This window comes from Papaver somniferum, chromosome 9 (genome assembly GCF_003573695.1).
Source record: "Papaver somniferum cultivar HN1 chromosome 9, ASM357369v1, whole genome shotgun sequence".
Classification (NCBI taxonomy): domain Eukaryota; kingdom Viridiplantae; phylum Streptophyta; class Magnoliopsida; order Ranunculales; family Papaveraceae; genus Papaver; species Papaver somniferum.
In genome coordinates this window covers 113,629,742-113,701,830 of record NC_039366.1, presented here as the reverse complement: position 1 = coordinate 113,701,830, position 72,089 = coordinate 113,629,742, and the positions used below count along the sequence as shown (strand labels likewise).

At 37.7% G+C, this 72,089-nt stretch overlaps 3 protein-coding genes and 1 non-coding gene across 4 annotated transcripts; 3 read left to right on the top strand and 1 right to left on the bottom strand.

The window, feature by feature from the left end:
• Positions 1-34,956: 34,956 nt before the first annotated feature.
• LOC113313606 (ammonium transporter 2-like) lies at positions 34,957-36,867 on the top strand. Its single transcript, XM_026562399.1, has 4 exons — positions 34,957-35,665; positions 35,767-36,052; positions 36,138-36,241; positions 36,308-36,867. Exons 1-4 carry the CDS (start codon positions 35,021-35,023, stop codon positions 36,743-36,745), a joined length of 1,473 nt encoding a protein of 490 aa, XP_026418184.1. The 5' UTR covers positions 34,957-35,020; the 3' UTR covers positions 36,746-36,867.
• A 3-nt stretch (positions 36,868-36,870) lies between these two features.
• TRNAE-CUC lies at positions 36,871-36,943 on the bottom strand. Its single transcript has one exon. It is a non-coding gene; the product is annotated as a tRNA-Glu (tRNA).
• A 10,568-nt stretch (positions 36,944-47,511) lies between these two features.
• On the top strand, positions 47,512-49,624 carry LOC113311112 (ammonium transporter 2-like). Its single transcript, XM_026559960.1, has 4 exons — positions 47,512-48,424; positions 48,522-48,807; positions 48,916-49,019; positions 49,164-49,624. The coding sequence occupies exons 1-4, from the start codon at positions 47,774-47,776 to the stop codon at positions 49,596-49,598; spliced, it is 1,476 nt and encodes a 491-aa protein (XP_026415745.1). The 5' UTR covers positions 47,512-47,773; the 3' UTR covers positions 49,599-49,624.
• A 2,985-nt stretch (positions 49,625-52,609) lies between these two features.
• Positions 52,610-53,910, top strand: LOC113309144 (probable N-acetyltransferase HLS1). The gene is made up of 2 exons (XM_026557558.1): positions 52,610-52,822; positions 52,918-53,910. Exons 1-2 carry the CDS (start codon positions 52,646-52,648, stop codon positions 53,908-53,910), a joined length of 1,170 nt encoding a protein of 389 aa, XP_026413343.1. The 5' UTR covers positions 52,610-52,645.
• Positions 53,911-72,089: the final 18,179 nt, after the last annotated feature.

The window sequence follows — 72,089 nt, the reverse complement described above, 5'->3', positions numbered from 1 at the left end:
CCAATGTCCAAGGATCAATCAATATCAATCAACAACCAAAGATTGGATTTCCAATTGATGATCACGAAAGCACAACCTGTATTATTTCAATTATATAAAATATAATGCGGAAAAGAAATAACACAGACACCAGAAATTTTGTTAACGAGGAAACCGCAAATGCAGAAAAACCCCGGGACATAGTCCATATTGAATACACACTGTATTAAGCCGCTACAGACACTAGCCTACTACAAACTAACTTCGGACTGGACTATAGTTGAACCCTAATCAGTCTCCCATCGATCCAAGGTACAATTGTACTCCTACGCCTCTGATCCCAGCAGGATACTGCGCACTTGATTCCCTTAACTGATCTCACCCACAACCAAGAGTTGATGTAACCCAAAATCACAGACTTGATAGTAAACAGATCTGTCTCACACAGAAAAGTCTATAAAAGGATAAATCTGTCTCCCACAGATAAACCCTAGGTTTTGTTTCGTCTTTAGATAAAAAATCAAGGTAACGGGAACCAATTGATAATCCGGTCTTATATTCCCGAAGAACAAACTAGATTAATCAATCATCTATCTACAATCCTTCCTGACTACACAAGCGGATTGTCGAGAAATCACAAACAGTGAGACGAAGATGTTTGTGACTTCTTTATCTTGCCTATCGGAGAACTCTCACGATCTCAAGTCAATCAATCGATTGTACTCGTACGATAGAAGATGCAAGATCAGATCACACAACTACGATAAAGTAGTATCGGTCTGGCTTCACAATCCCAATGAAGTCTTTAAGTCGTTAACCTGATTTTAGAGAAGAAAATCAAAGGTTAATGGAGATCGACTCTAGCGGGCGCACTAGTAGCACACAGACGTGTGGGGATTAGTTTTGCACAATGCTAGATGTCTCCATTATATAGCCTTCAAATCAGGGTTTTACAAAGCAATCCTTATTCACCGTTAGATGAAAGCCTGATTTAGATTCAAGCTAATATTTTTCAACCGTTAGATCGAAAACTTAGCTTGTCACACACACTTGGGTAGAAGTTTACTGGGTTCGTGAAAACCATGCCCAAACGTGTACGTGTATGTTGGTTCAACATAGTAACCCAAAAAGGTTAACCATATGAGCATTTCATATTAACCTTGTTTTTCTTCACCATAACTAGTTCAATTGACTCAAATGAACTAGTTAAAGAGTTTTTCAATTGCTATGAGATCTTATGTTACTACACAAGACACAATTGAAACAAAGATGATTCGATTCGATTGAGTCGGCTCATGAACATTATAGCCACGGTTTGCATAAAGCATTCCTAAGTAATTTAATGTTTCATGTTCAGAGCACATCTTTAGATCATAACCTCTTAAGTTCACAAACAAGTTCGCGGACTTAAGTTAATCGGTTGAGTTTTCCAAACTCAGCAGAATTTCTCGGAAAGAGAACTTCCGCCAGTTCGCGGACTTAGCACAAAAACGAGTTTTGGAAAATCCCAGCAGAAATTCTCGGTCGAGAACTTCCGACAGTTCGCGGACTTGGCAAGCCAATTCCACAATCCTCCCGATTTCTCTTGATCAACAAAGTTCGAAAACTTCGGTTCAAGGAATACATGGTTAAGTAATCTAAACTCTCATTTCAATCATTGAGACATTCTCAGAAGACGCTATGTAGCCGTTATTCACAGACCGATTCACGTCAGAGCAATTCTCAAAGTGATTGAAACTTTTCATAAATTTCGTCAATAGGTGAAGATAAACTTGATCAAAGAGAAACGCTTTACCAACACACGATTTCGAGATAAAAGATAAGCAATGAATGCTCAACTCGAAATGTCAAATGTGTATGATCTAGTCTATATAGCATACGACTTTTGTCTCATAAGAAGTAGGAGATAGAAGAGATAAAATTTTGAGTGATAGATAAGTTCAAGTCTCCACATACCTTTTTGTTGATGAAGTTCCACGGTTCCTTGTATAGATCTTCGTCGGTGTATGATGAATCGCCATGAAGTCCTTGAGCTCAACTACACTTTTCTATCCTAGTCCGAGACTTAGCTATGTAGGCTAGAAATCAAGACTTATAGTTTCGATCACTAACATTGACAAACATGCTTGAGATAGCAACGCATGTGAGGTTGACCGAGCTATGCTCTAACAATCTCCCCCTTTGTCAATTTTAGTGACAAAACTATTAATACATATGGAATAGAAAAAAGATAAACTTTAGTGGCTCCTATTCCATAGTCTAATCTTCAAAATTCCTTGAAATCTTCGTCCTTCCAAGTACTCCAATGATCCCAAAGGTTGTAAGTTTAGCACCATCGTTGTTGAAGATCCATAGCTATAACAATGAGAGAAATCGAGATTCTCGATCATTATTATACAATGTCATAGTATTATTATATAACATCAAAGTCCAATTGTATCACGACTTTAACAATAATACTACGGTGATATGTATCACTCCCCCTTAGTCAATACTCCATCTCGATCATGGAAACCATTCCCCCTTACACAATGATCCGAAAACCATATGTATTTGTAGTGTGAACTACAATATTTCTCCGCCTTTTTGTCAATAAAATTGGCAAAGGTACAATAATGGGATCATAATGAAATTTCCACAAGAGACATTTCATGAACAAAATAAAAATACATACCAACTTAATTTAGATGCAATCTAATAGCCGAAGCTAACAACATTCATCAAGGAGTTTTAAGATACAAGATAACACCTATAAAATCCCACAGCCGCACTCCCCGCAAGATATTACAATTAAGCACAAGTTCAAAAGAACTCTCCCCCATTTGATGTCATTCCCGATAGAACAACAAGAGCGACCTTAATTTCGAAAGAAAAGAAGGATTTTTTATTGGACACCAAAAACCATAGGAATGATTTTCTATATCCAAAGCTCAACCAAATTAACCACAAGTAAACCCGTGATTAATTAAATTGGAATACACAACTAAATCAAACCACAAAAGTGATCAATTTAATTGAAAGTGCTCAACATAAGTAAACTCACGGAGATGACTAACTTAACCGTTTAAATACTCAACATAAGGAAAACCTTACAGAATATATGACTACATTAACCAACAGCATGATAGTGTAGCCTTTCATATACTCAACACAAGAACTTGTGGAATATATGAAAACTCAACTAGATTAATTACAAGAGAACCTATAATTAATCTAATTGGAATACAAATAACCAAACTAATCACCGAAGTAATCAATTTAATTATTTTGGGCTCAACATAAAAGAACTTATGGAACCCCGACTAAGTTCATCATAGAATATGACAACCTTAGCTGTACATGTATTCGACATAAGAAAGAAAACTTATGGATTACAAACTAAATAACCAAACAGGTTGATTAATTTAGTTCCTAATGCTCCACATATAGCATCTTATAGAACAACCAACAAAGCCCAGGTAAATCGACTTAGTTGTAAGGTGCTCAACATATGACACACAATGGAGCCTTCACGGCAAAACATAATAAAATGGATCAATGAAGATCAATACCGTGGATAACATACAAGGATCTATTCTATTTTCCATCATAACGACATAATAGACTTTATCCTTGTTGAACAAAAATTTTTAGCCTATTTTCCATCAAATTAATGACTACATAGGCTTAACTTTTGTATATGTCAAAAGTCCATTCGTCCTTTCATCAATACGAATACCGATTCATGAACGACTTTACTTTTGACTGCAATATGGGACCTTCAAGTTCACGGACGTAAACAATACATATCCTATAAAAATATTGCAATATCACAAACCATTAAAATACTACAATAAACATCATCCTCCAAATATATTTAGAATTTAAAACCAATAAACCTAAAAAATAACATAAGAAGATGAAAACAAAAATAGCTATGTGTAGTCACAATCATCGCTATTCAAAGCACTAGTTATTCTTCCTACTAATCCAAAAAAGAAGACTTACTAGGAATATAAGACTCAATTTTGCTTGATGATTTCATACCTATGAAATGGTCCATCAAAGTAGGAGTCACTGATATCCTTGACCCTGTTGACCGTAGAGACACCATGTTCAAAAGTTAGAATGTTGAATTTTCGATCAATAGTGCGAGCATAATGACGAGCCTTTGCATAGTCAAGGATAACTTTCTTCTGATTTCTGATCAAGATATTCTGAGTACCAAGGATTTTCGCTTGTCCATCAATCAACTGGTTTATCTGAAATTGAAGGTTTGTCAGTTCGTTCTTAACTTCATCCTGAACACGAATCAAGTCCTTGACAGATTCACCAATCCAAGTGTTATACTCTTTTCTTTCAAACATCTTCTTCCGTATAAACTCTTGACCAGAATCACATCCTTTGAGATTATCCTCAACCATAGGGTTAACTTCTTCTTTGGGAACAGTTTCCATAGAGCTCCTTTCTGAAGAAAAATGAGGCACCTATAAGATTTATATATGTTCGTGAATGCCCTGTCTAGAAACCCTAGATTTCCTTGAGGAGATACAAACATTTGTGGACGACCAAGAATGGCCCTATAAAGAGATACTGTGCAGCTTCCAAAACGTCCACCATCCCAAAAGATCAAAGAGACGAAAGGAAAATGATACTAGAGAAGATCATTACAACAAGGGATATACAATCCTAGAGAAAAATATAGTACAATACTTGAGAATCTCTCAAATCCTCATCCTTGTATATCTCAAGTTAGACACAAGGATAGAACATTCTGCTGCTAGGTAGAAGAGGGAGACATAGTCTCACCATCGGTTCTGAGAGAGTACGTATAAATTCTTCTAGGATATCTTATCTCAGCAATTCTTATCCTTTCACTGCATCTTTCAGGAAGAAGGGTGTGTCTCACAGTCTTTATAGGAATCACAGGCGGGAAACCCTTCTGATGACAAAGTCTAGGACCTCTAGAAATAGGTTCTAGAGGATTTCCTGAAATTCGTCTCCACACACTAGACTTAGATTTATCAGATATGTTCTTATAAGCACATGACATACTTTCATTGGTAGTACGAGAATTTACAAATGTCCTGTAATGATTTATAGGAGAGAGATCATTCTTATAAGATACCTGGTTTCTTGTGAAAGGGACCTTCACTGTGGTAGTCGTTCGATTATTTACTCCATTGACAGTAGAAAGAAGCAACTTGTGGAGTTCAGAAACAGGTTTTTTCTAGCAAAACAGTGGATAGCATAGTGATTTCCTTTTTCACAGAAGGTACATATTCGTGGAGGAGAAGCAACAACTGGTACTTGTTTGAACTTCATAGCCACGGGAGAAGATTGTAAGTTATGAAAACTTTTCTTGACACAATCTTCTCTTGGAGAAAATTTTATTTTGTACGGTAACTTATGAGAATTAGTTTGTGCAGAAGAATTTTTCTTTAAAACAGAGTTTTCCTTTTCTAAGGATTTGCACTGTCCATGGGCTAAGACAAGCGATGCTTCAAGTTTTTCCCTCTCAACACGAAGTCTGTCTAGATCAGATGAATGTGTCTTGATCAAACAATTTTCTCTAATTGAACCTTCTTAGACCAGCTTTTCAAGATCACAAATCTTTTCACGCTGTATGTTGTTTTCTTGAAGAAGTTTCTCAATTTCCTTAGAGAAATACCCTATAATGTTATAGAGTACCTGTTCACGATCAATAGACTTTTAAAATTTATCAATGAGTTTACCATGATCCTGTAGATCAATACACTCAGTAGAGTTTTTTGAAATTCTGGCTAGCTCCAATTCAGCTTTAGCCATTATATCCAATGTCTCATTGGAGGAAGAATGATTGACACAAGATGAAACATTCTTCTTACCTCGGAATTCGAAAGAATCATCTAAGGAGTGACCCATTGAGGTATTTCCGAGACACTTCACAAAGTTGACAGCTTTAGGAGGCATTTTGGTATGTGTATGAGATTCTGTCCACAAAGTCAGATCACTACAAACACAGACTGATGAGTTCTTAAACGTGTTTGCCTGCTCTGATACCAATTGAAAAACCGGGGGTCTAACAACACCACCCAATATTTCTCTTAGCAATCTGTATGGACTAACTCCGAAATACTTTGCTTGAGAATCAACTAGACAGTCAGACTCAATCTAGATAAAAGTATCTCAAGAAGTTAATATCTCTCTCTTGATTTGATTTTTACTCAAGCTAAAAACAATAGAGAGTCTTTATCAAATACAAGGAATACTTGGACGGTACCAAAGACCAATGTCCAAGGATCAATCAATATCAATCAACAACCAAAGGTTGGATTTCTAATTGATGATCACGAACGCACAACCTGTATTATTTCAATTATATAAAATATAATGCGGAAAAGAAATAACAGAGACACCAGAAATTTTGTTGACGAGGAAACCGCAAATGCAAAAAACCCCGGGGCCTAGTCCAGATTGAATACACACTGTATTAAGCCGCTACAGACACTAGCCTACTGCAAACTAACTTAGGACTGGACTACAGTTGAACCCCAATCAGTCTCCCACCGATTCAAGGTACACTTGTACTCCTACGCCTATGATCACAGCAGGATACTGCGCACTTGATTCCCTTAGTTGATCTCACCCACAACCAAGAGTTGTTGTAACCCAAAATCACAGACTTGATAATAAACAGATCTGTCTCACACAAAAAAGTCTATAAAAGGATAAATCTGTCTCCCACAGATAAACCCTAGGTTTTGATCCGTTTTTAGATATAAAATCAAGGTAACAGGAACCAATTGATAATCCGGTCATATATTCCCGAAGAACAACCTAGATTAATCAATCACCTCTCTACAATCCTTCCTGACTACGCAAGCGGATTGTCGAGGAATCACAAACAGTGAGACGAAGACGTTTGTGACTTCTTTATCTTGCCTATCGGAGAAATCTCACGATCTCAAGTCAATCAATCGATTGTACTCGTACGATAGAAGATGGAAGATCAGATCACACAACTACGATAAATTAGTATCGGTATGGCTTCACAATCCCAATGAAGTCTTTAAGTCGTTAACCTGATTTTAGGGAAGAAAATCAAATGTTAATGGAGATCGACTCTAGCGGGCGCACTAGTAGCACACAGACGTGTGGGGATTAATTTTGCACAATGCTAGATGTCTCATTTATATAGCCTTCAAATCAGGGTTTTTCCTTAGTTACAAAGCAATCCTTATTCACCGTTAGATGAAAACCTGATTTAGATTCAAGCTAATATTTCTCAACCGTTAGATCGAAAACTTAGCTTGTCACACACACTTGGGTAGACGTTTCCAGGGTTCGTGAAAACCATGCCCAAACGTGTACGTATATGTTGGTTCAACATAGTAACCCAAAAAGATTAACCATATGAGTATTTCATATTAACCTTGTTCTTCTTCACCATAACTAGTTCAATTGACTCAAATGAACTAGTTAAAGAGTTGTTCAATTGCTATGAGATCTTATGTAACTACACAAGACACAATTGAAAAAAAGATGATTCGATTCGATTGAATCGGCTCATGAACATTATCTCCACGGTTTGCATAAAGCATTCCTTAGTAATTTAATGTTTCATGTTCAGAGCACATCTTTAGATCATAACCTCTTAATTTCACAAACAAGTTCGCGAACTTAAGTTAATCGATTGAGTTTTCCAAACTCAACAGAAATTCTCGGAAATAGAACTTCCGCCAGTTCGCGGATTGGGTTCGCGGACTTAGCAAATAAATGAGTTTTGGAAAATCCCAGCAGAAATTCTCGGTCGAGAACTTCCGACAGTTCGCGAGCTTGGCAAGCCAATTCCACAATCTTACCGATTTCTCTTGATCAACAAAGTTCGAAAACTTCGGTTCAAGGAATACATGGTTATGTAATCTAAACTCTCATTTCAATCATTGAGACATTCTCAGAGGACGCTATGTAGCCGTTATTCACAGACCGATTCACGTCAGATCAATTCTCAAAGTGATTGGAACTTTTCATGACTTTCGTCACTAGATGAAGATAAACTTGATCAAAGCGAAACGCTTTACCAACACACGATTTCGAGATAAAAGATAAGCAACGAATGTTCAGCTCGAAATGTCAAATGTGTATGATCTAGTCTATATAGCATACGACTTTTGTCTCATAAGAAATAGGAGATAGAAGAGATAGACTTTTGAGTGATAAATAAGTTCAAGTCTCCACATACCTTTTTGTTGATGAAGTTCCACGGTTCCTTGTATAGATCTTCGTCGTTGTATGATGAATCGCCATGAAGTCCTTGAGCTCAACTGCACTTTTCTATCCTAGTCCGAGACTTAGCTATGTAGGCTAGAAATCAAGACTTATAGTTTTGATCACTAACATTGACAAAAATGCTTGAGATAGCAACGCATGCGAGGTTGACCGAGCTATGCTCTAACAGTCTGGAGTCACAATCCCAATGAAGTCTTCAAGTCGTTAACCTATAGGGTTTCGTGAAAAACCTAAGGTTAAAGGAGAATTGAATCTAGTCGCAACTAGTATCACACATGAGGTGTGTGGGTTAAGTTTCCCAGTTGCTAGAGTTCTCCTTTATATAGTCTTAAAATCAGGGTTTGCAATCAATGTTACCTTGGTAACAAAGCACTCAATATTCACCGTTAGATAAAAACCTGATTAGACTCAAGCTAATATCTTTCAACCGTTAGATCGAACTTAGCTTGTTACACACAAATGAAAAGTGACTTCATTTAGATATGAGTAATTGTACCTAAATGTGTACACCTTTGTTGGCTCAAAAATAGTTAACTGACGTTAGCCGTATGAACACTTTCATATCAACCTTATTCATCTTAACCATAACTAGTTCAAATGACTCAAATGAAACTAGTTCTAGAGTTGTTCAATTGTTTATATTCTCATAGAAGTATACAAGACACAATTGAAGGAAAATCGATTTTGATTTACTCGAATCAAGTCATGAACATTATAGCCATAGTTTGCAAAAGATTGCATTCCTTATTATATAAATGTATTAGTTCATGAACAAATCGAATTTAGAACTTAACTTACTCAGGTATGCATACGGGTACGCACACCTAAGTACCCGGACTAAGTTTGGGTTCGCTTGTATGAGAACAGGTGCGCATACCTTCCAAACTCGGCAGAAATTCCCGGACCTGAACCTCACGCCAGTACGCGTACCGGTATGCGTACAAAGGTTCCCAGACTTTCACTAAACCAACCAGTACGCATATGGGTATGCATACTATGGTTCCCAGACTTGGATTACATATATGAAAGTACGCATACTATTCTTATATCCAATTGTTCTAAACTCTATTTCAATCATTGTAACATTCTCGGAAGACGACAAAAACTATCTCACAAAAACTATTAGCTTTAAAGCAATTTTCAAGTGATCTAATGATCAATACGAAACATTCCGAGTCTACATCAAATGAATGTCTCACACAAATCATGTAAGATGTTACAAGGCGATTTTGACATGATCATCTTTTGACTTTCGTCAAGAATATAAGATGAACTTGGTTAAAGCGAAAGCTTACCAACACATATTTCGAGAAATATGTAAGCGAGTTAAACTCAGCTCGAAATATCAAATGTGCATAATTGAAGTCTATATAGCTATACGAATTTTGTCTCAAATAGGAGATAAAGTAGATAGACTTTTGAGTGATAGATGAGTTCAAGTCTCCACATACCTTTTGTTGATGAAGTTCCACAAGCTCCCCTTAGTAGTTCTTCGTCTTCAATCGATGAATGTCGTGAATTCTAATGCTCAACTATACTTTTTATCCTAATCCGAGACTTAGCTATAAGTAGACTAGAAATCAAGAATTATAGTTTTGGCAACTAAACTTGACAAACAAGCTTGAGATAGGAACGCTTGCGAGTTCGACCGAGAAGTGCTCTAACAATCTCCCTCTTTGTCAATTTTAGTGACAAAACTATCAATACATATGGATTACAAAATAATAAACTTTGTAGCTCTCATTCCATATGTTTGATTTCCTTGGTTCTTCAACATTACTCGAAATCTTCGTCACTTCCAAGTACTCCAGTGATTCTGAACGTGTCCGACTCAACATCATTGTTGTTGAAGATCCGTAGCTATAACAATGAGAAAACAGTTGCTCTCAATCATTGTTATACAATGTCATAGTATTATTACACAACATTAAAGTCCAATTGAATCACAACTTTGACAACAATACTATGGTGATATGTATCACTCCCCCTTAGTCAATACTTCATCTCACATGAAAAGCACCCCCCCTTACATAATGATCCGTAAACCATATGTATTTATAGTGTGAACTACACATTAATTCTCCCCCTTTTTGTCAATATAAATTGGAAAAGGTATGAAAACTAGTGAGATCCTAATGAAATTTCCATAGAGATACTTCATGACCAAAAGAGAACATATCAACTTTATTTCGATGATTTCACATAGCCGAAACTAGTGCATTCATCAAGGAGTTTATAAAGATACAAGAAAACTCCTACAATATTCCACAACCGCACTCCCCACAAAGATTTGTAAATTAAGCACAAGTTCAATTAAGAACTCTCCCCATAAAATGTCATTCCCGAAAGAACAAAAAGAGCGACCTGATTTTCACAAGAAAAGAAGGATTTCTTTGGACATCAACAAATCACGTGAAACATGAATTTGTATCCAAAATACTCAATTAAATTAACCACAAGAGAACCCATGATTAATTTAATCGTAAATGCTCAACGTAAGAGAACTAATGGAGCCGCACAATATTTACACAAAGATGTAAATCAGGGAAAGACCAATACTGCTGAATATTCAAAGATTCATTCTATTTTTCATCAATATTTGCATAGAGACGTATAATTAATAGACTTAATCTTTGTAGACAAAAGTTCATCCTATCTTCATCAATCTTTGCATAATGATATAATAGGCTTAACTTTTGTTGTCAAAATTTCATTTTATCTTTTATTAATAAATACATCTGATAGACTTAACTTTTGCAAATATGGGACAATCATAGTTCACGGACGCAAACACACATATCCCATAACAAGTTGCAATATATAAAACCATAAAGATTAATACTGCAAAATCATCTTCCAAATAAACTTTAGAATTTAAATAAATAAATCTAAAAACATTGCAAGATGAAAAACGTTGGAAATAGCTATGTGTACTCACAATAATTGTTATTCCAAACCCTAGTTATCCTTCTTAAAACACAAGAATAAATTCTCATAACAAGTTTCCTAGACATTAAGGCCTCTGAAAAATTCTTTATCGTCCGCGAGCTCCTTCTCGTCAACAGCCATGGGAACATAGGTTCATGAAGAAAGGAGTCAATTCCCACAAACCTTCTAGACTGATGCCGAACCAGGGCCTTCTGAATTTCGAGAGTTCGTAAAACAATAGCCTTTATTTGTTGAATCTCCTTTCTTGTTTCTTTCAACTCTTCAAAAACCCCAGAGAACTTCTGTAGATTAGAAGAAACAACTCTTGGTTTCCTCGCATTCCTCATTTTTTCTTTTTAAAGTTGAAGGTACAGGAGATTTATCTTTTTCCTTCATGATTGATGGCTTAACAATCATATTAACATTTTTTCCATCAGAAGACATAATGCTTGGATTTTCCATATTAGTATGAGATTGTGAGAGGAATTCACAAATCAAACTCAACAAGCAATCTTGTGATAAAAAGAGTTTTCAGAGAAGGAAAAAGGAATGTAGGGTTACATAACCTTTATACACTAAAGGATTCACGTGCGCACAACTCACAACCCTAAAGAAGGCAGAATTGTCGATTTTAACCCTCTTTTATTTCTCAAACAGAGTAAAGTCCTTTCAATATCAATTAGATATGAAAAGATGGAAGAATTCCAAAAAGGTGAAAACAAGACCAAAAAGAATAAATATGAAAAAAAATATTCTTTTTTCCTAAAGCCTGAAGTGTGCAAACTCTTGTCTATTTTTGAACCAGACACATGAGACAAGATACACAACCAACACATTCAAGTTGTGCTGGGGTGAACAATAATTTGTCCACCATAACCTTATTCAATGGAATTCTTAGAACCCTATTTCACAGACTGTTTAGACCCAATTCTTTTCTCTAGTGGTCTCATTTTTTCTTTGGAAATTAACTTCTTCGGGGAAGAGATGAGATTACATACCTCAGACGATTTCTGAACAAGTTTGAGCTTGTTTGCTAATCGATTTGCTCTTTGTTGAAGTTTGTTGGCATATCTTATCTTATGTTTGTACTTGAAACATTTGGAGAGTTCATGACACTTGAGAGTACAATACGAACATGTCAATGTGGAGGATGGTTCAGATGTCATGGCTGTGCAGGCTGCTAGACAAATAATAGAACCTGAAAGGTTAGAACCAGAATTTCCAGTAGACAAAGAGAAGTCCATTTTATCCTCCAAGGTGGTTGAAGTTTCTCCCAGAAGAATATTGAGATTGATGTATGTATTGCTACAATTATCAAAATTAATATTTTCACAGAGGAGTGCAACACTTGATTTTTTGTCTTCATTAGAATCATAGTGATCAGACATTTCATCAAGAGTTGTAGCAAGACCTTTGTTTCCAGTGTATTTTTTACGATTTGGACACTCATTTGAAAAATGACCAAAACCTTTACACTAGAAGCACTGTGGCATATCCTCATCATCAGTATCGTCAGTATCCCTATTATTAGGAGGAACACGATTATGAGGTTTAACTGATGACTTGGGTTTATCTCTAGTGAACCGTTTAATTCTCTTCAAAAGAAGATCTCTAAACTGTCTAGTGATCAAAGAGACTGACTTGTCGAGACCTTCATCTGATGAATCAGTCTCAGAAGGATCATCTTCAGAGATGCAAGCACTTTTACTTTTATCAAGTAATTTAATGTTCTTTTGTGCTCTGAAAGCAATATCCTTACCAGATATGGATACATGCTCATGATCAAAGATCTTTAACTTCCCAACTAGAGTATTTCTGGAAAGCACATCAAGGTTATTTCCTTCTACGATGACATGTTTCTTAGAATCATATCTAGATAGCAGTGATCTGAGAATTTTTATCACAATGTCCTTTTCAAGAATAGTCTTACCCAACGCAAAAGATGCATTAACAATTTCAGACACTTTGTGATTAAACTCATCAAATGAATCTTCATCTGCCATACGAATGTTTTCCCAATCAGAATTTAGGTTTTGAAGCATAACTTCTTTTTCACAGGTATTCCCTTCAAATACGGTTTCTAAGATATTCCAAACATCTTTAGACCGAGTTCACGTAGTCACATGGTGCTGAAGATCTAGGGTAATGGCATGGATGATTGCATTCAATCTGTCATAATTTTGCTTTGCAGCAAGAATCTCGATAGCATCATAAACACCAATATCCTTTGGAACAGTTACGATGCCTATTGTAACAACCGGAGGATCATAGCCATTAACAACGTAAACCCATGATTGAAAATCACGCGCTTGAAGAAAGGGACACATAAAAATTTTCCACCATAAGTAATTTGAGCCATCGAAGACTGGCGGTAATATAATAGAGATAGCACTTCTTTCCATAGATTCATATCGCTACAAACGCAGACTTATAAGGTCTTAAACGTGTTTGCCTGCTCTGATACCAATTGAAAAAGCGGGGGTCTAACAACCACACCCAATATTTCGCTTAACAATCAGTATGAACTAACTCCAATATACTTTCAAGAGAATCAATTAGACAGTCAGACTCAATCTTAAGAAAACTATATCAAAGAGTTATATCTCTATTTCTCAATTCAATCCGCAATCAAACAAATAGGAGTTTGCGATCCCGATTGAATATAAGAAATAACTTGGACGACATCAAAGAACCAATATCCAAGTGTCAATCAATTTAATCAACAACCAAAGGTTGGATTCACAATTGATTGAACTTACACACAACCTATGATATTTCAATTATATAAAAAAATATAATGCGGAAAAGAAATAACACAGACACCAGAAGTTTTGTTAACGAGAAAACCGCAAATGCAGAAAAACCCTGGGACCTAGTCCATATTTGAACACCACATTGTATTAAGCCGCTACAGACACTAGCGTACTCCAAGTTAACTTCGGACTAGAATGTAGTTGAGCCCTAACCAATCTCACACTAATCAAGGTACAGTCGCGTTCCTTACGCCTCTAGAACCACACTGGATTCTGCGCACTTGATTCCCTTAGCTGATTTCATCCACAACTAAGAATTGCTACGACCCAAAGTCGAAGACTTGATAAACCAATCTGTCTCACACAGGAAAGTCTAGTGAATAAATAAATCTGTCTCCCACAGACAAACCTATGAGTTTTGTTCCGTCTTTTGATAAATCAAGGTGAATAGGAACCAATTGATATACAAGACTTATATTCCCGAAGAACAGCATAGAAATATCAATCACCTCACAATATTCTTAATCGTATGGTAGAGAAACAAGATATTGTGGAATCACAAACGATGAGACGAAGATGTTTGTGACTACTTTTTATCTTGCCTATCGGAGATTAAATCTCGAGCAAATCTTAGAGAAGGTAGTACTCAATCACGATAGAAAACAACAAGATCAGAACACGCAACTACAGAGAAAATAGTTGGATCTGTCTTCATAATCCCAATGAAGTATTCAAGTCGTTAACCTATAGGGTTTCGTTAAAAACCTAAGGTTAAAGGAGAATCGACTCTAGTCGCAAATAGTATCACACGAGAGGTGTGAGGATTAGGTTTCCCAGTTGCTAGAGTTCTCTTTTATATAGTCTTTAAATCGGGGTTTGCAATCAATGTTACCTTGGTAATAAAAGAATTCAATATTCACTGTTAGATGAAAACCTGATTAGACTCAAGATAATATCTTTCAACTGTTAGATCGAACTTAGCTTGTTACACACAAATGAAAAGTGACTTCATTTGGATATGAGTAACTGTACCTAAACGTATACACCTTTGTTAACTCAACAATAGTTAACCATGTTAGACTTTATGTTGGTTTAGCAACAAATTAGGCTTAGCTTAAGTTAACCTATGTTTATTTCTTATCTTAGCTGGATTAAGTTTGTGCCATATTAAGGAATGATTAGAGTTAAATTAAGGAAATTAGATTAACTTAATATTGCTTAGGTGTCATGTTGACTAAACATGACTCACCTAGTGAGTTGTCATCCAACTAATGATGGAAATGTTGGATGACACACAGCTATCTAGTGATCACTAAGCACTCTTCTAGCCTCTTGTATATATTCAGAATTTTCTGATTTTCCATAAGTTAGGCAAGAGGAAATAGAAGTAGAAGCTAAGTCATTAACCTTATTCAGTTTTGATATGCTTTTATTTCCTTCTACAGAACATGTATATTGTTGTGTATTATGTTATTGTATAGTTATTATTCATGTTGCCTAATTCAGAAATAACGTTGTAGTGACTGTGTTTATTGTTATAGTCATATTAATGTTATATCTAAATCAGAACCAAGAAGATGATTTATTCTAGTTTCTAATATGAATTAGTAGTTGTATATAAGCATTTTCTATATTGTTGAATATGAGAATGCTAGGGTAATATCTTTTCAGCATATGGGTATTTATATGATCATGTTTATGTTACTAAATGATGATTATGAAGCTGAAATTCCAACATTCTACTTCTATTTCCCCTAGTTATTTCATGTTCTTGAACTAGGGATATACAACTTTCGATTTTGATTCAGTTACCTAATGGAATTGTTTGTTCTATGTGTTTTCCATTGACTTCTGCTACTGTCGCTGGTGTTCTGGTTGAATCAATTACCAAACTTTAGATTGCGGCATAACAAATCCAGTATCATCTATGGTGACATCAAATCAATGGGATGTTATTGGGGTACTTGTAGAATCATCAGGAGGTTCAGTTGTAGCTGTTTTTTGCAAGGTGGTGTACAACAACTTTAAGTGCAGTGTGTTAGACATCCAACGTATTTCTATGGAGCTGTGGGAATCAAACTATGATATGGTTGTGCAGTTAGGATTAAATTTATGGCGAGTGGGTTATCTTTGGATGCTCTGGTACATCATCTACAGATCCTAACATGGAATATCAAAATAAACTTGTCAGGCCTCTACCACTACGTGTTCTTTTTATGGAAATGGATGCGAGAAGTACGCTTCTCAACCTAAAGGTGGTGAAGGCTTGTCAAACTTGATAGTTTGCATATTCACTCATGTCTTGACGATTTGGGACTGCTATACACTTAGTAACAGACATATTAAGCACTAGTTATGTGTCTGTTGGCAAGGGATGGTCCTTAGGAGTGGGAAATTGCTCCTGGTGTTTTCATCATCTTCAAGATATCAGCATGCAACAGTTTCGAAATACGTAACTTCATGTTACTAAGCAAAATGAAATCAAGAAAGCAATTGCTTCATTCTCCAGTTCTTTATATTTGGACTTACGATGGAAGTTGTTTACTTGTGGGATAGATCTATTGGTTATGGAAGTCAACCTTTTTTGGATGCACCCTTAAATTACCTCCTTTAAGGATTCAGATGGTCATATTGCTAGTTATCGAAGTGTGATGGAAATGCTTATGTCAGTCATAATGTGAAAGGGTAGTATGAAAGGCTTACCACGACACGCATTCATTGAATTAGAGGTAGTTCTTGTCACATGCCCTCCAGTTTTTGATGATGCCAAGTTTACAAGGCCTGCTACTGTGCCTAAAGGTGCTTATGTTAAGTACGAAATTGAGCTTGTAAAATATGCATACCCCTCCAATTGTGCTTGATTTAACAGCCGAGTCTTCAGAACGTGTCCACACTCTAATATCAATTCTATGTTGTGAGAAGTTTTCCGACCAACAGTTGCTCTCGTCTGTGCTTAACCTAACCAACCGGAGTGCATGTAAGAGTTTCTACTAGCAAGGGATGATCCCAGCGCATTGAATAATGAGGTGAAACTCTGTTGCACAGTCGTTATCAAGAAACGCACAGCTTGTGCAGTGGTCATTCTAGAAAATAGAGGCTGATCATCAATGAGAGAGAGTCGGTGTCCATACTTATCGACGTGCAAATATTAGTCCAGACATTAATGTATTGATAAATGGGTTATGAATTTGGGTCCTGGCTGGATTATTTTGATCGAGTTGTGGGGAAGTTTCCTGTCGGAAAACATCCTTGAATCTTTATAATAGATGAATTGAATTGATGGTCTAGTATGTGGATTGTAATGGGTGTTGTTCCTATTGTAAGTGCAATATGGAAGGAACAACTATCTGGTGACATAGGTGCAATCTGGGTATTTATATGATCATGTTTATGTTACTAAATGATGATTATGAAGCTGAAATTCCAACAAACCGAAGTTAGCCATATGAACATTGTCATATCAACATCAATCATCTTAACCATAACTAGTTCAAATGACTCAAATGAAACTAGTTCTAGAGTTGTTCAATTATTTATATTCTCATAGAAGCATACCAGACACAATTGAAGCAAAATCGATTTTGATTCACTCGAATCAAGTCATGAACATTATAGCCACGGTTTGCAAAAGATTGCATTCCTTATTATATAAATGTATTAGTTCATGAAAAAATCGATTTTAGAACTTAACTTACTCAGGTATGCATACGGGTACGCATACCTAAGTACTCGAACTAAGTTTGGGTTCGCCAGTATGCGAACGGGTACGCATACCTTCCAAACTCAGCAGAAATTCCCGGACCTGAAACTCACGCCAGTACGCGTACCGGTATGCGTAGAAGGTTCCCGGACTTTCACTAAACCAAACAATACGCATACATATATGCATACTATGGTTCCCAGACTTGGATTACATATATGCAAGTACGCATACTATGCTTATATGTTCTAAACTCTATTTCAATCATTGAAACATTCTCGGAGGACGACAATAGCTGTCTCACACAAACTATTAGCTTCAAAGAAATTTTCAAGTGATCGAATGCTCAAATACAAAACATTCCGAGTCTACATCACATGACTGTCTCATACAAATCATGTAAGATGTTACAAGGCGATTTTCACATGATCATCTTTTGACTTTCGTCAAGAATATAAGATGAACTTGGTTAAAGCGAAAGCTTACCAACACATATTTCGAGAAATATGTAAGCGAGTTAAACTCAGCTCGAAATATCAAATGTGTATAATCGAAGTCTATGTAGTTATGCGACTTTTGTCTCAAATATGAGATAGATTAGATAGACTTTTGAGTGATAGATGAGTTCAAGTCTCCACATACCTTTTGTTGATGAAGTTCCACAAGCTCCCCTTAGTAGTTCTTCGCCTTCAATCGATGAACGCCGTGAAGTCTAATGCTCAACTACACTTTCTATCCTAATCCGAGACTTAGCTATAAGTAGACTAGAAATCAAGAATTATAGTTTTGGCAACTAAACTTGACAAACAAGCTTGAGATAGCAACGCTTGTGAGTTCGACCGAGCAATGCTCTAACAGAATTTGCAAATCTTCAACTGCAAATAAATCATCTCATTGATGGTCAGACCAAAATCCTTGAAATCAAAAGATTTTGATTCAGAATCATAAGAAACACATCGTGGACTGCGTCAAAGCTAGGCAGCTTGCTCGCATTGTTGATCGAAAAGTTAATATTCTAACCCATGAACATGGAGTCTGTATGGTCAAAAGAATCAAGGATATCAATGATACCTTTTATGGCAGAGCTTTCCAAAGGTATGAAGTATCAAAGAAACTTGATTTTGTCTAGGAAAATTCTTATGAGAATTTATTCTTGTGTTTTAAGAAGGATATCTATGGTTTGGAATAGCATATATTATGATTACACATAGCTACTGCCAACGATTTTCATCTTGCAATGTTTTTAGATTTATTTATTTAAATTCTAAAGTTTATTTGGAATATGATTTTGCAGTATTAATCTTTATTGGTTTTATATATTGCAAACAATATTACGGGATATGTGTGTTTACGCCCGTAAACTATGATTGACCCGTATATCTCAAAAGTTAAGTCTATTGTGTCATTATGGAAATATTAATGGAAAATAGAATGAACTTTTGATGTAAAAGATTAAGTCTACGATATATCATTATGCAAATATTAATGAAAAATAGAATGAATATTTGAATATTCCGAAGTATTGATCTTTCCCTGATCCACTTCTATGTGAAAGTACTGTGCGGCTCTGTAAGTTTTCTTATGTTGAGCATTTCCGATTAAATTAATCATTAAGGTTCCTTTGTGGTTAATTTAATTGAGTTTTCTGGATACAAATTCATGTTTCATGTGATTTGTTAATGTCTAAAGAAATCCTTATTTTCTTGTAAAAGTAAGGTCGCTCTTGTTGTTATTTCGGGAATGACATTTTATGGGGGAGAGTTCTTAATTGAACTTGTGCATAATTGCCAAATCTTTGTGGGGAGTGCGGCTGTGGAATATTGTAGGAGTTTTCTTGTATCTTTATAAACTCCTTGATGAATACACTAAGTTTCTACTATGCGAAATCATCGAAACAAAGTTGATATGTTCCTTTTTAGTCATGAAGTATCTCTTTGAGAATTTCATTATGATCCCACTAGTTTTTGACAATTTATATTGACAAAAAGGGGGAGAATTATTGTGTGGTTCACATTACAAATACATATGGTTTACAGATCATTATGTAAGGGGGACTGGTTTTCATTGTGAGATGAAGTATTGACTAAGGGGGAGTGATACATATCATTGTAGTATTGTTGTCAAAGTTGTGATACAATTGGACTTTGATGCTGTGTAATAATATTGTGACACTATATAACAATAATTGAGAACAATGGTTTTCTTATTGTTATGGAAACGAATCTTCAACAACTATGATGCTGAGTTGAAAACGTTCAGAATCACTGGAGTACTTGGAAGTGACGAAGATTTCGAGTAATGTTGAAGAACCAAGGAAATCAAGCATTTAGATGAGAAGCTACAAAGTTTATTTATTTTGTAACCCACATGTATTGATAGTTTTGTCACTAAAATTGACAAAGGGGGAGATTGTTAGAGCATTTCTCGGTCGAACTCGCAAGCGTTGCTATCTCAAGCTTATTTTTCAAGTTTAGTTGCCAAAACTATAATTCTTGATTTCTAGTCTACTTATAACTATATCTCAGATTAGGATCGAATGTGTAGTTAAACTTTAGACTTCACGGCGTTCATCGATTGAAGACAAAGAACCACTAAGGGGAGCTTGTAGAACTTCATCAACAAAAGATATGTGGAGACTTGAACTCATCGATCACTCAAAAGTCTATTTCTATTCTATCTCCTATTGAGACAAAAGTCGTATAGCTATATAGACTTTACATTATACACATTTAATATTTCGAGATGAGTTTAACTCGCTTACATATTTCTCGAAATATGTGTTGGTAAGCTTTTGCTTTAACCAAGTTCATCTTTTATTCTTGACGAAAGTCAAAAGATGATCATGTGAAAATCGCTTGGTAACATCTTACATGATTTGTGTGAGACAGTCATTTGATGTAGACTCGGAATGTTTCGTATTGATTATTCGATCATTTGAAAATTGCTTTGAAGCTGATAGTTTGTGTGAGACAATTATTCTCGTCTTCCAAGAATGTTTCAATGATTGAAATGGGAGTTTAGAACAATTAAACTTTGATTGAATATAGCACATTATGTGTATTTGTATGTTATTTGGTGCAAGTGTATTCCAAGTCCGGGAATTTAGTATGCATACCCGTATGCGTACTGATTCAACAATTGAAGTCCGAGAACTATAGTATGCATACCCGTATGTGTATTGATTCAACTGAGTTCGGTCATGAACAACAGTATGCGTACCTGCTTGCATACTGGCGAACAAGACCAAGTCCGGGAACTTAGGTATGTGTAACTGTTTGCATACTTGAGTGGGTTAAGTTCTAAAATCGGTTATGTATGTTTACATACTCATGAACAAATACATTTATATAATAAGTAATGCAATCTTTGCAAACCGTAGATATAATGTTCATGAATTGATTTGAGTGAACCAAAACCGATTTTGCTTCAATTATGTCTTGTATAATTCTATGAGAATATAAACAATTGAAAAACTCTATAACTAGTTTCATTTGAGTTATTATAACTAGTTGTGATTAAGATGAACAAGGTTGATATGAAAGTGTTCATATGGCTAACTTCGGTTAACTATTGTTGAGCCAACTATGTGTACACGTTTAGGTACGGTTACCCATATTTAAATGAAGGTACATTTCATTTGTGTGTAACAAGCTAAGACAATCTAACGGTTGAAAGATATTAGCTTGAGTCTAATCAGGTTTTTATCTAATGGTGAATATTGAATGCATTGTTACCAAGGTAGCATTGATTGCAAACCCTGATTTGAAGACTATATAAGGGAGAACTCCAACAACTGGGAAACCTAATCCCCATACCTTCTGTGTGATACTAGTTGCGACTAGAGTCGATTCTCCTTTAACCTAGGTTTTTCCTAAACCCATTATAGGTTAATGACTTAAAGACTTCATTAGGATTCTGAAGCCAGATCCAACTATTTTCTCTATAGTTGCGTGTTCTGATCTTACTTTCTTCTATCGTATTGAGTACTATATTCTCTAAGATTTGCTCGAGATTTATCTTCAATATGTAAGATATAAAAAGTAATCACAAAGCTCTTTGTATCATTCTTTATGATTCCTCAATATATTGTTCCCCTACTGATTATGGTTTTTCTGGGGTTGTAGTATTGAAGGTTCAAACTCTCGGATTTGTGAAGGATAATTTTTTAGATTTAATAAAAAAGATAAATATATACAATAAAATATTAACAATGGTGAGAGGTACTGGGACTAATGATTCGGCCAATCTTCATAAAATAGGGCTCAATGAATTATTCTCGACAATAATCGCTCAAAACATAAGTTATATGGACTCTTATTTTGCCAAAGTAGATTCTCAAAAAATTGATTGTAAATGTTAAGCATGGAACATCAAATCACCTAAGCTAAGCATGACCCATCTAATCAAATAACACCCAATTTAATCAAATCATATTTCAATTAATTTTTAATGCAAAAGTCTTAAAAAGAATTAATAAAATTACCCATGTATGAAGCTCGGCCTCCTCCGTCGTCCCAGTGTTGGGGTTTAACTCATCATAGTAAAAATTCTCTCAAAATAATTATTTATGGCTCAAAAATGGTTCACAGTGATGAAATAAAGAGAAAATGATGAAAATCGGGTGTTTGCAACGTTTATAATTGTTGCAAACACCGTTACAAAGAACGATAAAAGACTACTGTTGTTGTCTGCGTAGCTGACTATGACCCACAGGGACTGGTCGTTGTCACTGTTGAAGAACGACGGTTTTTGGCTGTCTGTTCTTCGTGTTCTTCATCTTCATCAATGGCAGCAGCAGCAACAGAGAAAAATGGTGGATTGTTCCTCTGCAGCGCTCTCCTCTCTACTCCCAACTCTCAACACCCTCTATTGTGATACCCAAGCACCTTATATACACAACAGGACACGTAAATCCCGAGAATATCTTTGTAATAACTCCTTTTTCTTCTTTGCAAGTCACCGGAGATTTTATTCTCCATGTTTCCTTTTTCACGCCTCTGTTTCCTTTCAAACTCTGATTATGCGTTAATAGAAGATATTTGGTATTTCTATCTTCTAGGATTCGATATATATCCTTCTAGGTACAATATCTTCCCTCTTTACTCGAGTATCTTCCACATATATTCTTTCCAGGATGCTTCGGTCCCTATTTAGCTTTGATCTTCTCTAACGGATTGTTCAGCCCAAGTTTTTCGATCCAATTCATTGTACCAAGCCTGTTAGGCTATATTAGGTCCATCCCAATCATTTCCAGCGATTGAATCCCGCTCAAAGCCCACACAAGATCGAACCCTAAACTGCCAGTGAAGTGTGCATGGCATAAGATTTTCCCGCCATTTTTTGAATCGTGAAGAAAGGGTGTCCCCCTAACCACTGTTGGGTGTCCCTTTAGCAAATGGGGTGGAAACATCCTTTTGGGGGGGGGGGGAATAATAATTTTTCTGGGTTCCTCCGGGACATTTCTGGGACGTTTCCGGTGCATTTCTGGGGCGCTTTCGGCATATTTTCGGGGTACTTCCGGTTCACTGTTTACAGATGTCCAAATGCCACATATTCAGTCACTTTCGCCGCAAAACCTTATTTTTCCAAAAACACCTACAAATAAATAAAATACCATCATAAGTACAAAAATGGGTACTAACAATATATACAATTGAGCTATATTAGACACATAATTGCGTCTATCAAATACCCCTAAACTTATTATTTGTTAGTCCCGAGCAAATCAAATAGAAAATAAAATCCTAACTCACTGTCGCAGGCATCGTCGATTGCATTTAGCGTATGCAACAAGCCTTTAAACCCCTATGTAGCCATAGTGGCCGATTTATAGTCTCGGGAGGGCTTACAAGAGATATACCCACAAAACCTTAATACTCCAGACCCTAGCTATCTACAACGAACCTTGGAAGGCACTAAAGAATCTCCTTGGTTGGCATACTTATTGACTACAAGAGGAAGTACCCTGATGCGAAATTCCAATTGATGTACACGAGTTTGCACTCAAGCATACTAAAATTCATATATAAGTGACAGAGCTCTACTCATATAGTTGCACTATGGACATCATATTTCGGAGTCAAACTAATCACATGGAAAGATTAAGAGATGGATATAGAAAAACATAGATGGTGTTGATGTTAACCAAATGATCAATGTTTCACATATCTGTCTGAAGGCCACTGCTAAAATGAACCTATCCTAATGGACTGAGATACCAGTCTGACTAATATCAACACTGCTGGCATATACAAGGGAACCAGCGGTCAATAACTTAAATCTAGATCAACAAACTGGCAAATACAAGGGAACCAGCAGTTGACTACACAGAACAATAACCATTTTTTTTTAACTTAACGGCATGAATAGATATTTTTGATCCAAGCGCATGCTTCTTGTCAGCAGATTACACGATAGTTCCCATGGGTCCTGCATTCCACGCTTGCTTAGGCGACGGAAACAGGGAGAACACACGCATATTGCTATCCAAGTGTTAATACTTATTCCGATTGGTCCGGTCTTAACTTTTTTTTATATATATATATAGTAACTCAATCACTCTAATTCACCCTAGCAGTGGTAACAACTTGAATCGTGTGCCCCACCTAATCACTTAGAGAAACATAGTTTAAAATGAAAAAAATAAAAATAGAAGTGAAAAGGACTCAACGAAATATGGTGAAACTATCATGTTATTTCTAACACTTGAGCTTTGTGCTTTTATGAATAGAATCTTTAGATGTTTCCATCTATTCAGATTGGTTCCTCAACTCCTACAACCAAAATGCTTTCATCCACTTAGATTGGTTAGTGCCATCCTAAATACGCATAAATTTCTAGGCTCTGGAGTTTATTTATTGCAACTAAAAAGTTTCTCCCATACCCCCAAACTTAAATCTAATATTGTCCTCGATGTTCTAAAGATAAAATTAAAAGCATGAACAAGGAGAAACCGTTACCACTTGAAGAAAAAGAGTTAAGGAAAGATATTACCATGTTGCATGAGATTGGGTTACCTCCCAAGAAGTGCTAAGTTTAAAGTGTTCAGCCAGACATCAAATACCTCAAAAAGGATCTTCACCTTCCAAAGTCATATACCAATAGCCGAAAAAGTTGCGGGTCCATAATACCAAATAGAGCTAACACCAATATGAGACAACTGCACTGGTTCAGAAAAATGAACAGAAGGAGCACATCCTCATCTAAGGTTTATTGCAAGACAACCGGATCTATCCAGAGCCTCCAGTTGGGCTTCATAAGAGTGTCTTGAAAAATAGATTCATCCGAAAAACGGGTTTCTAATATATGGATTTCCTCCTGAACAGTATTAGGCGGATCAGTTTGTGGAGTATAAATAGACTCAAGCGATACCTCAGATGCACTAGGCTTGAGTCCCAAGTTAGGGACTTCTACTGGGGATAATTGACAATCTCTACCCCCAAATTTAGGGTAATCACTATTCTCCGTAAGACCTTTAATTATGGATTGAATTTCCGGATCCGGAGAGTATTTAAAATACTCTAGAGCTTCTTCTAGTTCACTACCCCCAAACTTAGAGTTTTGGGTGTCTCTAGATAAACTAGTCACAATATTCCTAATTTCTAGACCATCCGGTTCCTGAAAAAGGTCAATTGCTTTCTCTGAGTTATAATCAGGTGGTTCATCCTCTAAATTCTTTTGAGGTATACTAGCTATATGACTTATATGTTTCATATCCTCTATGGTCATCCCTAGAGTTTCCTTGTTGTGTTGAAGCACGGTTACTGGCCTAATCTCATGATCACTATCCAAATCGGAAGTTATAGGCAAAATCTCAGATGAGCCTACAAATGAATAATTGGGGTCCAACTTAGGAGGATCTTTAGGCTCTTCAAAATAAGGGCTTAAGGTAGATTTGGTATCTAGTAATGGTTCAAACCTAGATTTCCATCTATCGGTATCTAACATAGGAATAGAATCCAACAGAGCATTTACTTGTTCAATGTTGCTATCATCGTCGAAATCCATGCTAAAACGGGCTAGACAACTCTCTAATGGATCTTCCGATTCGGTGTTTGGTACAGACTTCGGAACTAAGGTTCCTATCATGTTGACCTCTTCAATGCACGTGTCATCTAGCTCAGAATGTAGCTTATTGACATTAAAAATATTCAGCTCGATAGTCATATTACCAAAAGACAAATTCATAATACCATTTCGACAGTTAATGATCGCATTGGATGTAGTTAAAAACGGGCGACCTAAAATCACTGGTATTTGGTTCTCTGGGTCAGGGACAAGTTGGGTATCTAGGATAAAAAAATCCACTGGATAAATAAACTTGTCAACCTCTATGAGAACATCCTCGATCACACCACGAGGAACTTTAACGGACCTATCAGCTAACTGAAGTGTTATCTGGGTAGGTTTCATCTCACCAAGTCCTAGCTTAAGGTACACATGGTATGGAAGTAAGTTCACACTGGCTCCTAAGTCAAGCAACGCTTTCTCAGCACAGTATTTACCTATTGTACAAGCAATGGTAGGGGACCCTGGATCTTTATACTTAGGAGTAGTGGTATTCAGAATAATAGAATTCACATGACTAGCTATAAAGGCTTTCTTCTGGACACTGATCTTACGTCCTTAAGGAACTTGGCATAAGAGGGAATCTTCCGAATTGCATCTAATAATGGAAGGTTGATATTAACCTGCTTAAAATCCTCCAATATGTCATTAAAGATGGACTCCCTCTTAGTCGGAACTAACAGTTGTGGGAATGGGGCTCTGGGAACAAAATCATACTCAACATGACCCTCATTGGTCTCTTTAGAGACTCTATCAGTCTCTTCATTCTCTGGTTCAGACGGGTGAACTACAACATGTTCACTATCAGGCATGGCAACCTTGTTGTCTACTTTCTTTCCACTCCTAAGGGTTGTGACAGCATTCACATGATTGTACGATTTCTCCCCTTTGGGATTAGGCTCAGTATGACTAGGGAACTTTCCATCTTCTCTCTCACTTATAAACTTAGCTATTTGTCTTACTTGAAGTTTTAATTCGGCAAGACTTTGAGAATTATCCTTCAATTCTTGCCTAGTTTCTTGTTGAAAGCTCATGTGGTTCTTTGATAGCATTATGAGATTTTCCTCTAAGGCAGAGATCTTTTTCTCGGAAGTGTTCTGAAACTGAGCTTGACCCGAAAAGTTCTTACAACCAAATCCTGGGGGAGGCTGAGAATTACTAGATTGTCCTTGATTCTGACCCTTAGACCAAGAAAAATTAGGATGGTTTCTCCAACCAGGATTGTAGGTCTCTGAGTATGGGTCAATCTTCTGACGGTTCTCAAACCTAGCATTGTTATAGACATCATGAGCTTGCTCTTCACTAACCTGACCTTCCCAAAATGAATTATCGGGATCTATTCCACAACTAGAGACTTGAGAGGCTCTATTAGGTTCAACAAGGGACCTATTTTTAGACTGACCCATTTCCTAAGCCTCTAACCTTCTAGACAAAGCACCAAACTTAGCATCAGATGCAAAACTCGTATCTACTATATTGGTGCTACTTTTATTGACCAAGAGTCTTTTAGGGGGTTCAACACAAGATTCCCACTGTTGGGATTTTTCAGCGATAACTTCTAAAAAGGTAAAAGCATCATCAGCATTTTTACTAGTGAACTCACCAGCGCACATAGACTCAACCATGGCTTTGGTTGAATAGTCTAAACCATCATAAATAATTTGTACTAGTTTCATCTTATCAAATCCATGATGAGGACACTGAGATAGGATATCATTGAATCTCTTTAAAAATCTATAAAGAGACTCTCCCTCTTGTTGCACACTAGCACTAATTTTCTGCCTAACAGTTGCAGTTTTATGCTTAGGGTAGAACTTCATATAGAAGGCATCGATAAGTTCCTGCCATGTTTCTATGGATTCAGATGGTAGGTTGTTCAGCCAGGTCTTGGCTTTATCTCTCAAGGAAAAGGGAAACATCTTAAGTTTCAAGACTTCATCAGTAAGGTCTTTTATTCTAATTGTCCCACAAATTTCCTCAAAGTCCCTAATATGGAAATAAGGGTTCTCATCATCTTTTCCTAAGAATATAGGGATCATCTGAAGAATACTAGGTTTTATCTCGAAATTAGCCGTAGTGGCTGGAAATTTAATGCACGAAGCTCGGTTGGACCTAGTTGGGAACATGTAATCTTTCAAAGTTGCCATCGCTGGCACAACATAAGTACTAGGGGTACTTTCCTCACGAAGAGACAGATTCTTAAAACTGAAGTTTCCAAAAACAGGGCTCTCAAAAGAACAATCTTCGAGCTCCCTGCTTATATCAAAAGAACTACTAGGTTTTTCGCTAATCAATCGACCTAGAGTATCTCTTTTCCAAGCCCTATTAACAAAATCGGGCATACACTAAAAAAAATCAAAAAGAAATAAAAATCATAACAGGAAGGTTCTAGCAATCACACAGTAGGCTGACTCGACTTTACCACAGCAAACCTAGAGATTTCTAGCAAACAACAAGCATGATGGCTCACTTAGAATGTTTCTAGACTAGCTTCTATATCTCGAAAGGGAATTCGTTACAATTTAAGCAAACCCCTCTGGAATCAATCCGAGTCAAAGTAAGTTGAATCGAGGCGAGGGAATCTTAGTGGAGCTTTGATACCCAAGGCCTCACCGCAGTACAAGGCGGTGCAGTCACGCATTCAACTCACAGAAACCGTCATGAACTTCGAAGTATGCTAAAAGAATAACCAATATCCTTCGAAATTTTTTCCTAACAAGCTCGATATCCTATAGGTCTCTTTCTAATCAGATTTTAAAGCTTGGGTTCGCGTTAGGTTTTGTTCTCCTAAAGCGGGCAAGAAGGGAGCGGTGATGAAATCCAAACCCTTATCTTGTTTAGGCCAGGCCTTGCCCTTTACTAGGAAAATAAAGACAGTCCGGTTCGTCCTCAAACAATTAACACCTTAAGGAGTACAGTAACTCGCTTGCAGGGAATTCGCGAGTGTTTCGATTGACTTACCTCCCGTACCAGACGGGGGATGAACCGTTGAAGTCGACTCGGGCCACGACTCCTATGTCATGTACGAACCCGAGGGGCCGAGACGATATAGTAATCGTCGTCCTTCCCTACACACAGTTTATATAATTTTTTTTTTTTTTAATAATACCCTTCCGTAGGGTTGAAAAAAGAATAAAGTCCAATTGTCCAGAATAAAGTCCAAATAAAAAGTCCAAAAATTACAAAAATTATGAAAAATAAAGCCTATTTACAAATCCTAAAAAAAAAGTTATGTCTTTTTTTTCTTTTCTTTTAGCTTTTTGCTTTTAGCTTTAAGCTTTTTGTTCCCAAGTCCTTAGTATTCCACTTCGAACCTGTAAATCAAAGACACAAAAAGAAACGTAAAAAGAAACAAATAATAGTAAAAAAAAATAATAAAAACCTAAAAATTCTACCTAAGCACAAATCCGCGTCGGCGGCGCCAAAATGATTAAAGAATTTTCTGGGGTTGTAGTAATGAAGGTTCAAACTCTCGGATTTGTGAAGGATAATTTTTTAGACTTAATAAAAAAGATAAATATATACAATAAAATATTAACAATGGTGAGAGGTACTGGGACTAATGATTCGGCCAATCTTCATAAAATAAGGCTCAATGAATTATTCTCGACAATAATCGCTCAAAACATAAGTTATATGGACTCTTATTTTGCCAAAGTAGATTCTCAAAAAATTGATTGTAAATGTTAAGCATGGAACATCAAATCACCTAAGCTAAGCATGACCCATCTAATCAAATAACACCCAATTTAATCAAATCATATTTCAATTAATTTTTAATGCAAAAGTCTTAAAAAGAATTAATAAAATTACCCATGTATGAAGCTCGGCCTCCTCCGTCGTCCCAGTGTTGGGGTTTAACTCATCATAGTAAAAATGCTCTCGAATAATTATTTATGGCTCAAAAATGGTTCACAGTGATGAAATAAAGAGAAAATGATGAAAATCGGGTGTTTGCAACGTTTATAATTGTTGCAAACACCGTTACAAAGAACGATAAAAGACTACTGATGTTGTCTGCGTAGCTGACTACGACCCACAGAGACTGGTCGTTGTCACTGTTGAAGAACGACAGTTTTTGGCTGTCTGTTCTTCGTGTTCTTCATCTTCATCAATGGCAGCAGCAGCAACATAGAAAAATGGTGGATTCTTCCTCTGCAGCGCTCTCCTCTCTATTCCCAACTCTCAACACCATCTACTGTGATACCCAAGCACCTTATATACACAACAAGAGACGTAAATCCCGAGAATATCTTTGTAATAACTCCCTTTTCTTCTCTGCAAGTCACCAGAGATTTTATTCTCCATGTTTCCTTTTGCACGCCTCTGTTTCCTTTCAAACTCTGATTATGCGTTAATAGAAGATATTTGGTATTTCTATCTTCTAGGATTCGATATATATCCCTCTAGGTACAATATCTTCCCTCTTTACTCGAGTATCTTCCACATATATTCTTTCCAGGATGCTTCGGTCCCTGTTTATCTTTGATCTTCTCTAACGGATTGTTCAGCCCAAGTTTTTCGATCCAATTCATTGTACCAAGCCTGTTAGGCTATATTAGGTCCATCCCAATCATTTCCAGCGATTGAATCTCGCTCAAAGCCCACACAAGATCGAACCCTAAACTGCCAGTGAAGTGTGCATGGCATAAGATTTTCCCGCCATTTTTTGAATCGTGAAGAAAGGGTGTCCCCCTAACCACTGTTGGGTGTCCCTTTAGCAACTGGGGTGGAAACATCCTTTGGGGGGGGGGGGAATAATAATTTTTCTGGGTTCCTCCGGGACATTTCTGGGACGTTTCCGGTGCATTTCTGGGGCGCTTCAGGCATACTTTCGGGGTACTTCCGGTTCACTGTTTACAGAGGTCCAAATGCCACATATTCAGTCACTTTCATCGCCAAACCTTATTTTTCCAAAAACACCTACAAATAAATAAAATACCATCATAAGTACAAAAATGGGTACTAACAATATATACAATTAGCCTATATTAGACACATAAATGCGTCTATCACCTACCATACGGTTAAGATTATTGTGAGATGATTGATATTACTAGGTTGTTGTTCGGGAATATAAGTCTGGTGTATCAATTGGTTCCTGTTCACGTTGGTTTATCAAAATACTGAACAAAAAACTCATGGGTATTTCTGTGGAAGACAAATTTATCTATTCAATAGACTTTTTGGTGTGAGACAGATTTGTTTATCAAGTCTTCGACTTTGGGTCGTAGCAACTCTTAGTTGTGGGTGAGATCAGCTAAGGGAATCAAGTGCGTAGAGTCCTGCTGGGATTCAGAAGCGTAAGGAACGCGACTATACCTTAATCAGTATGAGATTGGTTAGGGCCCAACTACATTCCAGTCCGAAGTTAACTTGTAGTAGAATAGAGTCTGTAGCGGCTTAATACAGTGTGGCGCTCAAATCTGGACTAGGTCCCGGGGTTTTTCTGCATTTGCGGTTTCCTCGTTAACAAAACTTCTGGTGTCTGTGTTATTTCTTTTCCGCATTATATTTTCTATATAATTGAAATATCACAGGTTGTGCGTAGTTCAATCAATTGGTGAATCCAACCTTTGGTTGTTGATTGAAATTGATTGACGCTTGGATAATCGTCTTTGGTACCATCCAAGTTATTTCTCATATTGATCCGGCTTACAGATTTCTATCTGTTCGATTGTAGATTGATTTTAAAAATTGAGATATAACTGTTGGATATATTTTCCTTGATTGAGTCTGACTGTCTAGTTGATTTTCTTGGAGTTATATTGGAGTTAGTCCATACAGATTGCCTAAACGAAATATTGGGTGTGGTTGTTAGACCCCCGCCTTTTCAGAAGTCATCAAGACCAACGAGGAGGTAAGAACAAAAAATCTCTCTCCTCCGGCTCTAGTATCCCTTCTCCTAAAACTAGAAACTCAACCATTTAAAAATTTCCCTGCTCATATTTGAGCAGGTTATTCTCAAAACTTCTTATATTTTCTAGTATTTGTTTGGGTTCTAATCTTAGATTTCAAAATTCCATCTTTAGATCTAGGTTTATGTGGGTATTTGTGGTGGGTTTCTTTCCATCTTAGTTTAATGGTGTTGTGCTTTTCTTCTTCATTTTTGTTTCACTTCAAAATAATCAGTCAAAACCTTGAGTACAACTATTCTAACTCTTTTTGGAACGGTTTCAATGGTGGTTGATCTTTGTGAGGTTTGAAGATGGTGGTTCAGATGATGGTGAAGTCTCAAAGTTGCATCTTCGTTCAAGAAAAGATTTGGGTTCATCTTGTAGGCGTTAATGGGTGTCGTTTAATGGTGTTCTTGCTGGTCCATCCATTTTTTTTCTTCTTCTCTCGGTCAACACTCTCTTGAAATCATCCCCAATGGTACTTGTTTATTTGATGAAAGTAGTAGCGGCGGGTTTCATGTTGGAGTTTTGGTTGTAAAAGAAGATTTAACCATGGAAGTGTTTTTGGAGCAAGGTAGGTTTCTTTCCATCTTAGTTTAATGGTGTTGTGCTTTTCTTCTTCATTTTTGTTTCACTTCAAAATAATCAGTCAAAACCTTGAGTACAACTATTCTAACTCTTTTTGGAGCGGTTTCAATGGTGGTTGATCGTTGTGAGGTTTGAAGATGGTGGTTCAGATGATGGTGAAGTCTCAAAGTTGCAGCTTCGTTCAAGAAAAGATTTGGGTTCATCTTGCAGGCGTTAATGGGTATCGTTTAATGGTGTTCTTGCTGGTCCATCCATTTTTTTTCTTGTTCTCTCGATCAACACTCTCTTGAAATCATCCCCAATGGTACTTGTTTATTTGATGAAAGTAGTAGCGGCCGGTTTTATGTTGGAGTTTTGGTTGTAAAAGAAGATCTAGGGTTCTTGCATATGGGATGGTCTTTTCCTTTTGTGGTTCTTCTTGGGCCGGGTTTCAAATATCTGGATCATGGGTTTAAGGTTATATGTGGGCTTTCAATGTTGTATGTTGCAGCAATAGTTTACTTTTTGTCTGGACTTCTCACAAGTTACAATTCATGGTGAGAAGCATTTCTTTGGGTTCTTTGAGGTTTGTACCATGTACTTACTAAATCAATTAATAACAATTTATTTAACGAGCAAAAAGATAGAGAAAAAACAAGAAAAGTCATCAAGAGTCAAGACCACATACTTGTCAGAAGGTCTATGTCTCCTAGCAAGAAGATCTCTCTTTCTAATGTCGAGTCCGGACTGGGGTACTGATTAGTGACATCGATGTCTTTTCTGTCTAATCAATTCCTGACTATTTATTATTACATATCTGAAGGGATGGAAAGCAACCAACTTCATGCTTTTCTTTACAGATGGCAGGGAGTAAGACTAAGAAAAATGCTAGTAGTTTAGATGTCAGGATACTTGGCTCTCAATATCCAATCAGAGCAAGTTAACAATAAAATAAACAACTCAATGATTTACAAACTTATAGGCGACAACCTTAAATATTTTGGAATATTTCATCATTAGGATGTAGATTCCATTTCAACAACCACAACACAGTTCTAAGCACGTCGCCATGGTATCCGTCGTTTATTGGCCTCTAGGGTCGACACTCCAGCTATTTTGGAGCCGCGCAGTTGGTTTATATCCTAGAATACGACTGATGAGGCTGTTTTTGACGACTTTCATGTGCAACAACATTAAGGATTGAGCATGTACTACGCATAAACTCATCTTCCACATTATATGGGGATTTTTCGTCAACCAAATCCATATTTGATCAAGTCTTGGAATCCATTGGGAATATTAATACTCTTAACACCTCATTACATTACCTCGATTGCTACGCAATTAAGACTAGAACTCTGATTAAGACTAGAACTCTGATTAATCTCAAAACACTAAAACATCATTATCATGATGATAATGAAATGTAAAAATAGTATCTAATGTAGAATTCCAATTCCAAGGATGAATAGTTGTGATGATTTGACCAATCGTCTAATCATTCCTGTCCTAAGAAATCCTTTTATTAAGGGAACTAATGCGTGATTGACTAAGCAAATGACACCTCCATGTCAAAAATGAAGGTTATTATTGAGACGTCACATTCCATTAGAGGGGCGTCATCTAATAGGACAAAAATGGATTATCCATAAGTAATATCAAAAACTCCTTATCTCAAATAATTTTGTAATGACTAAGCAACCCTTATTTAGTTAATGTTAATTTTATTTAATTAGATAATAATTAAACTAATGAATTTGTTATATACTTGGTGAATTTTGGGACAAAGTTTTTGTGGGAAAAAAAACTAGAGAAGAAAAAAAGAATTCGTATGCCTCTAAACTATCTCCCATGAGTTCAATTTCGCTCAAAATTAGCTAAAGTACGTAAAACAATTTCAGATATTTCGACTTACATGCGCGATTACGGTTGGGTTTGAGCTTCGTTACCAACCGTAACCTCTATTTACGGTTAGGTTTGGATGAACTCCAAACCGTAACTGGTAATCAATGAGACAAAACCCAGTCGTAGAACCATTACGGTTGGGAAAATGGCACTACGAACCCAACCGTGGGTTACGGTTGGGTTTTACACAATTCCAAACCATAACTTAGTTTACGGCTAGGTTCGAATTTTTCATTACCAACCTTAAATTTTCCTATGATTTAGATTTTGTTCATACGGTTGGAAATACAAATTTTACGGCTGGAAATACCACATGCAGTTTAGATTTACGGTTTGGAATCATCCAAACCTAACCGTAATATCTTCAGAAACTATAATTACGGTTAGCGAAGCCAACCGTAACACCTTCAGAAACATAACTAAAACCCTAATTTGACTTCGATTTCATTCAATCTAACCTATTTTAGCACAAAAACGAGTAAAAACAAGATCGGTTATCGATTAATACCTAACATAAACCATGGGTTCTTGTTGAGGAGTTTGAAATCGTGACTTCAAATTCTTGATTCGATTGTTGGTGATGAATTTGATCGTCCGGTGGTTTATTGAGGAGAAAGATTAGGCTTTTAAGTTTTTATTTTAGTTCAAGAATAATTTAGACATTTTGTTGTTGTGTTAGGATATCCCATAATCATTTTTTTGGACACTAAGAATCCAAATAAAGCCCCTCTATTGAAGTGTGACGCCCCATTAATAGCCTTCCATCAAATATTGCTGATACCGTACAAAGCAAATGACAAGCAAGTACCGTGTTTTGTATTCCAGCCGTAACTGACATCACACACAACCAAAACGAGTACCCTAGTAAAAATTCAACGAAGACTTTCTGGGATATAAATAAGGCATGTTTAGACTTATTCAGATTGAATCAAACCAATTTCATCAAACTCTGCTCAGGTTGGTTATCATCAATCATGGCTACAAATTCTACTGCATATCTAGAGAGTCTTCCAGCCGTACCGGTCTGGCTAAACAAAGGGGACAACGCATGGCAACTGATTGCAGCAACGCTTGTAGCGTTGCAGAGTATGCCGGGATTAGTAATTCTTTATGGCAGTATCGTTAAGAAGAAATGGGCTGTTAACTCAGCTTTCATGGCTCTTTATGCTTTTGCTGCTGTGTTGCTTTTATGGGTATTGGTTTGTTACAAAATGGCTTTTGGTGAGGAACTTCTTCCTTTCTGGGGTAGAGGTGGATTTGCTCTCGGGCAAGGTTATCTGCTCAAGCAAGGTAAATTACCCGCAACCACTCATTTTCGTAAAGATGGTTCCGTAGAAACAGCCATGACCGAACCGTATTATCCCATGGCTTCTCTCGTGTACTTCCAATTCACGTTTGCAGCTATTACACTCATATTACTGGCCGGTTCAGTACTCGGTCGGATGAATATCAGAGCTTGGATGGCATTTGTTCCTCTTTGGTTAATCTTTTCTTATACAGTCGGCGCATTTAGTCTTTGGGGTGGCGGGTTTCTTTATCATTGGGGTGTCATCGATTTTGCCGGTGGTTATGTTATTCATCTATCGTCAGGAGTTGCCGGATTGACCGCAGCTTATTGGGTAAACATGATTTACTTTAAAAATTTATGACTATTTCTTAAATCTAGTTTCAAATCATACAAAATTCCTAACAGTTCAGTGCTGTGCATGTTTATGTTCAGGTGGGACCAAGGATGCAGTGTGACAAAGAGAGATTTCCTCCAAACAATGTTTTGCTGGCTCTAGCTGGAGCTGGATTGTTGTGGATGGGTTGGTCTGGCTTCAATGGAGGAGCACCATATGCTGCGAATATTGATGCTTCCATCGCTGTTCTGAATACTAATATTTGCGCTGCAACAAGTCTTCTAATGTGGACTAGTCTAGATGTGTTCTACTTTGGTAAACCATCTGTAGTTGGAGCTATTCAAGGAATGATTACAGGACTTGTTTGTATTACTCCTGGAGCAGGTAAAGTTGAAACTTACATTTCTTGAGTTGCAGCCTTGCAAGGGAATATGCATATTCAGTGGTTGTTCTGTTTATTGCATTGCAGGTGTAGTTCAGTCGTGGGCTGCGATAGTGATGGGAATACTTGCAGGTAGCATACCATGGTTTACCATGATGATACTGCACAAGAAATCTTCACTGCTGCAGAAGGTATGCTTAATTTCTTTCGGCTATGTTTGGTCTTGCGGTTTATCACTGATTTGGATTATGATATAGGTGGATGATACGTTGGGCGTGTTTCATACCCACGCGGTAGCGGGAATATTAGGCGGGACACTTACCGGTCTATTAGCCGAACCACATCTATGTGATATGGTCCTGCCAGTGAAAGGTTCAATGGGTGGATTCTATGGTGGCACGGGTGGGATACAATTCATGAAACAAATAGTCGCAGCGCTATTTGTGATCGGATGGAACTTAGTAATGACTTCGATTATACTTTTGTTGATAAGAACAGTAATACCATTGAGAATGCCTGATCATGAACTTTTGATAGGAGATGATGCAGCTCATGGTGAAGAAGCTTATGCTCTTTGGGGTGATGGTGAAAAGTATGATGAATCTAAGCATGGTATTAATTCACCTAATCATCAACTAACACCAACAAGAGAAACTGATCGTGATACTGCTGTTGGTATTACTGTTCATATATAGGCTTTAAAATTCTTCCCTTGTAAGCTGTGTGTGTTATTAAGGCTTGTAAATGACAGTTCCTTGTTGTGTTGTTAATACTGAGAGTATTGCCCAAAAAAAAAGAGAAATTAAAAACATAAAAATTATTCCGTTGCCGGGACTTGAACCCGGGTCTCTCGGGTGAGAGCCGAGTATCCTAACCACCTAGACTACAACGGAATTGGTGCTTCTCTGAAATATGCTTTCATAATAACCAGAAAATATGCTTTCACGTAGGACCACCGTTACAGCTGTCTGATTAACCCACTGTTTGGAACATGGGAAACACGGGATGGCTTTAACGTGTGAAGTTAAGACTTAAGAGTCAAGCGAGGTCTTACCTTTTTCTAACATCTTAGGAAACAAAGTACAGGTAATACGTTTTGGTTCACAAGTTGTTAGTGTGTGGCCGTGTGGGTGGTGGCGACAGAGGCAAAGAAGCGGAATGATTGCCGAAACTCTTGCAAGTCATAGGAGAGTGGAACTGTAGAAGCAAACCAGAAGTGATCTTTCAAAGAACAACCTGAATTACGACTCTAGATGCAAATGTCACCATGATTTAGCTTGTATTTTGGTCTTACTCGTGTTTTTCACTTTTTGAGTGCTCAATGGAAAGTAGTAGCAGTAGTATGTTCTCCCCTTCCGTATCCTTCATGTATGCCTATCCAATTAAATTTAGCGTTGCCCATACTAGAAACTGGATATCTACGTGATACAAAGAGAGAGCGTAATAGTCAAACTTTATGAGTTTCACTTTTTGAGGATAATAGTCAAACCTCCAGAGATGAGAGAGAGTGTCAGGGAGAGAGGTGAAACCTCAGGCAAGGATTCAAACACTTTTGAATTTTTATTACAAGATTAGGAAATCAGGATGGATTCAAGATTGTGGAGAGGGGTAATCGAGGGCTTAATTTCAAAATCATCTTCTCCGCAAATATCGCTTCATGGATGAGCAGGGTTTTAAATGAAATTTTGAAATCCCAAAATGGATGGTAACTTCGCTTTATCAAAGATTAGGAAGACTAGGAAAAAGAAATTCATTGCACATCAAAGATTATATACCTTTTAAGCCTGTTATCGGCCGATCATCGTCTCCAACGTCGTAGTATATTAATAACCTCCGACGAGTCAACCTGTTAGTATAAAAAACATGCCTTTTCGACCATACAATATAATCTGAATTTGAATATATATAAAGTTTCATTAACAAGAGAATGTAAGTGTTGTGCCATAAACAAATTCACCAACAACTATTTGAAACAAACAATAAAATAAACAAAAATACTTTTGATTGCAATATTGTATCAAAATACTTAAAGAGTTCAAGAACAACAAAATATACACCACCAGATACATGTCAGATAGTTAATTCTTAATTCTCGGATCATTTTCTCTAATTTTATGTTTTTATGCATCATGTTTAAATATCCACAAAATGTCCCAAAATCTATCTTATATGCAACATTGTTAGCCTTGTATGCTTTACCGAAAAGAAACCCAACTCTCACTATATTCAACAATGCCCACGCCGTGTTTCCATATCTTGAAATCGTGTTAATTTTGCGAAAAAAGTCTCGTTCAACATATGTGAGTAAACATTTTTTAAGTATTAATTACCCATACGGCTACACAAACGATTCTTCACTATATGCATAGCTGAAAAAACTCGCTCAACGATAGCTGCACCAAGTGGAAAAATGAAAGACAATGTAATCAATAAGTAAACTTGAGGATACACATTAAACATCAATGAAGAATTCAACTCTAATTATGAAATTGAACCAAATAGATGTGATTAACAAGAAACAACAAATACCTAATCTCTTATTTTTCACACAAGACAAATTATACTAACCCCTCAAAATTTAACATGAACCCTAATTTTAATTTTGATCAAAATATCCAAAATTAGGTTGAAAAAAATTCATACATTCGATTAAACATTAGCTAAGAAAAAATACTAAATACCCAATCTCATAATTTTCCACACAAGATGAATTAAACTAAATCCCAAAATTGTAACAATCTCTTAATTTTTTAAGCAAGATAAAATTATACTAAAACCCCAAATATTAACATGAACCTTAATTTTAATTTAGATCAAAATATCCAAAATTAGATAGAAACATTTATACATTTGATTAAACATAGCTAAGAAGAAATACTAAATACCCAATTTTTTAATTTTCCACACAAGATAAATAAATCTAAACCACCAAAAATTTGACATGAACCCTATTACAAAATTGGATTGGGAAAAGAAATTATTTAGTCCTGGTGATGTAATTTAAAAATCTCTAATGATAAGCAACACTAAAAACATACAATCCAAACTCAAATTTCCGGATGTAATTGAGGAAATATATTCTTTTCCAAAAAAACGAGGTATGACACAATAGCATTTGCGTTTTTTGTTTTGCTTTTTTTGATATCCAATCTCCTGTGAAACGTGTTGATGGGAGAAGCAACAAGTTTTCTGGACGTGTTTGCTTTTGAACTTTAGCTAGGGATGAGATTGCAAATATAAGGATTTCAGGGGGTGCAACTATATATAAATAAATCTCTTTTAGCTTGAAAAACACATGACTTAGGTTAAATTTTGAAAACCAAGGGGGTGCAGTTGCATACCCTTGCAACTGGCTGCCTCCGCTCCTGGTTGGGAGAGATTTAATGAGCTTATCAACAAACTGATTGGGAAAACAACATTTACTCCTCAAAGAGTACCTCAAAGAGAAGATTTTCCACACTAAGGCAGAGTAGATTCAAGCAACAGATCATCTCGTACTTTTTGTTGTACAACTTATGGGAAAATCTCATGGAACCTGGTGGCCAGAGAGATTGCCGCAAAATTAAACAAGAAGAGATATTTAAAGCTCAAAATCATCAACAACAATCAAGCTTCTATTCAGCCAAATAATGATGAGGAATGGAATAGTTGTTGGAAACCTCTTAAATGGTACTGTGAAGATACTAGTATTGAAATTAAACGTTGGATAGATGAAGAGGTCACCATTAACACACGAGCTCTTACTCTAGCTCAAAATTGGATAAAGATCAAAGGGTTGCCAGTACAAATGTGGTCCAAAGAGATTTTTGATCAGATAGGGGATTCTTTGGGTGGTCTAGCTGAGGTTGATCATCATACAACGGAAAGGAACCCATCTATTAGTAAATTGAGAGTTAAATGCACTGCAGAAAACATCTCAGCTGCTCTCAACATCAAAATCAAAGGTCTGAATCTGGTCTTGGCGATTGAATTGGATTTTGCTTATGTGCCAGAAAGAAGATCGACGGTAACATCTTACAATCAAACTCTACAAACTCTGCAAAAAGGTAACCCTGCAATAAATTCAAATTCAAATTTTGAATTATCTGACACTCATTGATGGTGTAATTGTACTTCTCAAACGGTTAAAAATAAATGGCCTAAAAACACACGTGGAGAGGGGTGCCCCTAATCAGAAACAGGTGCCCACAACAATCACAGAATTATTCAACATATTCAAAGAATTGAAAAAGCAGAAAGGTCAAGGTCATGGTTAAGTCAAAGATCAACATAAAGTAACGGTTACAGAAGCAATTAAGACTCCGGTCAAAGCTTTCTTCAAATAGTATTATCCTCAAATCAACATAAATCAATCTGAAGTCTTGAATTATTACAAACAAGAACGGAGAAGAGGCACAACAGACTCAAGACTTCAACGAAGATAACATGGAAGATACAAACATTCTATCACAAAACTTAAACACTGAAATTGTGAAAATAAATACAATACAATAGATTTAATCATGGATGCAACTATCAACATTGGAGCCAATTTCAGTGGACAAGAGGAAAGGGCCAGAGTGCTATATTCAGAAATTGTAGCTAAAAGCATGTCATCAATCATTGAAAGAAACAACACTAAGCCCACATATAAGAATGAAGTGATAGAAGTGGTAGATACAATTGAGAACACAGAAACTGAGAAAGAAACTGAAAACGATCTCTTTGAAGATGCAATAAATTTGGCGTCATATGATTTAAATGGATATTAAAGTGTTAATATGGAACTTGAGAGGCCTCACAGCAGTGGATAAGATGGATGCACTAAAGGATCAAATAAAGAATACAAAACCAAATGTAGTTCTCATTCAAGAAACTCATATGATGAAGATGAATAATTGGTGGGTAAAAAATTATATGAATAACCAAATTGAACCAAATCATGAGAAAAATTTTGTGGGGCTCTTCTGCTGAACAAAAGAAATATCAATTAGGTAGCATGGGACACGGCATGTACACCAAAGCAAATGGGAGGTCTGGGAGTTAGAAATCTAAAACTCATAAATAGAGCTCTTCTGGCCAAATGGACATGGAGGTTTGCAAAGGAGAAAAACTATGGAGGAAAGTCATACAGGAAAAGATGAAGACTCAGGAGACAGCCATATGGGTCAAAGACTCTTCTAAACCTCAAGGAAGAGGTATGTGGAAGAACATCAACAAACAAAAGGAAGTGGTGCAACAACTGACAACACTCAACCTTAATAATGGGAAGGCAGTGAACTTTTGGTGGGATACTTGGGCTGGCACTCAAACTTTAAAATCTAGATTCCCAAACATCTTCAAGCTGGCAACACAAAAGAATGCCACGGTGAATAACATGATCCTTTCAGGCACATGGAACTTGAAGCTTAGAAGAAATCTCACACAAAGAAAAATTCCAGATATGCTTGAGCTATTCACAGTACTTGGAATTCCTCCTGCCATGGATGAAGAAATTGAAGATGACTTAATATGCACAGCTCCAGGTGGTTTTAGCTCTAAATTATGCAATAAATGGCTCATAGAGCAATTACCAGATCCATCAAATGAAGTGCCTTTCTCCTGCATATGGATCAAGAAAGTCCCTCAAAAGGTGTATTTCTTCATGTGGACTGCAGCACTAAATGCTATTGCAACAAATGATAATTTTCTCAGAAGAGGCTGCCAGATTCCAAATACCATGTGCTCTTTTTGCAATCAGGCACAAGAAACAGTTGATCATCTAATGCTTCACTGTCACTTCTCACATTCTATCTGGAGCTACTTCATTAATGGATATAAAATTAGATGGGTTCAAGCAGGAAGTCTTCTTTAACAATTACAAGCTTGGAAATACAGAAGAGGTAGAAATAAAGGGAGAAAATTGTGGCCTTTGGTCATCTTTGCAATCTGCTGGACATTATGGAATGAAAGAAACACGAGGGTCATGGCTAGGAAGAAACCTCAAGGAGCTGATGAAGTTATAGTTGAAATCAAAAACTTGCTTTATATTTGGGGAGGGAAAAATACAATTTTCAGAACTACTTTCTTTCGTGAGCTTGTTACTTATTAGAAAGTAGTTATAGATAGCCGATAATTTGTTCATTACCAATTGGGGCATTTTGAGCCTGATTACATTTTCTTTTATACAATCTCAACCTTTTAAGTAAAAAAAAAAGTGATGAAAAGATAATACTCTTACTACACAAGGTTACAAAGCTTATGTATGACTCAATTAGATTCACTCAATTCTCTTGTACCTCACACAAACAACTCACACACTCAGCACACATTTCTCTCATGAATTATACATGCTATGCTGTTACACTTCCTCAAATTTAAGGTGTCTTGAAGAGGCAGTTTGAGATTGCATACACTCAAAATACATTTTTCTCATGACCTATATGCTCTTATTTTTCTCATGTCTCAACTACCGTGGTATGTCAAACTTGTTGTCAAATTTAGTTGATCAAAATTTTATCTTGATTTATAGTCTACTAAGGCCAGTCTCGGACTAAGAATATAACACGATAGTTGAGTATTAAAATTCATCAATCGACCTTGAAGATTGAAGACTGGAGAACAACAGAGATATCTACAGAAACTTCATCAATCCTATTTATTCATATTATTTACCATTCTATCTACCGAGATAATGCCATATGACCTTGATATTATGATGAACATTACAAAGAAGAAATCTCGAGTTCAAGCTAGTACTTGATAAAACTCGAATCATATATCCAAGCAATGAAGAACTTATCGCATAGTATGTTGATAACAATTTAATTTAAGACAAATCGTAATTATGTATTATGCTCATAAGGAGTCGCCAAGTAGTTTTTATGTTCACGAACTGTTTTTCTCAGCACACGAATTATTTACACTAATTAACTCACGTATTATTCAGTTCACGAACTGGTTAATTTTTAGATGCTCCTGGACACTTTTGAATCCTCAAGTACACCAACAAATTTGGTCAAAACGCAAACTGGTTGATTTTAAGAGGTTCTTGGATACTTTTTATAACTTAACTACACAAACTAATTTGGAAAGTTCAACTTATGGATACTGATGGTTTCTGAACTCTGAGACGACAAATTGTCCCAAACTGTTTTTCAACAGTTCAAGAACTGTTTTAGTCTTGAGAGTCATTGAACTCCACTAATGCTTGATGGTTTACAAACAACTTAACCATTATTCTTGGGCAACCACTTGGTGTACAAAGAATATTTCAAAAAATATGCAGTTGCACATTATGCTTTGTATTTCAAGGAAACCTTCTCACATGCTTGCATAATCAATCTATATTGAGAATCTAAGCTATCTTGGTATCAAGGTAATTCTTAAACATGGAAACTAGTTCACGAAATTATCTTTGATTGTAAGCTACCTAGCCTTATTCATCATTATAAATAGAGGACTCTCTGGAAACTTGAATCTCAATCCTGACACCTCTCTGTCCTAATTGCCGCTAGAGTTGTTATTAGGTTACGACTTTTAAAATCTTCTCTAAGGGATTCGTGAAGCCCGACCAGACTATCTTTTACCTGATAATTCTTATTATCCAGAATTATCTTGATCATCGTAATTCTTGTATATTCTAAGAATACGTATATTCTGCTATATGGCCATTCAAGAATTATCGATCAGGGAATAAGATTGATAGAAATTACAAAGTCCTCATTGCCTCAGACTTTATAATTCCACAAGTACCATGTCTGTTAGATTGATCTTATCAGATAGAATCGATAGACATATCTTTAACCTTTTGAATATAGTAAGCTATCCTAATTGTCCAGGTTTGTTTGATTTCTTCTTTGCTTGTCGAGGAGCTCGACTGGAGATGAATTGCTCGGAGGGTCTATTCAATTTCAACCACATTCCAATCTGAAGTATGATAGTAGGCTAGTGTTTGTAGCGGCTTAATACACAACGGTGTTAAAAACTGGACTAAGTCTTGAGATTTTTCTACACATTGTAGTTTTCCTCGTTAACAAAATTCCTGGTGTCTATATTAAAAATAATATGTTAAAAAACCTAGATATTTTTTAAGCTTAAATTGTACAGAATCTACATGATTTTCTCTTGTGAATTGGTGTCTTGAAATATATATTATAAGACTTGTTCTTGTTAGAATTTCATTCTTGTACAGTTCGGGTATATACTATGTTGATTTTTGAGAGTGTCCAAGTAACTTGTGTACAAATCAGGTACATGGATATTTACTGTTGATATATACTTACAAATTGTAACAAGTTTGTCCATACAGGTTTCCGAACGAAAAAAGTTGGTGGTGTACTTGGTACCCTCTTCTTTTCACTTATTACAAGATATGATAACTGACATGATCTCTCCTAAGATCATAAACTTAAAATACATGAGAAATTGTTATAATTGGTGTAGCATGACAAGTAGAAAACGCAGAGACAATTGATGTAGGGGTCAACTTTTATCGATATAAAATAGTAGATATCAACCGATGTTGGTGTATATTCAAGTTCACCTAAAACTTATGGGGAACATATGACTGTTTAAGAAGAAGCATAAAGGGTTCGTCATTAAAGCACTCACCTGCAAGCACCACTAGTAGTTTGAAGAACGAAACAAGGATGCGGCAAAAAGAAAATATTTGATGCATCATAGGAAGTACATGAAGCATAAGAAATAGCAACAACAATTAACACTAGTAACGACACAACATCACTTGTAAGCATATCTGATGGTAACTCAACTATCACTAAGAGCACCAACAACATGCAGGGAGTAAAAACACTTGCACCTCACATGATACAACATCAACAAAATATCATGAAGAATAGACAAGTTCCAACATAACTCAGCAATCTTCCATCTCAGCTCAACTATTGAAACACATAAGATATCAACTATATAGAAGGGAGGAATGAATTAATGCAAATATGGAGAATTGTGGTAGAAATAAAGCATTTAAGCACTAGATTGTGTAGCAAACATTCACCAAAAAAATTTCTCATATTCAACTGATTGAGAAGAAAATTCTTCACTATTAACCGGAACGACTTTCAGATGTATCCAACTAATTCTAATTAGCAGAAACAATAAGGCTCAAGATAAAATAACATAAGTATCAAAACAGTGAATCTCGATTAAAAAATTAGTAGAAAATTAACTTAACTAACCAATGATGAAAAACAGTGTTGTAAGATGAATTTGAACCTTGTTGAGATAGTGAATTAAATTAAACACATGAGAACAAAAAAATAATCAAGAGATGTAAATTGAGACTATTAACATAGTTTCGGTTTATCAAAAAACCTCCGTTCTCAAATCTCCATCCATAGCTCCAAGAATCTTCAAAATTCCAAACTGGAATCAAACCAATTGTTGCCTAAGATGCAGAAACAAAAGTCAAAGATCAGTAAAAATCAGTCTCATGAGAGTGCTAAACTTGGAACAGATCATATAAGAGAACTGGATTTTTGAGTTTCAGCAACAGAAGAAGATAAACAAGAACAACAACGACAAAAGAATTTGAGTATTATGATGGTACGTAGTTGAACAAGGAAGTACCAACTGAATTTTCTCAGGTCTTATACCATACTAGATATTGGATATTTATTAACGATTTGATATTTGAATTGATAAAAGATAGTATTCTTACACAAGGTTACATACCTCATATATGACTCAATTGGACTCACTCAACTCTCTGGTACCTCACGCCTTCAACTCACACATTCAACATACATTCTTCTCATGACCTATACATGCTATGCTATTACAAATATATGATAAAAGTATCTATTACAAATAAATAACTGATAAAAATATCTTGTTTTATCGAATTAAATAAATAGATCTAGACGATGGATTGTAACTTCGATTTTTGCAAGTGTGGTGATATCTTTAAGATTATAAAAACTTCTCCAATAGTTATTGCGTTGCCACCTAGAAAACATACACAACAACATGAAGCTCTAAACCTTATGAAATACTACCTCCGCCTCTAATTAGATGACCTAATTAAAATTTACTGGTAAATTTAGAAATGATTTATTTCTCAAACTATACAACGGATTTTCGTAAATTTTATATCATCGGAAAGCATTTTAAAACACCTATCTAATGAATATAAATATGGATATCAAATTTTACATATTTCTTATAATAATACTAATTTATTACTCCACTTATTTATAGTATAGGTCAGCTAATTAGAGTCGCGGAGTACTCTAAATACGTTGCTCTTAATCAAAATGAAAAGAAAGAGTGTTAGTCTATATCATACGAAGAAGTATGGGCCATTGTCTAGGGAGTTGGTATTTTGTCCCCAACGGTAAACCTAGGGAGAATTTCTAGAGATGTCCAATCAGGTAAATGGAAAGTTTTATGCGCAAATTGTGCACCTTTTGGGCAGGCAAGCCGCAAGTAGGTTGTTTTTCTTAATTTTGGAAATGCAGCTGAACTCCGAGAAATGGGAAACTCAAATCATTAAAAAGCGGACCAGAGGTTACCATAGGCTAACTCCTCAAATATAATAAATCAGACTTAACGTGGCAGCTGGCAAATTTTCTATTGCTCAACCCATTTCTGGTGAACGGCTGTTGTCAAGATAACAACTTGGGAGGAAGGGGACCAAGGGGTAAAGAGACTAACAGGAGACTGCCTAGAGGAAAAACAAGAGAATACTAAAATGTACCAAGGAGAGAAGAACAGTGAGATCTAAATTTAACTTTGCCCAATCTAGCAGCCACAGCTCATTCTGGTGACTCCACACATCTTTCTTTCCCCCCTCCCAATCCGAACCCTACCGCCATTTAACTACTGTCCTTACCTGCGCATTCAATACATTTTTGTGGAATCCTCGGCAGAAACTTATGTTTAATTATACATGTTAGATAGGCATTTGTAAATTCACAATTTACAAAAAATTTCGATGAAGACAAGTTCTTGTGAGGAAATTATGAACCACTAGTCTGCGAAAATTCTTCCAAAGACTTTTACAATCAAACAATCGCTTATCTCCTCCTCATATCAACTTATCCGCCAAATTTTCCACCTGCTTCTAAGATGCAGCACTCGTAATTTCCCAGTCCAATGATACCACCCTTCCAGAGTAGAAAGTCAAACCGGACCAAAAAATGAAGTGGTTTCTGGTCGGCCATTTTTGCTGAAATGATTCTCCATTATTTGCTTCTAATGGGAGCAGTCATTTGTTTGTGTAGCTACAAAAGGTCCAAACTCATCAACATCTCCCTCTTCTTGTCTCTGTAAAATCCATTCATGATGTCATCGTAAACCAAGGGAAGATATTTTTCCCAAGTCATCAAAAGTCCAAGTCAAAATAAAGAAAGCACCACAAATTTGATGACACCTTTTCCTTGTCCTTGCAGGACAGCAGGAGAGAGTAGATGGCAGCGATTGACTGGCTTTTAGACTTTAAGGCATCCATAACTAATCCCACCAATAATAACATTGACTTGAAGACCAGTTTCAACCTATCCTCCTCGCTTCCATTTCAATAGAAACCTCTTTTAGCCTGTTTACACTCAAATCTGTGTCACTACTTATACTCAAATCTTGACATCACATAGAAGAAGAAGAAGAAGAAGAAGAAGAAGAAGAAAACCAAAAACGTCCCAACAATCAGAATCAAACAACTAGGAAACACTTAGGAATAGCTAAAGCCAATTCTATCTCAATCTTACTTCTTCCATACAGCAGATTCAGTTGAATTCTGGATCATGGCTAATCAGACTGTCGGTTTCGCTTACCATCCCTCACCCCCATCTGTACCAGACTGGCTTAACAAAGGTGATAACGCATGGCAAATGACAGCATCGACCTTGGTTGCACTACAGAGCATGCCTGGATTAGTGATTCTGTATGGTAGTATTGTTAAGAAGAAATGGGCAGTAAATTCAGCTTTCATGGCACTTTACGCGTTTGCTGCTGTGTTGATTTGTTGGGTTTTACTCTGTTACCGAATGGCGTTTGGTGATGAGCTTCTTCCTTTCTGGGGGAAAGGTGCACCAGCTTTAGGGCAAAAGTATCTTTTGGGCCGAGCTAATGTTCCGGCAAGCACTCACTATCATAAGGATGGAACACTAGAAACTGGAAGGAACGAACCATTATATCCCATGGCTACTTTAGTGTACTTCCAATTCACTTTTGCTGCTATTACTATGATATTATTAGCTGGTTCTGTTCTCGGTCGGATGAATATCAAAGCATGGATGGCTTTTGTTCCACTTTGGCTAATCTTTTCTTACACTGTCGGCGCGTTTAGTCTTTGGGGTGGTGGATTTCTTTACCAATGGGGTGTTATTGATTACTCAGGCGGTTATGTTATCCATGTCTCTTCTGGAATTGCTGGTCTTACTGCCGCTTACTGGGTAAATTTTTACAATCTTCATGTTCATGGATTGATTTAGTAATCGGAATTCACCTTCTTAACGAGTAATTAATGGCTTGTTAATTCATAATATGTAGGTTGGACCAAGGGTGAGAGGCGATCGAGAGCGATTTTCACCAAACAATGTTTTGTTAATGTTAGCCGGAGCAGGATTATTGTGGATGGGTTGGTCTGGTTTCAATGGAGGTGCACCTTACGCTGCAAATACTAGTGCTCCGATCGCTATTTTGAACACGAATATATGTGCGGCGACAAGTCTTCTTGTTTGGACAATTCTAGATGTCATCTACTTTGAGAAGCCTTCTGTGATTGGAGCTATTCAGGGAATGATGACCGGTCTTGTTTGTATTACTCCCGGAGCAGGTAAATAGCTCAATTCATCAATATATTATGCTCTAGTTTAATTAGTACTTGAGATATATAATTAAGATGAAGAGGATTTAATGGTAATCTGATTTCTGTTTGGTGTAGGGTTGGTTCAATCGTGGGCTGCGATAGTGATGGGGATACTTGCAGGCAGCATACCTTGGTTTACCATGATGATACTTCACAAGAAATCTACTTTGCTACAAAAGGTACCCCGCTCACACCTATTTTGACCATTAACAAAAACTATTTCATTTTGCTTTTTAAATATTTAATACACAATTAGGTAGTGCTTAGTGTTAATGTGATAAATGTGGCTTTAATTGATTATTATGGTATTCTTTTTGTAAAAGGTTGATGACACATTGGGTGTATTTCACACACACGCGGTAGCAGGACTATTAGGTGGGGCACTTACTGGGTTGTTCGCGGAGCCGGTTCTATGCAATCTACTCTTACCTGTTAAGGGTTCGAGGGGTGCGTTCTACGGCGGGAACGGTGGGATGCAATTCTTGAAGCAATTGGTTGGAGCCTTATTCGTGATAGTATGGAATTTGATATCAACTTCAATTATACTGCTTCTCATAAGGCTGGTGATACCACTGAGAATGCCTGATAATCAGCTTATGATAGGAGATGATGCCGTTCATGGTGAAGAAGCTTATGCACTTTGGGGTGATGGTGAGAAATATGATCCAGCTAAACATGGTTCATTGTTTACCGAGCAAATTAGGCCTAATCAACATCATGCTAATAATGGTGCTATTGGTGTTACTGTTCAATTATAAGCTTCTATTTTAAATTTTTTAGGGTATGTGTTGTGTGGGCATGGGATAGAGATTAGTGTAGATATGTAGGTAATGTTTTAGTTGTTGTAAGTATGATTGTGGGTAGGGCTGCACATGGGTGGGATTGGGTCGGGTTTGGCCTCACCCACCACCCGACCCACTGCTGGTGGGTAATTGAACTTTTCACCCGCAACCGACCCACCATAACAATGGGTCGCTTTTCACCCGACCCATAATAAGGCGGGTTGGGTCGGGTCGGATGGTGGGTTACCCGTCATATTTTATATCTTGCGGGAAATTGAAATCAATTTCAAATGAATCCCTAGATTTATCTATCAGAAAGACTAAAGATCATCAAAATCTCTCGATTCCAAAAGATAAAAGATCATCAAAATCATATACGTTCTTTTACTCTCACCATCTCTACCCTTTTACTGCATGCTCTTGTCGCTCTTCCGTTTGATTTGGTGGTTATTCCATTGGATAAATTCATGACAATCTAATACCTTCGCATTATCTCTCTTCAGTATCATGTGTGTTTAAGTGTTTTTCCAGTGATTCTATTTTGGTTGTTAATAAGGGCACACATGCATCAACCCCCTTTTGTTTTTTAGCCAAATTCATATGGACAGAAATGTTGACTCTGTCCAATCATCATATCATTGATTTTCACTTTTCAGCCCAATAGAAGTTGTAACTTCATCACAGCAGAACAAAACATCAAAATTTCTTTATCCAGAATAAAAAACGATCTTATAAGCATCCAAGATACACAACTAATTACGGGCTTAATTCATATTTGTGAAACAAAAGGATTGATCAAACCCTAATTTTCATGGAGTTTGAAGAACAAACGGTGATGTTGGTAGGTCTTAATTAGTCCTAATTTTGATGAAAAATGCGAGTGCGATGCTTAGTTAGGGTTAGGTATTTTATTTTTTCAATCCAATGGCTGAGATTCATTCTAGGATAGAAAATCTAAGGGGTAGCATGCTAGGGAATATTGGGCGGTTTGGTGGGTCGGGTCGGGTGAAGGAAATTCCTACCCGCAACCGACCCAACATACGGTGGGTTTTCACGTGCCTCACCCGTAGTCGACCCATATCTAGGTGGGTCGGTTCGGGTACGGGTATTTTTCGACGGGTGTGGGTCGGGTCGGCGGGTCGAGTCGGTTATGTGCAGCCCTAATTGTGGGACTCATTCATGACTATGTTAGGAATTCAAGCTTATGGCTGATGGTTAGTATAATCAATAAATGAATGGAATTCTAAATGATGACCAATGTGGTGTTATTCGTCTATGTTTTTCGTTTGACAATGTCATGATGTTTCAAAATTTTTAAAACTTCAATATAATTTTCACTTCTTAGTATGAAAAGAACGGTTAATAAAAACATTTTGGCATTGGCAAGAAAGTTTTGCAATACTAGCCTTTATCACTTGGGCATCCAAGCAGCTAATTACACATCTGATACTAGAGGGTGACAGTCGAGGATAAGGAGTCACAGTTTACCTGCCTGCAAAAAGAAAATATGGAAGCAGTGTGTCCACATACGCATACTAGAAGAAATCTATCGGATATCAACAATTTTCACTAGCCCAAGGAGTACATAACTAAATGGACAGAGGGCGTTTTTTTTTTTTTTTTTGAAGCATAAAGGGCAGTTGTTATGATCTCACAACAACATCGAGGTTTATACCATGTTTGTTTACTCCTGACTCATCTGGATCTGAGTCGTCTGGATATGACTGAAATCACTTGACTTGAGTTAGATCTGACTCAACTTACTCAAAAATATGTGAGTTAGTGGTTTGGTTCCCTGAGTCATGAGTATTCTGTTATCTGACTCAAACGGGTCTGAATCAGGGGTTAGGTCTGAGTCAGATCTGACTCAAAAAAGAAAACAAACGATCTGACTGCTGACTCGACGCGAATCAGGAATTGACTCTGACCCATACGCGGAGTCAGCATCAAACAAACAAGGTTTAGTCTGAGCTTCTTTTTGCCTTAATAAATCACTTGGCACTCGAGACAACTTTTAGTATTAGAAGTTTAATTTTCCAACAAATTAGTTTATCCATATTCCCATCAAAAAACAGACCCGCCCCTAAAAACAATTCCAAAACGACGCAAGTGATGGACCCAACTCACCTTAAATGGACCTCTGCTAATTCCCTGAGGGCGGATTCCACCACCCCCACTCACACGAGTGTTTTAAGTGTGTTTAAGGGGAGGTTCGCCCAGTCTCACTCTATTCAAAAGATCTCTTCTGCAATTCTTTTGAGGCTGTCAGGGTTCTAGAAGGACTGGCGGGGCCGGCATCACTATCAACCTCATCCAACCGAGTATGAAAGGCACCATGAAGCTCTGACTTCAATAGAGAATGAAATATGGATCTAGTTAAGCAGTCACCATTCACCAACCGAGTATAAAACTGTACAACTCTAAATATATTTGCTGTTTGGGTCAGGAAGACATTCCATTCTCACAAGTCACAAGCTTTTATAGCACCAAAATGTGATACATGTGTCCTATTGCTAACGAACGTATCACTCCGGCCAATTGAAATTTTGTACGCAAGCTAAACGGAGAATGATAATAGTTCCAAAGAAAAACAGATAACAGACACCAAAATAAGAAAGGAAAGAAAGTTTACACTACCTTTTTTTTGGGGCCTTTTTTTAAACTTGTCAAGAAAGAGCACTCACTACTAGTTCACACCTTAAAATAGAAACTATTCAATCTTAAACTTCTTCACACTACACCATCTGTAACAATGGTGGACTCCCAACTGTCACTCTCGCCTACAATGATCAGGGAGTGTTCACAACAGTCAGCTGGATACCCCTTATTTGCATACAAAATTACACTCGAGTGAATCCCATTAGCTAGTGTAGCTTTTATAAATAAAGCGTTTACTCGTTTCTTCTTCTACTCTAGCTAAATCCCATTAACAATTGTAGCTTTACTGTTATTTCAACTCTAGTAGAAGTTGGAATAAAGATTTTGGAAATATTTTGATGTGCGCGTGATACTATTTGATTACAATGGCATCTGACCACGGAGTGATTAAAATTAGGGACTACGACGACAACATCGATAAAATTCGCATACAAAATCTAGAACGCATATGTAAAGTAGGTCAAATGGCGCCATTTCTCCTCATGGACACGATGGGTGACCCCATTTGCAGAATACGAAACAGCCCATTGTTCAAAATGCTGGTACGTACTGATGTGATCTTCTTGTCGACAAATTAATCTTATGCAGCTATATATATGTCTAACGAGTTATTTATAACTTTGATGCAATAATTTAGGTTGCTGAGTTCAATAACGAGTTGGTTGGAGTCATTCAAGGTACTATAAAGATTGCAAACTGCTGCACCAATCTTAAAGATATACCCAGCGTCGCGGGTTACATCTTGGGTTTAAGAGTTTCACCACTTCATCGAAGAATCGGAATTGGTTCAAACTTAATACGGAATATAGAAGAATGTTTTGTTGCAAATGGAGTTGATTTTGCGTATATGGTTACCGAAAAGGATAACGAAGCCTCGGTAAAGCTCTTTGTGGACAAGCTTAATTTTGTCAAATTTAGTACTCCATCAATCCTAGTCGATCCAGTGAGCCAATACCACAGCAAGTCCATATCACCTAATATTCGAATTATGAAGCTGACGACTGACAAAGCAGAAAGTCTCTATAGGAAGTTCATGGCAACAACAGAACTCTTCCCATATGACATCGATAACATCCTGAGAAACAATTTAAGTTTGGGTACTTGGATCGCTTATCATGAAAGCGGATTTAGGAGCGAATTCCGATCAGATTCTCCTCCACCAAATAGTTGGGCTATGCTTAGTGTTTGGAACAGTTGTGCTGTTTTCAAGCTAAGGGTTGGAAAAGCACCAATAACTTGGAAAATTTATGGAAAAACTTCGAGGTTCATCGACCGAGTTTTCCCATGCATGAAGATACGTTCATTATCAGACATATTCAATCGATTCGGGTTCTATTTCATGTATGGTTTGTATTGTGAAGGGCCTGATTCTGGCTCACTTGTTCATTCTCTATGCCAATTTGTTCATAACCTGGCTAGAAAGTGCAAGGACTGCAAAATTATTGTTACAGAAGTTGGAGGAGGTGATATTGAGAAATTAAAGGTTCATATCCCACATTGGAAAACATTGTCTTGTAGTGAAGATTTGTGGTGCGTAAAAGCCTTGAAGATTGAAGAGCAAAGTACCATCTCTGAATTAATAAGATGCACACATCCAAGAACCATTTTTGTAGAACCTAGAGAGGTTTGAAGAAATATCAAATAAATTTTCCTGTAAGTTGGTGCCATCCAGTAGTGAGTAGTGTATATGTTAACATGTTATTGTACGACTTTGCTGCCTGCTGGTTGATTGCAAAACATCATTGAGCTTATATTGCATCGTGTTGTTATGTATTCCCCCGTCCATGTTAGGCGGGATATTAGTTTTTGGTTGCCCATCAATATGGTTTTAATTCCTAGATAGTTTTCTTTTATGTCCACTAGTTTGTCATCCGTGCTACGCATGGGTCAATGTCTCGGTATAAAATATGAAACATATTATAGGGCTGAAAGGATTTGGTTTTGAGGACTCCTATGAATTCAACTATCTCAAATATGGATGTGGGGAGACCTATTTTGTTATCAAAAATACAAAAATACCCTTTGAAAACTTAAATAATTACCAAACCTAAATCTAATTAAGTTAAAAACAAAACTTAATCTAAACCTGATCGGAAAAAAAAAGAAAAGAAAAACGTAAACTTAAACCCAGCCGTCTCTTCTTATTCCTCTCTTCTTCTCCTCCATCGCCATTTTTTTTTCTTCAACAACGATTAATCATCGATTCTCAGCTAGTAATAATTTTAATTGGGTAAGAATCGAAAACCCAATCATTTTTTAATGTTTTTGATCCGATGAATAGGTTAGATTTGATCAAATTAGAGTTTCAGAACTGGATACGGTTGGGAGTTCATATTTTCCCAACTGTATGATTGATTTACAGTGGGAAAATATTGATTCTCTCACCGTATAAATTTTTTATGGTTGGGAAAATATGAACTTCCAACCGTAAAAGCTTTACTAACTTTTGTATACGGTGGGAAAACCCAACCATAAGTTGCCCTGGTTTTGTATATGGTTGGGAAAATATGAACTCCCAACCGTAAGTGCTTAACTAACTTTTGGTTTCCCAACCGTAAGTTACCCTGGTTTTGTATGCGGTTGGAAAAACCAACCGTAACTCCAGTTTTCAAAAAAAAAAAAAAAAAAAGGAAAAAATCATGTGATTTTGATTTCAAATATAAATTATAAATTAAATGATTAGTCTAATTTTATTACTAATCTTACTAAATTTAGTTAACCTAATCATTAACATTAATTAATTATTGGAATAAGGGGTTTTGGATTTACTATTTCATGACCCGTTTTTTGTCATTTTGTGAGCCCTTAAAACCAGAATCTTGGAGCTCCTATTCCTATAATAGGTTTCTAAAATATTGAATCTATTATCTATATTTTCAAAATAGTTTCGTATAAAGAACAATAATATATTATTAAAAAGCTAATAATACATTGAATAAACTAATAAAAAACCAATAGATATTTATGGACTTTACGTCCTTATAAACTAAAACAAATAATAAAACTGGATAGCAGTTATTCAAAAAATCAATGTAATTAAGAAATTTAGTTTGCATGGATATTTAATTTAGTAATGAGTAAATTGACTATAATTTAATTATAATAAATTTAGTATTGAATCGTAAATTTAGAACCCGCATTTGGAGCACATAATCTTCATGAGTGATGAAAACCATACCGACTATTTGTACTTTAGCAAATGAATTTTCAATTAAATCATTAGTGTCTACTTTGCTTTTAGTTGTTCCGTTTTATTTGGACTAAACTTTTTGCTTTGGAAAACCCACTACTCAGGGGCGGAACTACAGCATCGAGGACATATGCACTTGTCAAGGATCAAGAACATTCATCAACTTTGACGTCCAAGTCAAATGAGTCTACAGTGAAATCAAGAGTTAAATAATAGTATATGCACAACTTAAATGGAGGCAACACAGTTGAATGAATGGAATTAATCCACCAGATGCAAATGATTTAACTATCAAAATGGAAGCTTAAGTCGGCAATAGAGATGAAGACCATGCCGACTATTTTTTATTTCCTTTTTTTCCTTGTTAAAATCTTTAACAATCAGTATAGTTTTTAATGTATGACCATGCCTATCAGCATGGATACTGGATGAAGGCCATGACGATTCTTGACTTTGGTTTTCTTTTTCATCTAAAAACCAATACAATCTAAAATCAATAATTGTAATCTATATATTTATCTCACTAATCTAATAATTAATATAATCTAACAACCAATATAAACAATTAACAACTAATTAAATAAAGGCAATTTAGCCATTACTAAATATATAGATAAGGGGTTCTTCTATTTTGTAGTATCTCTTTTGTTTGTTTGTTCTTTTTTGTTTAGTTTCCCCCAATTTATAGAGGTATCCTCAAAGGCAGGTTCTAATTTAATATAAGAATTTTATTAAACTGATATGTATATATATTTTTCTTCGTATATATGGAATGTAATAAATATTTGTCTGTGCACGAAGTACATAGATCATTTTGAACTTGTTGGGTAGGTAAAATATGAATATTCGTCATGTCCTGCATTTCTATTGGCATGCATTACAAGAAAAATAGAATTAACATTGTTACCGACTGTTAAAGTAGACTTGCACCAATATCGATATAGTACTCTAAAAATAGATTAGTTTTACACAATTTGATATTTGTAGTACTGTGCAGGATATCTGCATTAATAAAAACTAGATCTCTATCTTCTCGGTAGAAAAATGTCAGTCACCCTTAAATGGTCGTTGTTGGTTTCTCTATAATTATACTTTTTTATTAACTCGACTAAGTTACATGGGATTAGCGCCACCACCACTATAGCTATACTTTTTATGTGAGACCTATTTGGACCCTTGGAAATGAGAACTAACTTACGTTATTTGGAACCCAAATGAAGATAGAATGTTAACGAGTCTAGAAAAATGAATCAAATTAAGACATGCTTGGCTGTGATTCGTACACACATATATTTTAGTTACCGAATGAGTAAAGTAGGATTTCTTATCTCAAAAATAAAAATAAAAGTAGAATTTCTTACACTTGTTTCGTCTATAGTACAAAGTGCATCGATTCTAATTGATTCACCTGGTTGGTTGTGTAGTAGGTTGTGTAGTAGGAATTTTCAATCTAATAGTAGTACGCTATCTATTTGTAATATCGGTGTGCTAATTGTAAGATTTGGAACCTATGGTTCACTAACTTTTCCAGAAGTCCGAAAGTTGAAATTGGACACCTACTATTTCTTGACTTCTGTTCTCAAGTACCAAACTTTTTTCATTTATGTTGTTGTTGATGGTGGTTTTTAGCTTAGGGTTAAAATCGTAAAACCTTGCATCAGATGTGACGTCACTCTGCAAGGAAACGGTGCTGCGAGTATTAACCTCTCCACCGACACATTTATTGAGCCGCTCAATACACTTTTATCCATAACACTCTGTAAATTCTGGCACATCACCGATACTAGACTCACTGAGTACTTTCCTGTGCTATGTTCCCCAGCAGAACCCTTAAATCGGTATGACATGACGGATTTATGTTCACTCGCAGCGGAGTAGCATGAACCTCCAAGTACCAAAGTTAAGGCCATTGCATGAAATGCTCAGATAGAAAGCACACTGCATTCTATAGATAAAGATTTTGTGCGGCAGCATACAAAATTCAGCCAATTACTGTGATAACTCACAAAGAATTCATAAACCCGACTAATTTGCAAAATTAGGATTTCGCGCCCCGCGCAGTATACTAGACCCCGTTGGTCGAAACCATGCTTAGCCAAGCTAGGCAACCAAATCCGCCACAGCGCACCAAAAGTACGGTCGCGCCCTAACACGCCGGCCCTCTTTCCATCAACCAATCAGGTCGCTTCAAATCTGCCACCGCGCGTTAAAAGTGTGGCCGTGCCCTAAGCTTGCCGGCCCCCTACTTTCATTGACCAATCAGGTTGCTCCAAACCTGCCACGGTCTCAAAAGAGGTCGCTAGCTTCCCAAAACACGCTAGCTTCCTAGAACACGCTAGCGTCCCAAAACTCGCTAGCTTCCCAAAACACGCTAGCCTCTCAAAAACGCGCCAACTTCCAAAACGAGCCAAACATCTACACACACTAATTAGGGTTTCAACACGCCAAACCCTAATTTGGGCAAGTTGCTACCAACATCCCTCCTGAATTCTTCATGAGTTTTACTTTCGGGTTGTTTTCACCTCCCGAACGAGCTCAAAACCTAAATATTTTCATGTAGGGAGATAGGAAATTCTTTTCCGTGTAGAATGGACGGGCGGACTATCAAAATCCGAGTCCGTACGAAAATTCTACAACGATTCTAGTAAAGGGCGCTAATTAGGGTTTCGGCATACCAAACCGTAATTTAGACAAAGCCGCAAGCGCTTCCCTTCCAAGCCGCAAGCGCTTCCCTCCATGCCGCTGGCTGCCAAACGGAAGGTTGCAACAATCAACGGGTATCCTTCCTCCTGAGATGCAAATCTCAGCCGTACAAGTTCGTCAACGAACCGACAAGCCTCTCAATTTTAACTTGCCAAACAATAGCAACATGCTACACGTTTTCCACGAAAAAACTCGAGACATCAAAACATGCCACAAACTAGGGGATGCTCATCAGGGTATTGGTCTGGCGGTTTACAGTGTGCGGCGTGCAATACGCCCGTTACAGGAAAGTGTCATAAGAGTGAGGCGGTTAGTAAATACAAGAAGTAATGGTGAAACGTTTCCTTCATTATGGAAACATCAATTTCAGGAGTTACCCGTTACCGCTTTCTTCCATTACTCAACTGTTTCTACTTCTTACGAGGCTAGGGTACGTTTCGTTGCGACTTGTATAAATATGTCTCACATATGACCACCAAAAGACAAGTTTTTGGTCAGGAGAAAAATACACATCCAGAAATCACCTGGTAGCTTTCCATTCAGCTTGCCAGTTCAACTTTCGGATACAAGTCGAAAAACACCCACACTTCCAGAATCAACTATTCTGGCCTCAACACTTTCTTCGCTTCCCTCCCTAAGACCAACCCTTCTCCTTCACTTTGTGACCGAAGCAAACCTGGAATGGACATTTCTTGGCTTAGGCCAGGATTGTACAGATTGATCTCTCGAATCAAAAGTACTCCCATGCAGTACATTGTTTTGGGTTTAGATTTGTTTCTCACCCGCACTCACACGAAATTACCGAAATCAGCAGAAACGGTTTTCACCCACAAACAATTGGCGACCACAGTGGGAGATTAATCTCTCGGTTACAATATCAATTTCCAATTCCTGATTTCATTCTTCAACCCAGATTCTAAGATGGTGAAAGCAAATGATCCGCTCGGGGGGTCAATCGCTCATCCACCAAACGGCTCAGTTACCAGTTATCACACGACAAGGGGTGACTGGGGACTTCTAAGATGGTGAAAGAAAACGATCCGCTCGGGGATCGATGGCTCAGTCACCAAACGGCTCAGTTACCAGTTGTCACACGACAAGGAGTGACTGAGGACTTCTCGCGATCAGGACGACGTCGCCCCATAAAACTATGGCGGACATGCCTATGTCTAGGGTTTGCACCAACAACAGAAGAGCAAAACAGAAACAAGAAACACGGAGATACATACCTGGAATATGTTCGCCTGCTTTATTGCTACCACTCCGCCGCTAGCACCAAGACATGGAAACAAAGCCAATAATACGAGCGCTAACAGCTCGCGTCCTAGCCGGCAGCGCCATGGTCCATTCCTTAGCCGGCTGGGGCAACGTCATCCCCCTTTCCATAGCCATCCAGAGCACCGTCTCACGGACCAAGTTGTAGTGCCACCGCTACCGATCAGTGGCCAAAGTTGCAGTGCTGACGCCAACACTCAATGGCCAAACCAAATTTATGCAAAGCCGCGAATGCAAGGATCACAGATTCTTCATGCCTCCTAATAAAGTGACATTAATACGCCACCTGTCAACACCAGCGACGCAGAAAATGTCCCTCCAGGCGTTACACCTCCGATCACCAGAGCCAGAGCCGCTTCCGCCACTCCTAACGTTTTTTCAAGTGTGACAGCTCCAGTCGTTACCATAACCGCTGCTACTCCACCATCAGGACGAGAGATTGGAGGAGCCAGAAGAAGCCGATCTCCTCTTACCACTGCTGATTTGATGGAAAGACAAAAAGGTTCTCGTAAGGCTCAGACAGACATGGCTACAACTCATAAAGAGACACCTATTTTCCTCAAGACACTAACGGAGTGGTTACCACAAGAGTCACGTCCACCCATTTTTAACATCTAGCGCAAGCACTTCAGCAGGATGCGCCTTTATAGGTGAAGAGACTCGCATTGCTCCTAAACACCGATTAGGAAAGAATCAACAATCCAATTTCATCACACGTGAAGATCAGGAACGAATTCTCCAAAAATTGGGGCAAAGAAAATCACCAACCCTCCTGAGTTCATAGAGACCCTCTTCCCGTCAGGAGCTGCATGATTTCTGGGGACTTCGCCCACAAAATCGTGCAGTCTATGATGAAACATTTATGTGAGATTCTGTATTTCTCCAAGGCGCAGCATCAAGACATATTTGCAGCCCTCAATCGCACTACATCAGGAAAGAAGTTGTTTCCAGCTAGGGAAGTCGTTCCCGAACCCCAACCTCTCTTGGAAAGCACGATTGATAGATGGAACTGGGACTCCTAACCACTGTTCACTTGAAGGATGTCGAGTTTTGACAGCACGCTGATTGACGCGGCCTCCGACTTCAACATTGTAGCCATCAAGGCTCTGAGAGTTGCAAAGGAAAATCAAACAGAAGAAGCATATTCTTTCCTATAAGGAGAAAAACACGACTTGCCGACCAGCACTATTTGTGCCGTCTTCCCATATGTCATATCGTATCAAGTCGTTTTTCGAAGTCAAGGGTTAATAGAGCCCTCACTGGAGTTTTCTCCAGGAGACGTTTCTCTCCAGAAGTCGCTCCGCTTCAATGTTCTCCAGCAGCGGCTCCTTTCAACGCTCGCTCCAGCAGCTGCTCCGCTTCCGCGTTTTCCCCATAAACTGCTCCAGGATCTGAAGTCGAATCCTCAACGTTTTGCTCCATACGCTTCAACGCCTCCTTCCTTCCAAGGATCGTGCCGTAGCCGACACGTCTTCCTGCCAAAGATCATGTTGTAGCCGCCACGCTCCTTCCTTCCATGGTTCGTTCCCGTGGCCACCACGCTCCTCCCTGTCAAGGATCGTGATCACAACCAACCAAGGTTCGTAGCTGTGGCCACTTTTTGATCCATCTCTCCAAAGCTCGTGGTCGTGGACAGTTTACTCGCTTACGTATCCAGCCGATCTCGTTGCTTCCATGGACGCCCATGAAATTCCTCCAACCTATTTTGTTTACACGGCAATGTAGTCTCTTCGGATCACATGTGCTGCCAAGAACTGCCGCTGCTCATTTGTTGATACCAGCCAGAACTTCACCATAGCAACAAGCGCTACAAAGAAACATGTAAACCACACTTGGGGACTGAGGCTCTACACGGGATCCCTTCACTTTCAAATCTCAGAAGACACGGACAACCGAAAATCATAGCCACGACAAGGTCATCTACTCTTCAAGGACGTAGCATGAGAATATCATCACCTCTCTATCTACAAGGCGCCTGCAACACTTTACGAGGCCGCGACGGATCCCAAACCTGCTCATAGGAAACAACTTTAGAAGCTAAAAAGTGCGACTGAGGACTGCTCATCACAGTCCATCCCGACGACCATCAAAGACTCATGAGATAACTCCAGAGACGCGGCTGAAACATTTTCTCGAAGAAACACATGGAGCCACGATAAACAACATAACTCTCTCATTTCTACCTCTTCGTTATCCAGAAAATTTCGTCCATGTGATATTCTGATCATCCCAGCGTCACATCCAGAAGAGTACAATAAGCTTGTATCAAATACCGTAGACGTGGAATCAAGGCGATGCGATGAAAGTAGGCTACACATGGGGACTACCAGCATGAGACGCTTTCACTGCCCTCAACCAGGTTATTTCTGATTTCAACATCATCACTGTCGAAGTCCTACTGCAAGAATTTCTCAACACGAAGCCGTACACGCGCATAAAAAACCCCAAAAGTACACCACATAGATACATTCACATATCCGGCCACACCATCGGATCTAACAGAAGTATAACTGGGCACTGCTCACTGCATCCCATTCCATACAATAGTCCAAGGTTCAGAAGATGGTTCAAAGGATGTCGTTTGAAACGAAGTCCTTGAGGACTTGATAGCAGCACATCGGCAACGGAACATCTCTCAACTCATCTACTTCACCCAATGGTTGCGGAAGATTTCGACCATACAAGCATCCACAGTATATCATCATCGCAATCAAAAGTCTAGGTACCAAATAACCTAAAGTCAAGGATGAACCAACAACGCAACCACAATCTCCAAGATTATCCCTGACATTATTTCATCCATCCATCCCAAGAAGTGCAATGGATTTTGGTAAATTTTGAAATCCACTGGAGAGGTCAGATACTCATCCTTCTGGAGTTAGAACCTTATTACACATTCTGGAACTGTTGGGTAGATACATGCGAGAGCACCTACCTTGAGTTCTCCTGGCTCGCCTTGATGTTGATTTGGAGATTGCTTTGTTAGCACTAATGCTCGCTCTACCACCGCTAACAAATGACGAAGAGGAGCCAGATACTGCAGATGAAAGCACAGAGCTGGACGAACAACAAAAACAGAAGAGGGTCGATACCCTTTTTCGTATGAACGTAATTTCTAGAGTTTGAACAGAATAAGGATTCCTTACTTCCATGAACGGGAATGGATGACTGGGCGCACCACACTCATACTCCATAGACGAACAAGTAGTGTGCCAATATCTACGCTCCATGACTGAACCAACAGCACGACAGCACGAAGAACACCAGTCGCTCAACCTGCAACTCTCCATGACTCCAGCACTCTGTGGTTAATTTAGCGCCAACGCTCCAGCATTCCGTGATCCATCCTTCAAGCCTTCTAAGTGCCATTTCCACCGTCCCACAGACTGAAGCCATTAGCGCTATCATCACCGCTTGGTAGCCAACAGTCCGCGGCCAAGACAATGTCAGACGCGCATGCCAGACGCGCTTACCAGACGCGCATGCCAGACGCGCTTACCAGACGCGCATGCCAGACGCGCTTATCAGACGCGCATTCCATACGCGCTTACCAGACGCGCATGCCAGACGCTCTTACCAGACGCGCATGCCATACGCGCTTACCAGACGCACGTGCCACGCACACATGCTCAGTGGCTCAAATCCTTTAAAGCCTGAAAGTGTCACGCCGCCTCTTATCTCAAATTCTTCTTATTTTCTTCAGCAATTTCCTTTTTCATTCAATATTTGTAATTCCTCCAAAATGATTGCACTGCTTGCATTCATAATTAGGGTTTCGATTTTAATTAAAGCATCTTTCTTTCAGAAAAAAAAAGGGGGGGTTTTCCTGAATCTCAAGGGAAACGTACTAAGTAAATCTGAGCTCTCACAAAGCAATTACCCATCAATTCGAAACCAAAAAAAATCAAACCATACAAGAAATATCTTATTCAGAAAAAAAATACTGAAGAGGGGAATACGCAAGGAAGAAGATCATCAAGTGGCGGCACAGACACCTTCTTTCAAGAACATCTGGCTTCAACCTTTGTCTGACAAGTTCGTGACAAATTGTGTTGCTACATACCCGGGCGGCATGCCACAGATGCCTGAAGGTCTGTAATTTACAAGGGAGAACTAAGAAACAGGTCGGTCGAATCTTTAACCATTGTTATTATTTCCCCTGTTTTGAGTTGCCATGGTTGACGCCGGCACGCGGAGATGTTATTATGGAATGAGTGTGCTGTTTTGAGTTGTTATGGTTGACGCCAGAACGCGGAGGTGTTATTATGGAAAGATTGCGACATGCTGACCGGTGCTATTAGTGTGGCATTCCCATCCACACTATTTGTGTGTTGTGTCTTTGTATTTGTTGAATGGCCCAGGAGAATGGAATGACTTGTTTTTCGCAAAGGGGTTTTTGGGTTCTTTTCAGTCGGGAGATTTTGTTCATTCATTCAAGTAAAAACATGAAACTATCAAAGCGGAATAAAAGATATTACTTGGCGAAGCCCTAGCTCCGGTCACATGAACAAAAGAATAAAGATAAATCCCTAGAGTATCAAGACAGCTACACCGCTAAAAAAGTCGTTCTATGAAAGGAAATAACAAAATGGAAAACTAGTTATCAATGTCAAAGCCTTCTCTAGCACCCTCTCCAAAGCCTGTTCCAGCGCCACCTCCAAAGCCTGCTCCAGCACCCTCTCCAAGGCCTGCTCCAGCGCCCTCTTTGAAGCCTGCTTCAGTAGTCTCTCCAATGGCTCCAGCGCTTGCTTCAGCAGTCTATCCAACGGCTCCCACGTTTTCTTCAGCGCCCTCTCAAATGGCCGCTTCAATTGCATCCTCGACGGTCGCTTCAGGCTCTCCAACAATAGTTTCGGCATCCTGGGCCGCGCTGACATCCTTCTCAGCAACTGCTCCAACAACCTCTTAAGGATACTCTGGTTCGTCAACATCAGAGTCAAGGATTAAGATACCGTTATGAACAGGATAATTAAACTTGCTCTCGCCTGGGGGTTTCTTAGGCTCGATCCTTCGCCGCTTCAGTTGAGCAGCGAACCTTTCATCCCTGGCACTGGGTTGCTGAGATGCTTCACCACACTGAGAATTAACGCGTTGGGACGCTTCATCATGTCCCCACTTTTTCTCCATGTCAATCGAAGACATGAAAGCTTGAGCACGCGTCCGAACAAGGCGTAGATGAGTGAGAGGCATACCCCATATGATCCGACCAGTTTCGCGAAACAAAGGATCGATTTTGTTCAATACCGCCTCATATGAAGAAACCATGGGTTTGTCGACTTCAAAACTTCTCTCCGAAGAATCGGAAAGATGATCATCACCAGGAGTTCCCATCATATACTGCAAAAAAGCATTATGTCTGCCTCAACAACCTACGCGGTAAAAGAAAGCAAAAGAAGAGATACGAGAGAGGATATGAAACAATACCTGGAAAGAAGATGGATGCGATTCTATGGTGGCCTATATGAAAGAAAAGGCTCAGAGTGGTCTTTTATATCACACATATTAATGACACCTGGGAAAGAAAACTCTTTTGCCTGCCGTATTTGAAGGCTCTGGATACGGGATATCAGCTGGATTAAATACTTATATATCTGGGATAATTGGATCACCTGGGCTATTGACGGAGGGAAGCTCTCCGCTACATAAGCAAAGCCAATGGAACAAGGAATAAAAGATGCGCGACGTCTTTTATATGCGTAGCACTTTTGGAATTCGAGTAGAAGAAGGTTTCCTTTTGGGCCATATACGGAAGAAGGCATCTGGGCCCGCTGTGTCAATGTTCCATCGCACCGATCTCAGTAGCCGATCCAGAAGCACGCTAACGCTCCAAGCGCCAGCACCGTAACAAAGCCAGAGGTATGCCCAGCGCCAGCACCTTATGGCCAAACCGCCGATACAAAGATCATAGACTACTCATGCCTCTTGCCAAGGTCAGTCGAATTTTTCTCGACAATCTCTTCATGTCATGCCTTTTTCGATTTTTTATCCTTGTCTGTCACCATCTCATGCTTACCCCACAACAGTGCCACAGTTACGTGTTAACCAGAGGACTTAATGTTGATGGTGGTTTTTAGTCCAGGGTTAAAATTGTAAAACCTCACATTTAATAGGTCGTCGCTCTGCAAAGAGACAGGGCCATGTAAAAGTGATGAGTGTTCAACCTCTCCACTGGCGCATGTATTGAGCAACTCAATATATCCGCGTGAAATTTATCCAGAATGGTGCATGTTCTGTAAATTTTGGCACCTTGCCTGTATTAATCAATTAGTATAAGTTTCTTTGAATGCTTTCTGTGTTATGTTCCCCGACTGAACCCTTAATATTGATATGGCATGACAATTTGTGTTCACTCGCAGCAGAGTAACACGAATTTTCAAGTATCAAGGTTAAGGTCCTTGCATAAAGTACTCAATTGGAAAGCATACTGCTCTCTTGCAATAAACTTAAAGAACTCTATGTCAACACATAGAATTCAATCAATTTTGTGATAATTCACAAGATTCAGATATTACCCTGACTAATTTGCAAAAATTGGGGTTTTATGCCATGCGCAGTATATTAGACCTCGCCGGTCAAAATTAAGCCTAGGCGAACTAGGAAATTAATCCGCCATGGATTAGTAGGTGCAAAATCCTACCCAAAATCAGAAAACAAGGAAGAAAAGGAGTCGCGGAATAGGAGCAGCAACAAAGAGAGGTGTGGCCATGCCATAGGCTAGCCGGCGCCACTTGCAAGTGGCCATACCCCATGTAGCTCGACCGGCCCCTGTTTCCCGTCGACCAATCAGGTCGCCTTAAACCCGCCACACGCACATGAGTTGTGGCTGGGCCCATACTTGCTGGCCCTATTTCCCATCGACCAATCAGGTCGTTTTAAATCCGCTACACGCACTGGAAGTGTGGCCATCCCCATGCTTGGCTGGTCCCTCTTTTTATCGACCAATCAGGTCGCTCTAAACCTGCCACAATATTAAAACAGGCAAAATTGCACCAAATGGTCACAATGCCAAATTGGCTTACCAAAACCGCGCTAATACCCTAATTGGCATGCCAGACATGCCAAACGTGCCACTTTTCCACGGTGGCATGTCGAACGTGTCAACGTGCCATAAATAACGCATACGTGCTAACCCACCTCCTATTCGTGGCCAACGCCATGACGAATTCCAATTAGGGTATTCTAATAAGAAACACGGCTTTGCTCTAGTGGCATTAGTCGAAACCCTAATTTCCAGTTGTGGCCCAAATTACGCCACTTTGGCCCCACAACACGCCACGAGCCATGTGGGACCCAACAAACCCAAAAAATGGCGCCATGCCATAATCACCCGTGGCCATCCTTGCGCCAGTGGTTATTCTCATATTATGGCCTGCCATAATTCCTTTAATGTGGTCATGACACCGATTGCATAAAAATGTCGTCGTGCCGCGGCCAGGCCACACGCGCTAATTAGGGTTTCGATATGCCAAACCCTAATTTAGCTAAAGTTTTCACGCCAACCAAGTCAAGTGGTTCTCCTAAGGTCTTAAGTTTGATATAGCAACAGGAGCCAATGTTGTCAGAGCCATATTTGGGGTCTAACACCAATATGCCAAAATAGCTGTCGCGGCTACGCCAGGCGCCACTATGCCACTAACATGCGTTAAATACGCCATCACACCATCGGCATATGCCAATGACGCCAGTTTTCTATTATCAGATGCCAATGAAATGTGGCCATAATGAACGACCACCCTTTCTCATAGGCCATAATCTTAGCCGTCCAAATTTTCCACGGAATTCACAGGCCTGTGGCAAGTTTTAGGCGACCAGCCAAGACAAGCCTAATAGCATGACATGTTATTTTCCTACGACAAATCTCTTGACTTTGACTTTCCACGCATGGCTATCTGCTACTTAGTTGGCATATAATTAATCAGAATAGACAAGTCTTGCATACAAGACTCGTTCAGCAATCTGCTACACATTTTCCACGAAAATGCTCGAGACGTCAAATATGTCACTAACTGGGGGATGCCCATCAGGGTATTGGTCTGGTGGTTTACAACGTGCGACGTGCAACACGCCCATTATAAGAAAGTGTCAGAAAGCAGGGCAGTTAGTGGCGGCAAGAAGTAGTGGGTGTAAACTAACCAGTTTCCTTCATAGTGGGAACGTGGATTCTGGCATTTACACATGACCCCACTTCTCCATCACCCAATCATTCCCACTTTCTACGAGATCAGGGTGCGTTCAATATGACTTGTATAAATAGGTTTTACCTATTTCGACCGGACAACAAGTTTTGGTTAGAACAACAACACAGTATCCAGAAAAAAAAAGAACTGATAGCTTTCATTCTGCAAGCCAGTTCCAAATTCTGATACAAGTCATGAAATAGCCACACCTTCAGAATTAACCATTCTGGTCTCAACACCTTCTTTGATTCCCTCCCTAAGACCAACCCTTCTCCTTCACTTTGTGACCGAAGCAAGACTGGAACGGCTATTTCTTGGTTTAGGACAGGATTGTACAGATTGATCTCTCGAATCTAAAGTACTCCCATGCAGTTCATTTGTTTTAGATTTAGATTTATTTCTCATCCACACACCCAAGTTTACCAAAACAGCAGAAACAGTTTTTACTCATAAACAATTACCCTTATTTATGATAATAGGTACACTAAAACTAGTTCAATGTTTCTAGTTTTCATCAAAAAAAAGTTAGGGTTAATATATGAAAAAAGAAGATTTTTTTATAAAACTCAAATCTTTTCTTAATCTAAGATATCTGGCTTCTCTGTCTATATAACTTGGACGGAAAGAGTAGTACAAATGCTCATTTGCGTTATTATAAACTGAAATTATCCCGCATACTAGTAACAATACAAAATAGTCATTTTACTTTAGTCAAATTTTGTTAAAACAGAATAGTCATCGGAGTTGTAAATCAAACGTGGGTGAGACTGCAAAGGCATAAAACAGAAATGATTTTACGTAATTGCAGAAATTAACATGGAAGGTAGAGTTAGTTTGCCCCCCTTGTGACACAATCTCAGCCCCCTATCCGTTTCGGCTCCCTTGGCTAGGTTGTCCATGAGGCTCGCTGGTAAGCTGCACAGCAACCTGTTCAATTAATGTAGTAGTATGTTATTGCAGCTTAGCTTGTTAGGCTTCCAACTAGTTAATGTAATACTCTTTATCCAATAATATTAATAAAATTTATTTAAAAAAAATATATAATATAAGAAATAACTTTTAAGCTTAATTGAATCGGGTAGTTTTATTTATATGTTTAATAATGCAGATCCCATTTAATAATGCAGATCCCATTTCACATATTGCATATGGCATACGGTGTTTTTTCCTTTTGCATTTTGCTAGGCGTGTTAAGATGTCTCATTTGTATCATTAATTCCATCTCTCCATGAATACCAAATTTATCATAGCTAAATTTCATAATAATTTCTATAAGCAAAAAAAAGTTATCATTTACATATAGCATTAAGAACTTAATTCGGAATCAATTTAGATAAAAGCATTTCTTAAATAGGCACGTTTCCACCGGTTTCACGTTCTGGAATGCTCTTAAAGAGCGTGAAACAAATTTCCATTTCATAACAATATTAGTTTACCTTTATTCACATAGATCAACCTCTTCTGCGGATTCTTTTAAGTCTAGATTCTAGAAGTATTAGAGGGGAGATAATCACTATCAACTTTGTACATGATTCAAGGCAAAAGTACGAAACATATCGTGAAGCTATGACTTCGAAAGAAAATAAAATCTGGGCCTAGTTAAGCGGTCACCATTCACCAATCGAGTATTAAAGATTTCTGCCTCTCTACTACCAATTCTGCTCCGATATTACCACGAAAATAGGATCTTGGAACGATATGGTGAGTAATAAGTAAACCAAGCAAAAATAATAACAAGGAAACGAGAAAGTAAATCAAATTCGCAAGACATGCAAGATTTGTACTGGATCAATATATACAACACGTAAATATTGTAGTGTCCACTTTGAACCGCACAAGCTCCAATCCTCTATGAATAAATCAATTACAAATGTAGACATATTTAAGCGAATCCCAGTAAACCCTTTGCTACATCATAGCAATTATCCGAGACAATCATCTTGTCTCTTGCTCTTCACCAATTGCACTCACCATAAAAACTAGATTTTCTCTCTAAAGCTAACACAAGAAACGTATAACGGATCTCTCTCTACATGCATAATATTGGTGTATTCTATACTTGACCTAGTGCCTATTTATACAGGTTACAAACTTGGCATCCAATAATCCCTGGCTAATATTAGGAAATACCTTCCATATATAGTAGACAAGACATAAAATAGGAAATACCTCCTTGGTTCTCACTTAAGACTAAGATACCCAAAACCATTTCCAAAATAAATCTTATATATTTAACAATCTTCTACTTTGAAGGCTTGTTGTATACTATTCGATTCTTCATTGCATGATCTTCTTAGCAATCTATTTTATCAGTGTTAACCGTCTTCATTGATGCATCAATCCCCTCCCAGATTCTCACCTTGAGATACCAAGTAAATCCTTGTAGAGATTTATCTTGTCTGATGTAACCCATTTGGTATATTTGTTGGATTCTTTGAACCTGGAATTGTTTTGAGCTTTAACTCTCCTTATTCTAAGACATACCGAATAAAATGGTAATGAATATCTATGTGCTTTGTCCTAGCATGATAGGATAAGTTTTTAACTAAGTTATGCACTTTGACTGTCGCGTTGTTCCTTTCCAGACTTAGCTAATAAACCTTGTAACCATGTCATTTCCTTGCTCCCTTCTGTCATAGTTACATACTCATCTTCTGTAGGGACTATGTCACCAACTTCTGTAACCGTGAGTTCCAACTCAGTGCAGCTGACCTCATAGTATAAACATAACCGGTCATATTTCGCTTTTTTCTACATCACCTACGAAGTATGCATCCACATAACCCCTCAAGATAGATCCACCTCTTCCGTAACACATTGGTACATTTGTGTTACCTCTCAAATACTTGACTATCCACTTCATTGCTTCCTAATGTTTATTACCTAGGTTACTTGTCTACTTACTACTCCCGACGGCATGTGAAATATTCAGTCTCGTTTACAAAATATCATACATTAAACTCCCAATAGATGGAAATTTTGGTATATTATCCATGTACTCCTTTTATTTATCTATCTGCAAACTTGAAAGACGAATCTGACTTCCAAGGGATAATTGACTTACTTAGCATTCTCCATACTGAACCTCTTCAACACGTTCAATATACTCAACTTAATTAAAAAAGCATAAGAGTACCTTTAGCTTTGTCCCTTGTGATTCTCATACCAAGAATCTGATATGCTTCACCAAGAATTTTCATAGCAAATTCTCTTGCTAAGTGTTTCTTCAAGTTCTCAATTTTCTGTTAAGATGTTTCGGCTACCAACATAACATCTACTACAATAACAATATGATGTAGAAAAAACCATGCATAATAAGTTTTGTAATCCTTCATTAGCATAATTTTCTTTTTATATCTCTAATAACTATCAAATCCAACCGACTAGTACTAATAAATAAGAAAATTTCTCTTTATTTCAAGTTTGGTTGTCATATTTTAGTTCCAAAATTGAAGTTGCTTGGTTTGATTACTATTGAGATTCGCTCTTGTTACTCACGAACAACATGAATACATATCAACGAACATACCATTCATCATTTTGAGGTTAGTAACACAGACTTGACTTGTTCAATTTCTATCATAGTTCTTTTTTTATTGATCGGTAAATAAATTGGTGCTGACGAGTTGCAAACTCCAAGTCACCGGTATTATCACCCACCGACTTTACCACTGTAACACAATGACATCAACTTATATCATAGTTCTTTCAAGTCAATATTTATTTAAAACATAACATACCGAAGTATAGTTTGTTTACTTGTCTCTAGTATCAGTGACTTGGTCATTATACTAGGATCAAAGCATCAAGGAAATATATATTAGTTGTTTCGTACAACTTGGATATATAGAGTTACGAGGCATAATTTATTTATAGGCTTCGTAAGTCGATGTAACAATAATTAGTAACTTGTTACTGTTCGGTATGTTTGAACTTCCGGAATGAATTCAACCCTTGGGATTTTATATACATAATCTGAGGAAGTAGACTTGAGAAATTATGTTTCGTAGTCGAAAGAGAGTTCAGAAACGATCCATTTGTGAGACCAATCCCTTGTGGCAAGGACCGATCCTAGGTACATGACTGATTTTTGTCCGATCCTTTTTAGAGTTTAATCTGTATTAGCATTTTCTATATGCTTGGAGATCTTCGGGTTTAAACAAACATCGAGATGTATATGGATTGAACTTGGAATGTTCATATAATATCGATATAGTAATTTGAACATGTGCTAAACTCCTATTACTTAAAGGTCAAGTATTTTCCTTGATTATCAAAGCGACATCCTGAAACCGAAATACTCAGATATCTTTTAGATATTAGAATTTATGTGTTTACGATATTCCAGAGGTTTGCATATCTCTAGTTACTATATTAGTTAAGTATATGAATGTATGCTAACTAATATTACAGTTGGAATTTGTCAAAATAAAATATACATTTATTGCATATTTTAAGGATTTT

Excerpts from the sequence above, each read along its gene's own strand:
- LOC113311112 (XM_026559960.1), top strand. The coding sequence starts at position 47,774 with ATGGCTAATCAGACTGTCGGTTTCGCTTACCATCCCTCACCCCCATCT. Across the intron at positions 48,808-48,915 it reads TTGTATTACTCCCGGAGCAG|GGTTGGTTCAATCGTGGGCT; the intron begins GTAAATAGCTCA and ends TGTTTGGTGTAG. Across the intron at positions 49,020-49,163 it reads AATCTACTTTGCTACAAAAG|GTTGATGACACATTGGGTGT; the intron begins GTACCCCGCTCA and ends TTTTTGTAAAAG.
- LOC113313606 (XM_026562399.1), top strand. The coding sequence starts at position 35,021 with ATGGCTACAAATTCTACTGCATATCTAGAGAGTCTTCCAGCCGTACCG. Across the intron at positions 35,666-35,766 it reads GATTGACCGCAGCTTATTGG|GTGGGACCAAGGATGCAGTG; the intron begins GTAAACATGATT and ends GTTTATGTTCAG. Across the intron at positions 36,053-36,137 it reads TTGTATTACTCCTGGAGCAG|GTGTAGTTCAGTCGTGGGCT; the intron begins GTAAAGTTGAAA and ends ATTGCATTGCAG.
- LOC113309144 (XM_026557558.1), top strand. The coding sequence starts at position 52,646 with ATGGCATCTGACCACGGAGTGATTAAAATTAGGGACTACGACGACAAC. Across the intron at positions 52,823-52,917 it reads GCCCATTGTTCAAAATGCTG|GTTGCTGAGTTCAATAACGA; the intron begins GTACGTACTGAT and ends GCAATAATTTAG.